Raw genomic sequence first — 72,089 nt, forward strand, 5'->3', positions numbered from 1 at the left:
GTGAATTAATGAGGCTGTTCTCTATTTTCAAACAATGGTGAACAATTAAGACCCAATCCTGAAAACAAATTGACATGGCTGTTATTTTGTGACAGTATTAAAATGACCATCGCTGGAGCAACAGGGCATTATTTAACAGGACAGAAAAATAACCACTGACATCCAGCAATTCAGTGGAGATATCTGAGGGGAAAAAAATGTCTGTGGCAGCCGCTGCTCCTAGAAAAAAAGCTGACATTTTAGGATGAAAACAATTTGACCAGCTGAAACCTCGACGTGCTTTGTGCCATGTTCAGAGGTCACCCAAAATACATGGCAAGGTCTTAAACATTCCCCATAAAGCCAGCAGGCTGGGCAATTGCTCAGCCCTGGTTGCAAAATACTCAGAGAGGAGATGGGTGCAGATCTTTGAAGAGCTCAGACTTGCAAATGAATGGAATTAATTAGCCACAGGAGTATAAGAGAAACCATACATCAAGTGTGGGAAAAGGAATTACATATACAGATTCACCGGGAAAAACTGACCTTCCGAGTGAACTCAAAATTCAATCCAAGACTGCCATCAACACCCACACGTCCTAAGTAATCAGGAACTATATTCCTCAGCAAGCTTGTACCACGACGCAAACAGAATAATAAACGATCTCATAGGTTCCCAGTGCCTTATGACGGAAAATGAGGATGAAATTCCAGTGGTCAATGAGAATGAACTATTTTTCATGCCCAAGATGCATAGAACACCAGGGAACTTTTCTTATACTTTTGTGAGTTGTAATTCTGTTTACCTCACTATCTTCCCCAAGGAACATTTTTCGAATTCTACTTCTCAGAGCTCCAGTCTTTGCTTCCCAGGTTGCAAAGTTATTTTGCTTGCTATTTTAGATAACTTCTGTAATTTAGTCCTTCCCCCCCATAAAAGAAAAGTCTATATGGCCAAATTGATGGCCTGAAATGATACGTTTGAAGAATAATTCATTATACTATCAAGATCTTGGCATGCCAGTGTCTGAAAAGATATTTTGAGCGGTCAGGTCTAAAGCACCTATTTTTTCATTGACTGACATGTCAAGTGCTTGATGGAATAATTAATTGTTCCCACTGACATGACCATAGCACACAACCCTTGGACTCGGTGTAGCATTTTTCAGGTTGATGAATAACACTGACAGTGTTTCCGTGGTGGATCAAACTGAGAAGGTGAGGTCAGGTTCAGGGACTTGCCGAAGGAGGGGATGGGGGTTTAGGGATGGAGGGAAGAGTGGGGAGAGGACCAAGGACGTGATAAATGTCAGCCGTGATGGTGGTCCATGTTCTACACTTTTCAATTAAAAATATACACAAGTCCGTATTTCTACAGGATTGCAGCAAAATAGCCCCTTCCAAGTAGTATTCTGCTTTCTTGCTTGGAAAGGTTTTTTTTTCCTCCTATTTTTTTCTGACTTGCAATCTATTTGCTGCTACTGCACTCAATTCAGAAACTCAGTTCCTCTGACTCAGAGTCGAGCAAGCCAAAAGAAGGCACCCAGACCAAAACCATTCGAGCATTATCCTCAGCACAGGTCCTGTACATATTCCCAAGATATATCCTGCTCCTGAGGTATCCTCATCCATCCCTGTATCTCTAGAGTAGGCCAAATCTAAACCTTTCTAGCCAAGGGAACACCTTCTGAAAGCCTGAAGACCCACGGAGCAGACATGTCAGGAGCCCTTGGTGATGTTAAGGGGCAGATGGACAAAATGCTGAATACTGACAAAGGTCTCCGTCCACATAGGCAGTAATGCATTAGGCACTTCCCATTCACGTAAAGAACTTTTTTTCCCTGTGTTGCAAAGGCAGGCTTGGATATTCACTGAGACAAATCTCTAGTTTCTCTATCATATTTGCAAATGATATGACTGATAATGGGTGAATATCCAAACTTATCACTAGCTCATACAACTCGACATCAAAAAAAAAAAAAAACCGATTAAAAGATGGGCAGGAGACCTTAAGAGTCATTTTTCCCAAGACGACATACAGATGGCCAACAAGTATATGAAAAGATGCTCCACATCACTAATCGTCAGGGAAATGCAAATCAAAACCACCATGAGCGCAGATACTCAGAGAAAACCATAATTCAAAAAGACACATGCACCCCCAAGGTACACTGCAGCACTATTTACAATAGCCAGGTTATGGAAGCAACCTAAATGCCCACTGACAGACGAATGGATAAAGATGTGGTACATATATACAATGGAATATTACTCGGCCATAAAAAGGAACGAAATTGGGTCATTTGTAAAGACGTGGATGGAGCAAGAGACTGTCATACAGAGTGAAGTAAGTCAGAAAGAGAAAAACAAATAACGTATATTAACGCATATATGTGGAATCTAGAAAAATGGTACAGATGAACCGGTTTGCAGGGCAGAAATAGAGACACAGATGTAGAGAACAAATGTATGGACATCAAGCAGGGAAAGCAGGGTGGGGTCATGGTGGGATTAACTGGGAGATTGGAATTGACATATATACACTAATATGTATAAAACAGATAACTAATAAGAACCTGCTGTATTAAAAAAAATTAAATTAAAAAAAAAACACAGGGCTTCCCTGGTGGCGCATAGGTTGAGAGTCTGCCTGCCGATGCAGGGGACACGGGTTCCTGCCCCGGTCTGGGAGGATCCCACGTGGCGCGGAGCGGCTGGGCCCGTGAGGCATGGCCGCTGGGCCTGCGCGTCCGGAGCCTGTGCTCCCAGCGGGAGAGGCCACAACAGTGAGAGGCCTGCATACCGCCAAAAAAAAAAAACCACAATGAGATATCACCTCACACGTGTCAGAATGGCCGTCATCAAAATGTCCACAAATAACAAATGTCGGCGAGAAGGTGGAGAAGAGGGAACCTTCATCCACTATTGGTGCGACTATAAACTGGTGCGGCCACAGTGGAAAACAGTATGGAGATTTTTCCTTAAAACTAAAACCCGAACTACCATACAACCAAGCAATTCCACCCTTGGGTATATTTCCAAAGAAAATGAAAATATTAATACGAAAAGATAAATGCACCCCAATGTTCATAGCAGTATTATTTACAAGAGCGAAGACATGGAAGTAACCTGAGTGTCCAATAACAGATGAATGCGTAAGGCAGATGTGGCTTACAGCAGAATACCACTCGGTCATAAAAAAGAAAGAAATTTTTCCATTTGCAGCAACATGGATGGACTCAGAGGGTACTGTGCTCAGTAAAATAAGTCAGACAGAAAGACAAATACTGTAGGATATCACTTACATGTGGAATCGAAAGAATAGAACTAATGAATATAACAAAAAAGAAACAGACTCACAGGTATTAGAGAACAAAGAGCAGTTATCAATGGGGAGAGGGAAGTGGGGGGGCAAGACGGGTAGGGGGTTAAGAGGTACAAACTACTATGTATAAAATAAACAAGCTGCAAGGATATATTGTACAACATGGGGAATATAGCCAACATTTTGTAATAACTGTAAATGAAACATAATCTTTAAAACTGTGAATCGCTCTGTTGTATACCTGAAACATTGTACAGCAACTGTACCTCAATTTTTTTAATAAAAGGGGTGGTGTCAGGCTTGGAGCTTCATTGAGACAAACTCTAATTTCCAGGCAGAGCCCTTCTCAATCACGTGCCCCCGAGCAATAAGCAATCATCATTAATAACACCTGCCTCAAGAGTTCCCCTCTCCCTCCACCAAATAGCAATTCACTTTATTTCTTTAAAAAAGTAAAATGAACACAGCTTTGGTTCCCCCCCCTCCCTTCCTGGTAGTCATTTTCCTACATATAATTGAAAACTCTGGGCTATACCAGGATTTCTTGAAGTTTCAGCCCATCCTTAAACACTTTAGCAAATAAATGAATCCCCCCTCCCCCCAGGATTAAGAACGCACATTTTGGAAAAAGACTTAAGCGTGAAGCCCAGAAGAACCTCCTTCCCGTCAGAGCCACCTTGCAACTACCTTACATTACTGACCCGTGAGTTTACATATGTGCATATATTTGCACAGATCACGTACCATTTGCCGTTTCATCACAGACGGAAGGAGCAGAAGCGAAGTTGAGGTGCGGGTACCCCTCATGTAGCAGCCGAGAACGCTGAGGCGAGGAGAAGGCAGGTGGGCGCTCAGGCCTTCATGGTTGGTGAAATTCTCAGGTGATGTTGACAAACGCACTCAGTGGGAAGCAAAGTTCGACTCCTACAGCCCTAGAGCCTCTGCAACTTTTGTCTGGGGCCCATCTGGTGTCTGTGAACTTTTCCACCACTTGGACCGTCAGCCCACCGCTGAGTCGAGCAGACCTCCATGGCCACTGTCCTCAGAGCATCTCAGGCTAAAGCTGTCACACGCGGAGGTTTCTCTGGTGCTCACAGGCCTAGGACTCTAGCGTCCTGTGGGTCTGCATCTTCTTCCTCCTTGTCAGCCACCTCGTCTTCTTCCTTCTTCCGCCTCCCAGCTCCTCTCCCTGCTTAGGAGGCCTCTCTGTGTGCCAGACACTAGGTGTGTTCTTATACTTGCTCGGGAAGGACCTTCCCCGGCCCCTCTACGCCCCAGCTCCAGCTCCAGCTCCAGCTCCAGCTCCAGCCCCAGCGCACGGCATCTCGCTCGGTTACAACAGGCTCCTTCCCTTCCCAGCAGCCCCTCAGTTTATCCTTAAATACCTTCACCTGCGTGATTATCTGATTAAGATCAGGCTCCTCTGTTCCTCACAATTGTTTGCTCGGCAAAGTGCCTCGAGGGTAGAAGAACCAAATAAAGCCTCACACAACCTTCGGGATGGTTCCCTTAATAGCCTGCATTTACAGATGAGAAAACTGTAGTTTCCTACAAAGGCTGGTTTTGGAGGGTGTCAGTGGCTTGCCTGAGGTCACTCGGGCGGTAAGGGGCAGGCCAGAACCTGTAACGTTCACCACCCAGCCCCTCGTCATCGCGGCTCTGCAAAGCCTCTCTCATTTCCCCTAAGACTTCACGTGTTTGCACTTGCCCAACATCATTACCCTACAGAAGACCCTCGGAGGGTCTCAGGAAGCCTGAGTGGGGGAAGTGGACGTTATCCACGTGTATTATGGGTCCTCCTCCCAAGGGACAGCCCAACAGAGGAAGTGCAAAATCTGCTACAAGGTCTTACCGCCGTGGGTGACCACCCAGACCACGATGTTTTTAGTCCAGACCTTTCTGCAGCGTTCCTGACCAGCGGTATTTACTTCCACCAAGAAAGCCGACTTTTAAATGCTAATATTGGGAGAAGGGTGGAGAAGAAGACGGGGAGGAAGAGGAAGAAGAACTAAGGAAGAAGAAGCAAAAAGACAAAAGCAGACAAGAGCCTTCGCAGCTGTTGGCGCTTCTCACTCGTTTAAAAGCAAAGTCGTAAAAGAACGGGTGCCTTTTTCTGCATATTACTTTTATTCCTTGTCCCCCAGATTTATTGCCTGCACCAAGTAGCAGTCACCATAAAACTCTTTTCAACAGACTGCTATTTGCATTGCAAAAGCAAGACTATCGGAGAACATATAATCCAGTACAAAGTCAATATGATAGCATCACCAAGCGATTTCTGAGAGGCGGTTTATTTGCATAGAGATACCTGCCGGGCAGAACCGAAATCCCATCTGGGCTCCGTGTCTCGTGTCTCGGTGTGGTGATGGCAGTACAGATGCTCCACCATCACATCTTTCTTTTAATTTCACAGGCAAGAGGATGCATTGACATCCCTGTGAACCGGAGGAGGAAAAACTCCCAGTCCCATTTCCACCAAGTGAACCATAAACGCTTCGAAAAACATCTTGTGTAAATTCTCTAGCTGAACGTTGCTGAATATCGCCTGCATTTTTGAAAAGGGCTATGTAGATAAAGATATTTCTCTGGAGGATTTACATTTTTCTATCAGTGTAGAATTGCTCTGTCAATCCGTGCTTTCTTGCTTTGCTCTCCATTTCCTGCCGGCCCCAGGGGCTGGAGTACTTGCCGCAGGAAGATGTTGCTGCAGGAAGCAGTTGCTTCCGGTGTCCTCAGCGTTTGCATTGTCTTCCTCTGCCCCCTTTTCCTCAAACTTTCCAACGTTCATGCTGGCCTTTCCCTGCCTCTCCTTTGGCCTGTTCGGTGTGTCTGGTACTTCCCTCATTTCACTCTTGTCCTCAGCTTTATTTACTGTCTATTCCACCTTAAGGGTGGGTTTTCTTCTGGGACTTGGAACCTTGACCTTTAACTCACCCCCTTGCTAATTCCTCATCCAATCACCTCACAGCAAACTGGCCTGATTTCTCCGGCACCTTTATTTAACCCTGTGCCCAGCTCCTATTTCCCCCTAAGACCATAGGTACTTCTACAGATTTGCGTCCTTGCGATTTGCTTTCCAGATTTTTTTTTTTTTTTTTTAGCTACCATTACATTTTCCCTCCACTTGTCCTGCTGAGGCCCTTGACTTGAGAGTCAGGAATGTGTTAGGGCAGCTGGATGGCATTAAACTTGGAATACGAAGGCCTGAGTCCACGTCCTTCCACTGCCATGGTGTAGTGTGGGGATAATCACACCTGGAGTCTGGGATGGCTACGTTAGTTGGGTTCTTTCAGGCTGGAAGGAAGAGGTCATCCCATGCATGACCTGAATGTACGGGTGGCCTCGTGGATACCTGGAGAGTAAAAGCTCATAGTTGTACTTGATACAAAAGAAGCGCCAGTAACTGAGATCTGTCGTGGTACCAGAAACCTCGGCATCTTCCTCACGTCTCACATCCAAACGTCCCTGCTGAAGGGATCTGCGTGGGTCATTTCTTTACCCTTTATCTTACAACTGCCCGAATGGATAGAATGCAGCTCACTTATCGATCCCTGGTCCAATCAACTGTGATCTGGTAGCACCGTTGATTTAACTCACAAACAAGACGCAACCGGCCAGAGTGACTTCACGCTAAAAGCACGGCCTGGTACCCATTCCCCAGGAGGCAGATACAGCCGTGGCCACTGCTTACAGCAGCCTGCCTGGAGGGGGATTTTTGCAACACTAATCTTCACGCTCCCTGAGAAAGAGATCCAGTGGTCAAATGAATTTAGAAACGGTGCATATTACCTCCTCCTATTTAGAAATTCACGGTGTATATCAGTGTATCAAAAGTAGGGAGAAACCCTGCAGGAAACACCTCTACTCGGCTTGAGGCAGCATTTCCCTAGTAAACCGCTTTTGATGTAACATCTTAAGGATACCCAGTGGAAGACACTTTGCCGAGGGCTGGCTTGGACCTCATGAGCTGTCTAGTGTCATCAGCTGACACTCTCTCCTAGAGCGGCAGTTCCCAGCCCCTGTGCATCAGAACATCTGGGGACATTTGACCAAACAGAGTCAGCCGATGGTACCCGTGAGATTCTGATTAACTTGGCTTGGGGAGAGGTCTGGAGATCAGAATTTAAATGCCCCCCAGGTACTACAGCTATAAATGATAATAGTCCTCTGTGTCATAGTATAATAATAGCATTTACTGAACAGATGTTATGTGCCAAGCCCTAAACAAGTGGGACATAATTTTTTATTTTATCCTTAAATCTTCCCTACCTAATAGATATTGCCACCAGTTTAGGAGAGAATTGAAGTTTCCTGAGGCAAAGCAACAAACCCATGGTCGCACAGCTTCTGTGCTACAAGGGTGGGGAAGCAGGGCCTTCCGATTTCTGTAACTGAATTCTTGGGTCTACACAACATGCCTCTCCCAGGAATCTTCTCTCTTGGCCTGAAAGTGCCTGTTAATGGTGGGCAGTCAACAAACCATTGTGGAATGAACAATGCCATGAAGGATCTCCAAGTACCTTTTCAGCAAAAACATCTCAAAATTCTGCAACTCATGGTTGTGAAAAATAAATGATAGCAAATACCTGAAGCACTGCATTAGATCAGATCCATGTGAAAACTCGATATTAACACCCCTTTGTGCTGAAAAGCCCTCCTTAATTAACATGCCACCATTTTTTGGCATCTAGACTTAAATGAACTCCTCCACTTATAGTCTGGTTCTTTTCAAACTAAATGGTAACAGCACTCGCATATGCAATAAACTATAAAGCCAATATAAGAAAGAATTTAGCTCCTAAGGATTGAGGAACTAATGGGCTATCTCGAGATCCTACAGTAGAGCTCTCCTCCCAAGAAAACTCCTTTGCATCAAAGAGAATGCATTCCACGAAACAGCTTCTCTCACTAGAAATCATCTTCCCAGGACCAAATGCTCTTTGCACAAGATGATCAGGAGATAATACAGAGGATTCAGGAATTGGCTGCAGCTAAGAAATTACACACTTGAACCTGAAAACTGTCCAGGATAATTTTCCCACTTTCCCTCAAAACAGGGATGAAAAAAAATCCATCACACACAGAAGCAAGGCCCTACTCCTGGCGCTCAGGTGTCTGGAATTTACGAGATTATTACACCCAGGCTTCTGGGCGCAGAGGCCATTTGGAAGGGCTTGACTGCCACCTTGTGGTCAAAATGTGCATTACCGTTCAAAGTGAGGGCCCACATAACCTGTGCCTGGCTCTAAGCCACTTCTTCCATGATACGAGGGCTTATGACATCTTTTGCCATGCCCCAATAAGCTAACAGAGGAGGACAGTATTAAAGTGTCTGGCAATAGCCCTTGGTTGGGAATATGGTATTTTGAATGACTGGTTTCTCCAAGGCAACCACACCTGAGTTAATTTGCTTACATGCTCCTAGTTTCAAAAAAGCGAGTATTTTTCTAATTCTCTCTCCATTGACTGTTTCAAAGAAAACTACAGTATAACTGCAAGAAAAAACCTAACTCCAGGACTTCGTTCTCTATTTTCTTTTCCACCCAATTTCTCTCTTCTTTTTCCTTCTCTCCCTCCCTCCTTTCCTCCCTTTGCTCCTTCCCTCCCTTCCTTCCTTCCTCCCTTCCTTCCTTACTTCCTACATTACCTCCCTGTTTAAATTCCTTCACAATCCATCTATTACTTATTAGCTGTGTGGCTTTGAGCAAGTTCCTTAACCTCTCTGTTAAACATCCCAAAGAATGGTTTTTACATTTTTTAAAAGATTGGGGGTGGGGACCAACGAATAGTAATATGGGACAGAGAACTCATATGGCCCACAAAGCCCAGTCTCGCCTTCTACCATATGAAGTACACGGGATCATCCATAAGGAGTCTTTAAAACAAATAAAATCTGAGGGCTTCCGTGGTGGCGCAGTGGTTGAGAGTCTGCCTGCCGATGCAGGGGACGCGGGTTCGTGCCCCGGTCCGGGAAGATCCCACATGCCGCGGAGCGGCTGGGCCCGTGAGCCATGGCCGCTGAGCCTGCGCGTCCGGAGCCTGTGCTCCACAACGGGAGAGGCCACAGCAGTGAGAGGCCCGCGTACCACAAAAAAAATCTGAATCGAATAAAGCCTTAGAAGCCTGCTGGCAAGCAGTAAAAGGGCGAGTGGAACAAGCTGAAGGGCATCACCCTGGCCCCGTTGTGGATGCTTCAGTGGGTCTCGGAAGTCCCCCCATCACAGTCTCCCGATTGCTGGGAATGTTGGCTACTAATGGATTACGGCCGAACTGCCCTCAGCTGAAGAAACCTGCCCTGCCTAAGGAGCCTGCGCAGCGCCCCCCTGAGGCCTCTCCTGCTACTGCATTGCAGCGCCATTCCTCCCTCCACCCAAGACTGGGCCCCTTCCTCACAGGTGTTAATCATGAGCCTCTTCCCCAATGACCCACCTGTGTATGAATCTCCATCCCAGAGTCTATTTCCCAGGGAACACGACCTAAGGCATCCCTCCACAGTCTATTCCCAGCATAACAGCTAGAGTTAGCCTCTTCAAAGCCTCTTCAAAGTAAGTCGGGTCATTCCTCCTGTTTGAGATCCTTTCAATGACTCCCAACTCATAAGCATCAAAGGACAAGAGCCTTGCCATCTGCACCCCAAGCCCATTGCCTCTTTGACCTCATCTCCTACTCCTCTGCCCCTCGATCACTCCAGCTACACTGGCTTCCTTGCTGTTCCTCAAACACACCAGGCATCCTCCTGCCTCAAGACCTTGGCACGCACCATCCGGTCTTCCTGGGATGCTCTTTGCTCTGCTGTCTACTTTCCTCCTCCTTTAGCTGCTTTAAATCTTGACTCAAAGGTGACCTCAGCGAGGATTTCCTTATCCTCTACCTAAGGGTGCCCAACTCCACCCCACCCCAGAGCGCCACATCCCTTGTCCCCGTTTTAGTTTTGTCCATACCATGTATCAACATCCAGCACACAATATATTTCCCTTATGTAGGTTAATATCTGTCTCCTCCACCGGAACGCAAGGTCCATGAAGGCAAGGACTTTTTTCTGTTCTGCTCACTGCTGTATCCCCAGAACCTAGAGTAGAGATGGTACCCAGTAGTTGCTCCATCAATAGTAAATAATTGAGTGAATAAATGGAGAACTATGGACATGGAATCAGAAGACCTGTGATCTTTAGAGAAGTCCTTTAAACAGCATCTGACTCTTTTCACGTTAAACATGGGAACAATTCTGGGACTTCCCTGGTGGTCCAGTGGTTAAGACTCCACGCTCCCAATGCAGGGGGCGCAGGTTCAATCCCTGTTCAGGGAACTAGATCCAGCCATGAAGATCCCGCGTGCTGCAACTAAGACCTGGAGCAGCCAGATAACTAAATAAATAAACAAATAAATAAATAAATAGAAATGGGAACAATTCTTACGTCATTTTAAAAAGATTATGCAATATAACATTTGTGAAAGCATCATATGATAAACTGCTAAATAATTGTAAGGTACAATTTTTCCTTAAGCTGAATTCTTCATCAGTGAGCTACTCAATTTGTATAATCTAGAGCTGCCAGACTGCCGGAAAAAAAAGTAAGCATCTGACATTCAGACACAGAAAACCCTGAAAATAGTCCAGTATTCAAATAAATTGTAAAACGATTTATTCCAAGGCCATACCCCACATGTACAAACAATGACATGCACCTCTTCAAAGACTTCATAAAAAGAGCAGTCTTTACATTTTATAACAATTTGAAGACCTTCCTTTGCTCCCATCAAAAAAGTCTGATAAAACTGAGTTCCATAAAGTATCTAATGTATTTTCTTGTTTCTGTAAAACATATTGTCTCTTTAAATGTGAAATATGCAAATGTAACATTTTATTATGAAATTGTTCTCAACGTCTGAAATTCTTGATCATCTACAGAATCGCATTGCCACATAGTTTTTTAAATGACGTAAGAAGATAAACTGTTGAAACCTTTCTCGAGGCCATTTTTTCAGATGTTTACACCTCTCTGACTAGAAGTGCAATGTGGTCTTGACAGCTCCTTTTATGTGAGCAATCTCAGTGGTTACTCAGTATACTGGACAAAGGACGGCAGCAACACCACTCATTTCAAAATTCATATGTTGTCAGTCTTTTAAAACAATGTTAAGATCTCAAATCAAAGCTATTGCTACAGTGATTCACTAATTCCTTGACAGATATTTTAATAAATATTCCTCAACTCTAGAAAACTGTTCATAATCCTTTAAAGCAGGAGTCAGCAAACATGTTCTGTAAAGGTCCAGATAATAAATATTTTAGATTTCTCAGGTCACTTCTCTGCTGCATATTCTTTTTTTTTTTTTTACAACTCTAAAATATTTTTTTTTAAATCCTTAGCTCTGCTGTACTCTGTTAATCCCCTACTTAAAAAAATAGAAGTTGCTAGTCTCTAAATTAGACTGCTCAAGTGTTAATAAAATGTAAACTCCACATTTTACAGTAAAATAAATCCATGGTTTCTGACCACTAAATTGAAAGTTCATAGACAATAGGAAATGAAGCCCATTCAAAGAGTGGGACTGCATTTCAGATACGCTGTTTCATCAGCAGCACTTTCTTATGGCTTCTTATTCATTTTGAATTGGATAATTCATGCATGTCTTTACCTTTTGTGTGTGCGTGTCTTTACTTTTTTCATAGGGAAAAAAATCTCCCCTTGTGACTAATTTAAAGTTTGCAAAATCGAAGACTGGAATACTTCCATGCTAAAAGAGGTAGACGCATACACGCAGGTCTACGCACTTACAAGCACGTGTGCAACAAAACCACAATGTGATTTGTAAATGCTCTCCACGGCTAAGAAGGAACCAGTGGAAAGCAGCTAGAAGGTACACAAAACAGTCCTACAGGACGTCCTCATTTGTTTTTATCATATGTGGTTGTTACATGTGAGGAAAACATGATTTGAACATGATTAGTTCAAAATATCAACTAATGCAACAGCATGGTTAATTCAGGTTCTTGACGAAGATAACCTGGCATTGACTAAAAAGATACAACAGAGAATTCAGCAGGAGTTAGTTTAGACTCTGATACAGTTAAACAGATCTGTTTCTAATACTGTTTAATCTATAACACGGGCCTATAGCTTGGTACTGAGAACCACAACTCTGTGTGTGTGTGTGTGTGTGTGTGTGTGTGTGTGTGTGTGTGTTTGCATGTTTTCCTTTCCTACTACAAACTGTGCTGTGGACAAGTCATGGCAAATCAATGAGTTGTGAATTTGCTCAAATATATCATTAACAAGTTGGAAGCCTCTTGAATGACGAGCTCATGGTATGCTATAAAAACATTTACAAATTCTAAAGCTAAGAAAGTTGCAAACTTTGGTATCCCTAAGAAAAAAGCTCAGTTATGGCCGTGAGCCCAGGCCCAGTTTCTGAACTATAAAAAGTAAAGTTTTCAGTGCAAAAAGAGTATCTTGATAAATAGCAATGACACAACAATCACATGAAACAGTTAAAGACTATAAAACACATAAGTAATACCCTGAAGGCATGTTTTGGTATTAAAAAAAGGTACTTTGGGGCTAGGAGAAAACAGGCTGTTTTACCTATTTAACTGTGAGGTGAGTCTGGGCGGAGGACCGTCTAAACACTCCCTTTTGGCAAAAAGACCCAACACATTTACAGCTCATCATGTTTTTTCTTAAATGGCCACTTCGGGTGTTGCAATACGTGGTCTGCAGCCTGAAGGACAAGGTACATAAATTCTTCTACATCAAAAGAGTAGTTGGTAAACTTCGGATGTTCCCCCAGAGTTGGGTGGTGGCCCTGCACAGACGAAGCAAAAGACAAATTGGTAAGGTGTTGAGGATGTGGTTTTCTGAACAAGAAGAAAGTTATTTTACTTTGGCCAAAGAACTATTTTAGTTTATGCTCTACATCAGAGGTTGGCAAATTTTTTCAGTAACAGGCCACATAACATATATTTTCAGCTCCATGGACCACAAAGTCTCCACCACAATTATTCAGCCCTGCCAATGAAGTGCTCAAGCAGCCATAGACAGACAACACAGAAACAGAGGAGCAGGACCATGTCCCGATAAAACTTTATTTATAAAAACAACTGGAGGGCCAGATTTAGCCCACTGGTCTGTAGTTTCCTGATCCCGTCTCTAAATAATTTAATAGATCTCTCTAGGCCCAAATTTCATGAAGTTCTCTTTTCCACATAAAGAGAGAGAGTAATTAATTTCTCCTTTCCCCCAATTTGCAAATATAAAGCACAGCAACTCACGATTCCATTCCAGAGAAGAACCATTTTATCTTTGGATTGAAGTTCAAAGATAGTTTGTCACATTAACTAGACACTTTAAACCAATTAAAAAGAAAACAGGATGAGTTTTGTCCTGAACTTTACCTTATCTTGAGGAAAGACTTTGCTCTGCCTTCTCCAAGTGATGTAGTGGACGCCTCTCAGCCTGGCCAGGTCCAAGTAACAGCGTTCATCTCCACAGTTGTATCTAAGGACACAAGGGCATCCACACATGGGGCTTTTGCCTGGGATTGCTGGCCAATTCGCAATTCTCCGGGGAAAAAATTCACCTCCCAAATATGTTCTTACAAAAGGTTTTATAAACGGTAAACAAGAGTGAGAGAGATTCGTGTTCATAGCAGCAGCGTTCACAATAGCCGAAAGGTGCAAACGACCTGAATGTCTACCAACTGATGAATGGATAAATAAAATGTGGTATATCCATACAAGGAATAATTATTGACAATAAAAAGGAATGAGTACTGATCCATGCTACAACATGGATGAACCTTGAAAACATGATGCTAAGTGAAAGAAGCCAGTCAGAAAAGCCCACATATGGTATGATTCCACTTATATGAAATGTCCATAATAGACAAATCTATAGAGACAGAAAGTAGATTCGTGGTTTCCAGGGGCTGGAAGGAGGATGGAATGAGAGTAACTGCTGACAAGTACTGAGTTTATTTGGGGGGATAATGAAAATTTTATAAAATTATGGTGGTGGCAGCAATCAGAGAAGAAAAAGAAATAAAAGGAATCCAAATCGGAAAAGAAGAAGTAAAGCTGTCACTGTTTGCAGATGACATGATACTATACATAGAGAATCCTAAAGATGCTACCAGAAAACTACTAGAGCTAATCAATGAATTTGGTAAAATAGCAGGATCCAAAATTAATGCACAGAAATCTCTTGCATTCCCATACACTAATGATGAAAAATCTGAAAGTGAAATTAAGAAAACACTCCCATTTACTATTGCAACAAAAAGAATAAAATATCTAGGAATAAACCTACCTAAGGAGACAAAAGACCTGTATGCAGAAAATTATAAGACAATGATGAAAGAAATTAAAGATGATACAAATAGATGGAGAGATATACCATGTTCTTGGATTGGAAGACTCAACAATGTGAAAATGACTCTACTACCCAAAGCAATCTACAGATGCAGTGCAATCCCTATCAAACTACCAATGGCATTTTTCACAGAACCGGAACAAAAAATTTCACAATTTGTATGGAAACACAAAAGACCATGAAGAGCCAAAGCAATCTTGAGAATGAAAAATGGAGCTGGAGGAATCAGGCTCCCTGACTTCAGACTATACTACACAGCTACGGTAATCAAGACAGTATGGTACTGGCACAAAAACAGAAATATAGATCAATGGAACAGGATAGAAAGCCCAGAGATAAACCCACACACATATGGTCACCTTATCTTTGATAAAGGAGGCAAGAATATACAATGGAGAAAAGACAGCCTCTTCAATCAGTGGTGCTGGGAAAACTGGACAGGTACATGTAAAAGTATGAGATTAGAACACTTCCTAACACCATATACAAAAATAAGCTCAAAATAGATTAAAGACCCAAATATAAGGCCAGAAAGTATCAAACTCTTAGAGGAAAACATAGGCAGAACACTCTATGACATAAATCACAGCAAGATCCTTTTTGACCCACCTCCTAGAATAATGGAAATAAAAACAAAAATAAACACATGGGACCTAATGAAACTTCAAAGCTTTTGCACAGCAAAGGAAACCATAAACAAGACCAAAAGACAACCCTCAGAATGGGAGAAAATATTTGCAAATGAAGCAACTGACAAAGGATTAATCTCCAAAATGTACAAGCAGCTCATGCAGCTCAATAACAAAAAAACAAACAACCCAATCCAAAAATGGGCAGAAGACCTAAATAGACATTTCTCCAAAGAAGATATACAGATTGCCAACAAACACATGAAAAAATGCTCAATATCATTAATCATTAGAGAAATGCAAATCAAAACTACAATGAGAAAAAAAATTTTTTAATAAAAAAATAACTACAATGAGATATCATCTCACACCAATCAGAATGGCCATCATCAAAAAATCTACAAACAATAAATGCTGGAGAGGGTGTGAAGAAAAGGGAACACTCTTGCACTGCTGGTGGGAATGTAAATTGATACAGCCACTATGGAGAACAGTATGGAGGTTCCTTAGAAAACTAAAAATAGAACTGCCATATGATCCACAATCCCACTACTGGGCATATACCCTGAGAAAACCATAATTCAAAAAGAGTCATGTACCGAAATGTTCATTGCAGCTCTATTTACAATAGCCAGGAGATGGAAGCAACCTAAGTGTCCATCATCGGATGAATGGATAAAGAAGATATGACACATATATACAATGGAATATTACTCAGCCATAAAAAGAAACGAAATTGAGTTATTTGTAGTGAGGTGGATGGACCTAGAGTCTGTCATACAGAGTGAAGTAAGTCAGAAAGAGAAAAACAAATACCGTATGCTAACACATATATATGGAATCTAAGAAAAAAAAAAAGGTCATGAAGAACCTAGGGGTAAGACAGGAATAAAGAAACAGACCTACTGGAGAATGGACTTGAGGATATGGGGAGGGGGAAGGGTAAGCTGGGACGAAGTGAGAGAGTGGCATGGACATATATATACACTACCAAACGTAAGGTAGATAGCTAGTGGGAAGCAGCCGCATAGCACAGGGAGATCAGCTTGGTGCTTTGTGACCACCTAGAGGGGTGGGATAGGGAGGGTGGGAGGGAGGGAGACGCAAGAGGGAAGAGATATGGGAACATATCTATATGTATAACTGATTCACTTTGTTATAAAGCAGAAACTAACACACCATTGTAAAGCAATTATACTCCAATAAAGATGTTAAAAAAAAAAAAGTTATGGTGGTGGTTGCACAACTCTGTCAATATATTAAAACCATTGAATTATACGATTTAAATGAGTGAATTGTATGGTGTGTAAATTATGTCCCAATAAAACTGTTTATAGAAACACACACACACAAATGAGTGGGAGAGATTATTTTAAAAATATTCCCATAACTAAATTATCTTAACTTTCCAAAAGCAGAATAGGATTAAAGAATGGAGGGGACCTTTATCAATAGGACTGTGAACTAGATATTAACTCCTAATACCCCCATCTTTGTACATATGAACGTGGCTTTGGGGTAGGTAACATATCCTCCAAAGCAGAAATTCATCCCAGGTCTGTTGACCTCCAAGGCCTGAGATTTCTCAATGACATTTCTTTCCTTCCCTCCCTTCCTCTCTGGAAGAAATGAAGAACTGAAATAGAATCTACAATTATCTGGCTATTTCTCTAACATATATATATATTTAAATGTTTTTCAGGGTGTTGGAAGTTCATGACAACTTTTTTCTAATTAGTCTCTCATTTAAATGCCAAGTCAAGGGCTTCCCTGGTGGCGCAGTGGTTGAGAGTCCGCCTGACGATGCAGGGGACGTGGGTTCGTGCCCCAGTCCGGGAGGATCCCACGTGCCACGGAGCGGCTGGGCCCGTGAGCCGTGGCCGCTGAGCCTGCGCGTCTGGAGCCTGTGCTCCGCAACGGGAGAGGCCACAGCAGTGAGAGGTCCGCGTACCGCAAATAAAAAAAAAAGAAAAGAAGAAATGCCAAGTCATTTTTAAAATGCAACCATAAAATAAAAATATTTAGATGCAAGGAGGGGAAATCAGGTAACAGTAATCACTATTGGTATCCAGAGTAGAATTATTAAAGGAGAGAAGTCCACGTCTCCATAACCAACCACCGAGTTAAAGGAACACTCTGGGAAGATTACTTTCCCCTTGAGGCCTCAGTCTCCCTGTGTATGGAATCAGTGAGCACTAGGCAAAGTGGTGGGCTTGTGTTTGGAGCTGTGCTCGTCACCCAGGCATACAGGTACTCAAACTCTCTCTTTTTCTTAATTGTGGTAGAAAACTCATGACATAAAATTTACCATCTTAACCATTTATAAGTGTACAGTTCAGGGGTAAGTATACCTCATTGTTATGTGATCAATCTCCAGAATGCTTTCATTTTGCAAAAGTGAAACTCTGTCCCCATTAAACACTAAGTCCCCGTTCACCTCTCCCCCCAGTTCCTGGCAACCTCTTCTACTTTCTGTCTCTATGAATCTGACTACTCTATGTACCTCATATAAGTGAAATCATACGGTATTTGTGCTTTTGAGAGTAACTTATTTCACTTACCATAATGTCCTCAAGGTTCGTCCCTGTCATATAGCATGAGATAGGATTTCTTTTTTTTTTTTTAAGCTGAATAATATTCTATTGGATGTGTGTGTATCACATTTTGTTTATCCATTCAACAGTCAATGGACAACTGAGTTGCCTCCACCTCTTGGCTAATGGAAAAACGCGGCTATGAACATGGGTGGGCAACACACAGGTTCTCTTTTTTTGTGTGTGGTACGCGGGCCTCTCACTGTTGTGGCCTCCCTGTTGCGGAGCACAGGCTCCGGACGCGCAGGCCCAGCGGCCATGGCTCACGGGCCCAGCCACTCTGTGGCATGTGGGATCTTCCCGGACCGGGGCACGAACCCGTGTCCCCTGCATCGGCAGGCGGACTTTCAACCACTGCGCCACCAGGGAAGCCCCAGGTTCTCTTTTAACACAATAATTACACTGATTGCAGGGAGATGCTTTCAGTTTGACAGGAACACAGAAATGCACTCAGAGGAAGGAAACCATAGATTCACATCTCCCGAATCCTGCTGAGATGGGGAAGGAAAGAGATATTTGCTTGCTAAGGGCAATGGCAGGCTGCAGACTTCACATTTTTAGTTTTAGGTCTTTTTTTCTTTTTAGATGCCTACATGATGTGACTTCTTTGTAATGATTAAATATTAAGCCTTTTGATGCTCTGAATGAAAGCCTCAGCTGGCAGAAAAAGCATTATCAGCTGCCTCAATGTAAAACTGTCCCCAAACACTTACAGTTCAAACACAGCAGCCCAGTCTGGAAGGAAAAGTAAATGGGTAAGACCAGCTCCATGCATTCCAATAAATATGTCCGTGTTATGCGTGATCCTTAGCTGATCTAAAAACCCAAGTTCCCTGTGAACATAAAGAACAACAAAAGAAAAAAGGGGAGGAGAGGGAAAGTATTAAGTTGCGTAAGCTCATGATTCATGGTAACAGCGTTTATACAATATCTTTCCCAATTTAAAGCACGTTCTGCCATATCTTTTTGCCAATTTCAAATCTACTCCAGAAATTAACAACTTAATTACTTCATAACATTTTCTCTAAGTTAAGCTCCCTTTTTTTTAAACTTACATTTTCTTATTTTAGAAGAAAACTTTTATACCTGTCTTAAATGGAAAACCAGTAACTCATGACATGAACAAAACTGTAAAAATAGATATAATGAAACTAAAAAGCATTATTCCAATCTAGGTAGATAACATTGCAAGGCAGAGCTCTGAGCCTGAGGCTTGCTCCCTCTTTATGAAAAATGAAATTAGCAAGCATTAAAGTGATGTTATGATATATTTGTACCAAACTGAAAACTATTTCCTTAAAATCATATAGGAATTTTTACAAAATGATCTGAGTCATTCGATTACCATCTGGGTACTCCTAAGATTGTCTTGGATGCCATGACGGCATTTTCCTGTCTTTGTGGATTTATGAGGGATAAATCCACAATTGTATGCACCTTCGGACTGTAAAAGTAGTCTTGGAATTCAAGACACTAAAAGATGTGCAAATGCTGAACCGAAAGTCAGTGAGGCTGGGAAGAAATGCTGGACAGAGGCTAACACTCTGAATAAACATAATGGAATCCGATCTCCCAGTCCCACCCACTCCAAGTGAAGAAAAATAAATAGGTCCGCTGGCATCTAAGAAGGGAAAGCAAATTTCCTCTTAATCAGCTTCACCTCTTTAAAGAGCTTCCTCTCCCAGCAGAACAGAAACCCCACACTCCGCACAAGGGAAGGGAGACAAAGCCACCAAGTGTGTCTCACACGAGGTCCATGTGCCTCAGTTTCCCCAGGGATGCCAACCGATACCGAGGCAAGGAGGGGCTTTTGTCCGGGGGAATACATCCGTGGAGTTATTACTTCTGGAAAAGGCCCAAAGGTCAGGACTCACAAACCTCGATGCCGTTAGGTTACTACTGTGTCCCTCAGATTGGCAAGGTCTGAATTTACTGTCACTCTTCCTTCATCGGGGAAACCCCTACGTATTCTTCAAAGCCAGTCAGCGACAGAGCCTCAGAGGTGCCCCCCCGCCCAGTTCTTTCATCCTGACCCCGGGCCCTCTTCTACCTCCACATTTTTCCTCAGGTGGCAATGAGGGGAGTCACCGTGGCGAAGTGTCACCCGTCCAATAGGAATAGCTTCGCCAACCTCACAAGACTCTCAGAAGAGGGAGATGAGACAGAGCTAGGGAAGCATAAGAGTAAGTCTCAATAAATGACAGCTGTTCTTGCAACTGCTATTTATTCATATTCAGTGTCTGAGGTCCTCAAGACAAGAGCCATGCTTCCTTCATAACTGCATTCCTACTGCGAGGCCCACGGTAGGTACCTGATGAAGATGAGTGGTATAAATGAACAAATGTATAATGAATGAGGTGCAAAACTCCCACACTTACCAGTAAGTTTAAACCTAGCTGTGTCAGGCACCCTATGCTGGTATATGTATACTTTTTTTTTTTACATAGAAAAAAACTGTTTGGACAACAAGACGATGATTGTGGGTGGGCCAAGGAGGGAGAGAAAAGTTTTCACTTTCCTTTGGAACCTTTCTGTACTGCTTGACCTCTTCTACCAGGAACATGTATTATCTTTACAGTATTATTGTTTTCATGTCAACACGGGTTACCTAGACAGTAAATGATAGACAGATTCTGTCTTTCCAAGCTGTTTACTTGTATCAGAATTTTAAAAGAAATGTAATATTTGAAAAGATTTTTAGAAGCCTCATATTATTTGATGAACCTCAAATTATTCCCTTAATTATTCCCATAGTGTAGGTCAGAAGTTGAAACCCAGCAGCTAGCAGGCAAGTGAAGTCTACAACATTTTTTTTAAATTCGGAATTAGTTGCCGACTTTTAGAAATTCAGAAATTTCAAATGAAAATCAGGATTCATCACTTCTCTTTAAAAAAGGGATGGTGCGGCAGCATCAGGCCCCTCACAGCTGAAGAGCTTCCGCCCCCTACGCCCGGGGTCCTCACCTGCCCATTTCATTCACCGATGGCGTCCGCTTGTCCCTTCCAGGTCTACATGCGCCAACAACTCCCATTTACAAAGTCCTTCCTCTCACCCATTAACTCATCAAAGTCAAAGACGACAGTGTCTGCCCAAGAGTGGGTTATTACTTACTTATACTTATAATCGACAATCTGGACCTCAAATGTAGATACCGTTTTCAGTGCATTTACAAGCTGGGAAAATAAGAGAAACCTTTAGAATTTCTTTTCCTTCCTTCTCTTCTGTTTTACTTACCTTGGAGTCCCCAAATTTTTATTTTTCATATAAAATATTTTTCAAGCATTAAATATCCTTCAGGTCTATTGTGTTTAACCCTTAACTGAGTTCAAGTGCAGGCTCCACGCCTGCATTTTAGGGAGGATACGCTACCTCCCTAAAATTGCACTGCTCTGAGTTGCTATGAGGCTGCGGGGTGACAATTTGTAAGAGCAAAGGGCTTGACATAGACGCACATGAAGTGTTAGCTATTGTTATTGCAATAGTCCCTCAACTTTCAACATATATTCGTTGGGTACCTACTTTGTTCCAGAATTTTCTTCCTACCCATTATCTCATTTCAGACAAACCCCTAGTGCTTTGGAACCTCACCCACCGAAAATACTAAATTCCGGGCAGAAAAACATTTTCAACATCTCTACGCAGGAAAACAACTATACTTTTAGCGAAGAGAAACTAAGCATGATTAATCGATCATCGAATGCATCGCCATGGTTCTCTATGTCCCTCACAATTCTAATCTTGAAGTAGGGCGGGATTGCAGGAACCATCATTTAATGAGAGCATCTGGGTTTTGCTATCTTTTCACGAGTCAAGGAAAAGAGAAAGGTGCTTTCTTCTCTGCCTGGGAGCTGCCTCTCCAAGAGATGCCAAGCCTGGGAGAAAAGCAGCCAGTTGGGCGCTCTTTGGCTTGGTATTGGAGCTGAATTACCAAATCCCACCTTTGGGCAAGAGCATCTGGGCGATCTGCGGAGCTGGATCTGAAAACGTCGATGGCTGCAGTGCAGCACCCACTGATGCTACCCTTCCACCGGATTTCTTTCCAGCAGCTGATTGCCCCTTCCCGATGGACTGGGAGGCAAGGTGGGTCAGTCTCCTCCAAGGTCAAATTGTGTTAGGGCAGTGGAACGCTCTGCTGAAGAAGCAGGCTCAGACCCTGACGAACCTGGCTCACCCCTCATTACTCTGCTCATTAGCTGGGTGACCTCGGGCATGTTTTTTAACCTATAAGCCTCAGTGTCCTTGCCCAGAAGAGAGAATAATAATAAAATACCTATATTTTCGGTTTGCTGGGAAAGTTACCGTACAGGTATGGGGAGCACATAGCAATATACTTGGTACATAATTGCAGCCCATACCCGTTACCTCTATCAATACATACTATTGATCTGCCTGCTAATGAGGCTTCTCACCTGTCTACCCCAACACTGCATTACGTGACACTTTTATTTCCAGGTGTTTAAAACACACATACGTACACTGTTCATTTCTTCCATGCACACAGCTCACAATCAATGCCTCGTTACACCGTATGTTCATGTCCTCCATAGTCCATGTGCATCTCAAGAAGAGACGCTAACTACATGATTTGGATGAGGCACCCAAATTAATCTGTGTGACACGTTTCCCCATCAAAACCTGCCCCCAATTTCCCTCCCATCTCAAGTCCACTGAACTGCTTAAGCCAAAAGCCCAGGAGTTCACACTTGATTCTCACTACCTCTCCTGGCCGTACCTGTGGCTATAACTGGACATTCCCACAACAAGTATCACAGGCTTTATCTCCAAGATACATCCTGAAACCACTTACTTTGTCATCCCTACTGTCACCCGCTTCATCTAAACTCTTATCGGGGCAACGGCTCTTAATCAATCTCCCCACTCCTACTCTTGCAGCCAGAGTCATTTACAGATAAGTAAGTCAGTTTCATCTCTCTCTCTCTGTGTCTTCATTTTCTATTTGCTGCTGTGACAAATTACTACAAACTTATCATCTTAAAACAACACAATTTATCCTCTTATGGTTCTGTAGGATAGAAGTCCTACACAACGAGATAGAAACCTCACTGGGATGAAATCAAGGTGTAGGCAGAGCTGCACCCCTTCTGGAGTCTCTAGGGGAGAATCCTTGCCTTTTCCAGCTTCTAGAGGCCATCCACATTCGAGCAAACCTTACTATTGCAAGGACATCGTCCAGTCATGCTGTTGCAGGGAGGCTTCCATGGTGATCTCCTTAAGATTAAGTATAATTTATGAATTGATGTTGTTGAAATGAGTCAGGGAGGCTAAGAGGTGAACAATTTCTAAGACACCCATGAAAAGGATGGAGACTTTTCCAACTTAATCTGCTGCTGGATGCCACAGTCCTGCCACACAGTCCATCAGCCATCTCCCCAAAGATACTCTCCCATTGTTTTGCTGCTAGTTTGCCCAGAGACCAAAAATTTGGCAATCCATGGCCGCAAAGGCAGGACTCAGGCAGTTTTGTCTCTGTTTCCACACTGAGGTGGTGTGATGAATGTCTACAGTAAGGCAAAGCTCATTCAGCAGTGGATGGTTTGATGACTTGCAGTAGAAATCCAATAAATAAACTGGGCACAGCCATCAGACTTTTCTAAAAGCTAATAATTTCAAATCAAAGCATTTAGTATGATGTGAAAAAAATAAAGCACATCAGTCATAGGAAGTGAAATTCAATATGACGCTATTAAAAATGCATCCCAAAAACTAACCTCATTTTGGTTGAGTATTTTCCGGTATTCTGTGCTCCGTGCGAGAATGGTGACTCGAATTTTTCCATCCTGTGGAAAAGGCAAAATAATGCTGTGTATGCCTGGACAAATAAATGAACAAATGAACTTAAAATGTGATTTTCACCGAGAGATGAAACTCCATAAGGACACCTTTATGAAACTTTTTTTTTTTTTAGCCTGATTTCTTCACAGTTCTCTCAGGGGATAAAAATGCCTCCACTTTAGCCACAGAAGGCGAAACCCGTCCATCATACTACTTCTTTTTGGTTGGGTGGGTGGATTTGGGGGCAGAGTTTATGTGGGCTGGGTAGGGGTTTGAGGAAGGATGGAGAGATACAGGGAAAAGAAAAGGAAAAGAAAAAGAGAAAAAAACACATTCTTCCACTATCTTTAGTTTATGGAAATTTTCTCGGTTGTTGACATCTGATTTCAAATCACTCCAGGTCAGAAAACAACCCAGAAAACACTGTCTGCTGATGATCTCCTTTTTCTGCAAAGCTGGTATTGATTTTTATTCGGGGTGAAAAGTCAAGACCACCTCAGAACCCATAATGTAGTCATTACCTTGGGACCCTCTTGTGGGATGTTCAGTCTGTGTAGTACATGCTGAGAAAATGCCCGGAATAATCCGGTATTTTGACAGCCAGAGATCTAAAATAAAAAAATATTTCCTATTACAATGAATAATATCTGCATTACTATTTAAGATGTTCTCAAGTTATATGTGTTATTTTAAAATCCATCAAGAATAAATTCTCTGAACAGGAATGTTAACCACAGATGACATGCTTACCAGAGGGGTATTATAGAACAGCCCGTACCTCATCCGGGGGAGTAAGGAAAAAACAGCTTCTTTAAAACATACCTAAGAATGAAGATATTTTAAAAGGTAAGAGAACACAGTTTGCACCCTTCACACCAAAACAGCACAAATAATTACAGAAAATAATTTAATTAATCTCTGTTTTGCATCAAAATATTTTGCATAGCCAATTGTTTCACTCAAGTGAAATTCATATTCCTGAAAAAGCTATGAACAAAAGGTTTTAAAAGCTACATGGTTAATAACCATGATGATTCTAGTTATTACAAAAGAAACTGAGTTAGAAATCAATGGTAATAGCTCATACAAACTCAGATTAAATATTTATTTGATGAGTGGGTCATCTGTAATGACAGTTATTTACAGACATTTCAGTAAAGTTTCCAGTACCCTTTTGGAATCATAAGTTTTCAAATGTATAACATCATAATCAGTAAATGCTTTCCATGTATCGGAGAACAGGTCACCATATCCGTAGGAGCTCTGAAAATGGAAACAAAATAAGTTAGGGAATTTGGCTAAACTTGGCTTTTCAAAAATGTGAGAAAATAGCTGAATTAGCTTCTTAGTATTAAGAACCAGCAATCCGAAATAAGCTCATAAAACCCATAGAAAAAAAATGGATTTTCATCTTGGGCCTGAGCAAGTCCCTAATCTGATGTAATATCATCAGAAATAATCACCACAATTATAATCTTAGCTTTCCATCCTAGCCCTTTTTATTCTCATGTCCTTAAAATTGCAGTCATTGTGGGGGGTTTTCCCCCGTGAATTTTCTATCCAAATCACAGACACACACAACACATATGTACACCACCTTTTGTACACACTGTGATATGCTCAGGGAGCAAAACCCATCAGAGCAGACAGAATGCACTTTTGGAAAGAAATCTGAGAGCAAGAAAATGCCTTGAAAGTTTTAACATTAAAAACATAATGGGGGCTTCCCTGGTGGCGCAGGTTGAGAATCTGCCTGCCAATGCAGGGGACACGGGTTCGAGCCCTGGTCTGGGAAGATCCCACATGCTGCGGAGCAACTAGGCCCGTGAGCCACAACTACTGAGCCTGCGCGTCCGGAGCCTGTGCTCCGCAACAAGAGAGGCCACGATACTGAGAGGCGCGCGCACCGTGATGAAGAGTGGCCCCCGCTTGCCGCAACTAGAGAAAGCCCTCGCACAGAAACGAAGACCCAACACAGGCAGAAATAAATAAATGAATTAATTAATAGAAAAAAAACAAAAAAAAACTGATTAGACCCTTTGTAAGTTTATTAAAAAAGAAACATAATGAATGTAACTCTAGGAAATGATGTCCCTATTGATTAATGAATAACATAATTCCCCATTGACATTAATGAGTAGTAATAATAATAATATACTTCTAAAATTTATTTATTTATTGGCTGCGTTGGGTTTTCGTTGCTGCACATGGGCTTTCTCTAGTTGCGGCGAGCAGGGGCTACTCTTCGTTGTGGTGCACGGGCTTCTCATTGCGGTGGCTTCTCTTGTTGCCGATCACGGGCTCTAGGCACACGGGCTTCAGTAGTTGTGGCACATGGGCTCAGTAGTTGTGGCTCACGGGCTTTGTAGTTCCATGGCATGTGGGATCTTCCCAGACCAGGGCTCGAACCCATGTCCCCTGAATTGGCAGGCGGATTCTTAACCACTGTGCCACCAGGGAAGTCCCAATAATAATAACATTAATAGTATCCTGCATACTTCCTACATCTCAGGCACTATTCTAAGAACTTGACATTATTAACACATTAAACCACCCCACTAACTTAATGAGCGAGGGAATACCATTGTCCACATTTCACAGATGAGGAAACTGAGACAAAGTTTAAGTAATTTGCCTCAACTGTAGAACTGCTGCGTTTACAGGGCTGGGATTAAATCCAGTCTCTTTGGTTCCAGACTCCATTCTTGTAACCCCTATATGGCAATTGCCTTTCGATGAGAACCAGTTTTTCTGGCACATTTACCAAATGCATTTCATTTTTGAAAAGTAGAAATTAATTACGTGCTCCATCAGCTGAAGGAAGGAGGTCCATTTATTTCGAAATGGTAGAACTTAGATGGAAAAATTCCGCCGAAAGAAGAAAGAAATACGTATTGTAGGGTTACATTCAAGGTCTACAGTTGGTTATACATGGCGTTCATTATGTCCATGTCTTTTTATCTTTACAGCATTCTTTTTTTTCAGATTTTGAAAATTTTATGTTGCACATATTAGAGTTATTTCAAAGTTACTGAGAACTGTTAGATGTGGTGATAAAAAATAAAAATTCTTTCCTTCGATGTTTCTCCAGTGCTGTTCTGATAAAGGCCCTTCTCAACACCATCAAAAATTGAATGTCCCAGTTTTGGTTCAATAATAAATAAAGGACAATTAAAAGAAGTGATTCTAGACAGTTTCCTGAGAAAAAAATACTTGGGATAAAATAAGATACCTTTGAAAGGAAAATTTAATAATAAAATAAAGTAATCCTGACTGGTCCCTTTTCAGAGAAATCATGTAGTATTCAGTAATAACCACCTCTAGAAGCTTCTTCTCTAGAAGTCCCTGAAATTCAAATTATCTGCCACAGGCGAAGGAGGGGTTTTCCAGTCTTATGATGAAGAATATCTGGATATTCTTAAAGATGACATAACATTTCCTGTTGTGTATATCTCAAACTTGAACAACCTATGACTTAGAAATTCCAGTTATAGGAATCTGCCCTGCAGAAATGCTAGGATGACTATGTAAAGAACATATGTATATGAAAAGGATGTTCAGGACAGCATTTCCGTAAAGAGCAAAGAACTGGAAACAAATTAAATGTGATCAGGGTGGGGACAGAGGTAAATACACACATTAAGGCTTCCACCAGACATCCATGACATCCAGCAAGTGGAATAGCATGCAACCACTAAAGAAATGATAATCCTGCATGTGCTGACTTGGAAAGATGCCCGCCGTATAATATTAAGTTAGCAACATAAGAGAACACACTTTATTTTCTATAAGGATATAAACATACCCTTATACAAATTTTACATAATATATATATCCTTATATAAATCCTTACCTAAATGTTGTAAAAGGATATATTTACACTTATTAAAATAAAGTCTCCCAAGGGACTCTCACACACGTTAACCGCAGTTACCTTCAAGGGAAATGGAATTGGAGAAGACAACGGAGAATTTATTTTTAACTTAACATACTTCTGTGTTGTTTGAACTCATTATAACCTGGTCTTACTTGCATAATTTAAAAATGGCAATAATAAAGCTATACTACTGTTTCTTGTGTGCAACCCTGCTGTGCCCAGAAATGCGTCTGCAGGAGTGTCCCTCATTGCATATGGCTCGAGGGTGGAGGCCCTGCCCAATCCTGCCGAGGAAGCCACGTGCCTGAAGGGCAGCCAGACTGCTGAGCTTCCTGTGGACGAGAGGAGGAGGCCTCAGAGGCTTCCTTGTGGGACAGTTCGTAAAATGTCACTAGGGTCTGACCTGCGGCCACTGCCACCTCCCTGTTCTTCCCCTGGGCGCACAGCTCGTCCGAGGCCTTCAGGACTGGCTCTATGGCAACACCGTCCACCGTGGGAGGTTTGAAGCTCCGTCAGCCTCGGGGAGGCAGGGTTGCTTCCTTCAGTGCCTCACCAGCCAAAGAGAACCGGTTGGCGGCGACACAACACCTCACCACCATCCCCATCCAACCTACAGGATTCTGTGGGCCTCAGCTCTGGAACAAACTGGCCCTCGCCTGTCCTGAGACTATGACTGAGCAACTAGCAAAGGCCTCTCTGACCAAGAAAACAGGTTTAAAATGGACGCACAGAGAGGGGCAGAGGAGGGAGGTCACACCAGGCAGGCCAACCTGCTCGGCTAAAAGCATCCTGCATGTCCAGGGCAGTCGAGGTCAGGCTGCACTAACATCACACACTCAGTAAACTGAGCAACCAGGGAGCCCCGTGGTGGCCATGCGGTCTCTTCCCTCCACCCCAGCAGGCACCAAGAAGGGGGAGTCTGTAGAAGCTGGCTCGGTTTAACTCAATCCACTAGAGGAAGCCACGGAAAAGCATGCAACAAGATACAAGGAAGCTTCTGGAAAACTTTCCATCAACTTAACAAGTTCTGCAGGGAAGGACAGGGAGGCGATAAAGCACTGTGGTTGCAGGGCACAGGTCTGGGGGCAGACTGCCTGGACGGGCACCCTTGTCTCAACCCCTGGCTGACTGTGTCATCCTAGAGACACGGCCTGCCACTCAGCGCCTCAGCTTCCTCATCTGTAAAATAAAGGAACAAAAACCCTAGTCCACGGAGGGTTGTGCGCACTAAATGAGAGCTGCCCATAGCTGGTAACGTGGCCTGGAAGCCACAATCTTACGCAAAAAGAGGAAAGGAAAGGAACTCCTGATCCCTTTGCTCCCTGAAACATTGCCAAGAAATGGAACTGAGGTGGCAGCAAAACTGGAACACAAGAGGGAAACGCAAATCCGTACAAAGAAGGAGACTACAAGGGAGCGTTAGCATGCCAGGAATATCAGAACCCGTTCCCATCAATCAGACATGAAGTCAAACTACTACCCGCCTAGGGAGCCATGGTCATGAAAACCTCTCCACACAGCTCCGCTACCATCCTCCTATCAGCAGAACAAGCATTAGCAAAATCAGTTGCCCTTCTGCACAAGAACCTGACGTTCAGTTAATGCTCTAGCTCTGCTCTCTGGAAACAAGACAGTACGTCTCCCCTATGCTCTAAGTAGCACTGTTTATAATTCTAAAAGACACCCGATGGTTCCATTGCATGTGGACTGGGAAAGAGTACAAGGACTCCTGTAACTGGTTGTGTCTCTCAGGATCCTGGGGGCTTGGCCAACGCAGTTGTTCCAGAAGATATTGGCCCCCATGGGATCTATACCTGCCCCAGGTGGATCCCGTCTCCTTGCATCTGAACTGTGCTATGTGGGCTGCTAGGACTCCCCGGAAGCAATGCCTGATGCTGCCCTGCCAGCAAGCCATGGTTCCCATGCACTAGCCTTCCAAACAGACTCAGGACAAGAAGGGGGCCTATAAGCGCCCTGGGTGTTGGAATGTCTGGCTAACCCTGAGATGAGTTCTCCGTGGGTGTTCTCACTGCCCAGGTTAGGCAGCCTTTTTCGTGTACACTATACACCACGTGTTCTCCTGCCCACTGTCGCTGTCATGGTTCACATTCAGAGCCCATGTGCTGTGGACCAGGCATTGTGACTGTTCGCACACGGTATGCTTCATCCTCAAAATGACACTGTAATAATCCCATTTCACAGGTGAGAGCACTGGGGCAACTCCCCGAGGTTACCTGGGACGGTGGAGGGGCCAGCTATGGGGAAAAGCAGGGGAAAGGCAGGCAAAGAAAGAGAGGAAGGAAGAAAAGACTGCCATAAAGACTAAAAACAAATAAGCCCACAGCAGGTGGGATTCAACATGTGTATTTATGTGCAGATACACATGGCACAACCTGGCATAAAGCAGGAACTAACAAGGAAGCTGCAATGAAGCAAAACGGATGGTAATTACAAGAGGCCAAACTGTAAACAGAGGCAAGCTCTCCTCTCACGGGTCATGTGGGGAGTCACGGAGGTTAAGTGAATGACAGTCTTTTATGCCCATCTCAGAGGAAACTTGAGCTCCACCTGCCCAAAGGGGGAAAGAAATCTTCTACAACATTCTAAAATTCCAGGAATAAAGGTATATGCATACACCTGAATCTGCCCATATATTATACTTACATGTAAATTCAGCCACACAGAGGCGTTCACACACAACTGCACACGCATGGATGGATGTCTGTACATGAGTATATGTAAATGTGTGTGTCTTAGAAAATTCCACTACACAGGATCAGAGTCACGCAGGTATTAAGCAAGGCAAAGACAGCGCTGAAGCAGGGAGCCTGTTTTTACTTACCGTGTCCCACATCACAACGTGCACATCTGTGCTGAAGGAATTATTAATGTGCTGAGTAATATAAAGATTGATGAAATCACAGAAGTGGTGATACATGTTAACACCTGGGATTGGAAAAAAGAAATCCATGTTAATTAACCCCAAAGAACAAACGATTACACAATTTTTATTCTACCCCATCTACTTATAGCATGATAGACTTGTAGCTGAAACCGGTGGGGGGAAAATTAAGACTTTTTCCAAACCTCAAATGATCAGTACACAGGTAGTTCTCAGTTGAAAGATTCACTGTGTTCAAAAATTCACTTTCAAATTGGAAATTAGGAATAAAGTTTCCCATATACACTAAGAAACAAATGATCATTACGTTCCCAGAAAAAATAACAGACGCCTATTTAACTCAATATGGGTAGAACTACAGAACCGTGAAGACTAATCACTATGTTTATGATCATTTATTGTTTTTAAATCAATTGACACCTGGTCATCATGGAAGTATTGACAATGATGGCACTATTAGCATTTTGGTATTTTTCATTCCTGTCTCTTTTTCTCCTATTTAATCACTACTTATATTGCTTCTTGGGAAAACATTAACCAACTATCATTGAAAAGAGCTGAATGTCTCATGTCCTAATTAAAAGAGCATAAACTCTGGAGTCAGAAGAACTGAGTCGAATTATGAGCAAGTACTCAGGCAAGTTTGTAAATTCCAAAGCTTGAGCTTTCCCACCAGAAATAGGAAATCAATATACTTAGGTGCCAGCTTTTAGGTAATGTACCTAAAGTACCCAGCCCAGCGCCTGGCACAAAGTGAAAACTTAGTGAACACCAGCTGGATCCTGCTGGGTCAGAGGAAAGGGGAGGGCAGTGATGCTATTTTTAAGTTCCTAAGTCCAGCATTCATAAGAAACTGAACATTTTCTCAATCTCTCTCTCTCTCTCTTTCTCTTTCTCAGTCTCTCTCTCTCTCTCTCTGTCTTCTGCCCTCTCTCTCTCCCCTTTCTCTTTCTCTCTCCACTTAGGTATGGAGGACCCAGTATTCAACCTGGAAATGTACAAATCTAAATGGGATAAAATTCCAAGAACTAACATTTAAAATATGCACTTTAAGGAAGGGAAAATGTTGATTAAAAGAAAAACAGTGACTCTCAAAAGCAAAAATCATAAAATATTCTGACTTCATTCCTAGAGCGAATAATAACGTCGTGTGCCAGAAAATAAGAGTAAAAAGGACTCCATTTATGAAAGTCAGGCCATTATGCTACACACCTTTAACGTATAAAGTGCTGGACATCAATTATATCTCAACAAAGACAAGAAAAAGGAAAATAATACTCCATTCTTTGTAGACTGGTATCTTAGATGAATGTTTAGAGGAACTTTTCTCTTTCACCCAGAAAAATCTTGCCAAAGAGCGTATTTTCAAATAAATAAGAAAAAGAAAGTTCTACGGCAACCCATCCCCTTTTCCCAGGTTAGCACACAGTACACGTTAGCTGTCTCATGAATCGTTCAGCAAGTTTATAACATTTATTGAGGGATGCTGAATGCACAAGATGGCACTTGGTACCAGGAGGATTTATAAAAGAGGGAGAAAACACAGGCTCTGTCCTCAAGAAATGGGCCCCAAATGAGTCTTGTTCTGCGGAATACTCATTCTCTCAAGGTAAGAGTTAACATGAAAAGGAACGCTGCATGACAGCGTAAGGTAGAAGAAAAAGGCAGAGTTATGAATATAGGAAAGAAATGACACATGTCTACCCTGGCCTATTGTTCCTACTTTACATCCTTTATTGCATAAGTAGCTACATAAATTTAACTGTTCGCACGTGTCCAACCCGTTTTCAGGCAGATCAGTGTTTTCTTTGCCCCATTTGAATCTGCATATTTTAAACATGAGTCAGGACCTTGAACACAGCAGTTTTACCTGCTCTCATTTCCGAAACCTAAACTTGTCTGATTTCTGAACCTCATAGCTTGTAATATATCACTTAGGACTTCAGAAGGCAGAGCACATTCAAAATATGATCAATAAATTAGAGGAATTCTGAAATATTTGTGACAGGCGGCTCTCTATATTTCACCTTGAGCCCAGCCTCTCATGAATTTGAATGTGCTGTGGCATAGAAACCTCCATCTCTTGTAATGAGAGAGATAAAGGAGTACGATTTGTGTTGCTCCCCTCGAGGGCAATGAGTTCACAAAGCATAAGCTGTGCTTGCATGTGGAGAATTAGAAGCTATAACCTTAAATAGGAAAATAATTTTAACTTTTTGTTCAAGAATATATGGCAGGGCTTCCCTGGTGGCACAGTGGTTAAGAGCCCGCCTGCCAATGCAGGGGACACGGGTTCATGCCCCGGTCCGGGAGGATCCCACATGCCGCAGAGCGGCTGGGCCCGTGAGCCATGGCCGCTGAGCCTGCGCGTCTGGAGCCCGTGCTCAGCAACGGGAGAGGCCACAACAGTGAGAGGCCTGCGTACCACAAAAAAAAAAAAAAAAAGAATATATGGCAGAGCTAACTTCCAAAAGAATTTTAAGTTAACTTTAGTCATGGAGATGATACCAAAAAGTTTGCCAGAAGATGTCATGGGCCTTCCTTTCCCACCTGCACTATATACATGGCTTTTAAATTTAAAGAGTTCTACCGAAGCACCAGCTAAGTCAAGCGATTAAAGAAACCACATGAGGTAAATGTAGTTACAAAAGGGGTACCCAGTCTTTCTCCTCTCATCTTTTGATTTTGATTGAGTCATTTGATATCAATGTGAAAGTTTCTTCTAGCGTGCCAAAAATATAAAACAGTGGGAAGTTCAAATTAGTTCACTTCTTCACAAGAAAGCAAAAAGCTAATCTATTGTTTAATGTCACATTGCTTGCCCCCAAATTATAGGAATATATATATATCAAAAAAAGGAACAAAACCACATTAACCAATAAATAAATAACAGACAAATTAACTTCTCACCTGCATCTAATTTCATGAAGTAGGTTGGTTTCTCAATAACAATGTCACACTTAGCATCTTCTACTGGTCTGAAGTTGAGCTGAGTATAGCTTTGTAGCTCAGCAAACCTGGAATTAAGAATCAAGAGATACTTTCAAAGGGATCCTCCTGGACGTCCTACTGAAACCTTGTAACTTAGGATCTTTTCATTAAGCAGATTTTATTTCTAGAAAACACTCTTATAAAGACATGTGGAACTTCTCAAACTTACTAACATTTACGCAACTTGATATCAATCTTAATGTTGAGACTAAAAGCAAAAATGATTTTAAATTTCAGCCTAATGTGCAAGACCAACTGGGAACTTTGCTGACAAAGAAAAAATTTACACATAGAGTTGACCAAAAAATCTACCAGTAAAGTGGGAAGATTTAAAAAGGTTTCTTGCAGTCTGACGAGGCTCAGAAGTAACACTGACCCAGAGAACTTGCTTGGATTCTGAGAAACATGGCATTCCTAGAATTACCAAGTGCCTAGAAAAAACCAGCAGACAGCTATGCTTCCCAGAGGAAAGGAAAGTCTGTTTCTCGGAAAACAACTTTGGAAGCCACTTGGTACAATTTTCTTTCATACAAAAGAAGACAATCACAAGTTAACCTAAAGATTGCTGTAACTCTTCATCTTTGAGACCATGTCTGAGGTAAGATAAATATCAAATAGAGCCTTTTAAAACACACATAATGCTGAAATATTTATTGTAGTGGCTTCAAAATCAGGTCCACAAATTCTGTGATACTTCTTCCTTCAGGAGGTAGAGATGAATATCCTCCCCTGGAGGGTGAGTTGGACTTAGTGATTCACTTCTTTTTTTTTTTTTTTAATTTATTTATTTTTGGCTGCACTGGGTCTTTGTTGCTGCTGCTCACGGGCTTTCTCTAGTTGTGGCGAGTGGGGGCTACTCTCTGTTGCGGTGCACAGGCTTCTCATTGTGGTGGCTTCTCTTGTTGCAGAGCACAGGCTCTAGGCACGCAGGCTTCAGTAGTCGTGGCTCGTGGGCTCAGTAGTTGTGGCTCGCGAACTCTAGAGTGCAGGCTCAGTAGTTGCGGCGCACGGGCTTAGTTGCTCCGCGGCATGTGGCATCTTCCCAGACCAGGGCTTGAACCCATGTCCCCTGTATTGGCAGGCGGATTCTTAACCACTGTGCCACCAGGGCAGCCCTAGTGATTCACTTCTAATGAGCAGAATATGGCAGAAGTGATGGTGGTCACTTCCTAGATTAGGATATACAAAGATCGAGGCCTCCATCTTGGGACATGCTTGTGCTCTCTCTCTCTCTCTCTTTTTCCCTCTCGCTCTCTCTCTTTCTCAGACAACATGCTCTTGGGGAAGCTGGCTGCCATGCTGTCAGTAGCCCTACGGAGAGGCGCATATGGTAAAGAAATGACACCTCTGGCCAACAGCCAGACAAGAAAACCCACAGATGACATGCGAGCTTAGGAAGCAGATTCTGCAGGCCCAACTGAGCCTAGAGAGGGCCACAGCCCTGGTCAACAGCTTGACTGCAGCCTCCTCGGAGACCCTGGCTAGAGCCACCCAGCTAAGCTGCCTCCAAATCCTGGCTATCAGAAACTTCATGAGATAATAAATGTTTATCGTTTTAAGCTGCTAAATGTCTGAGTAATTTATTATACAGCAATAACTAATACAAATACACCCTAGGGAACTATCATGATATCAAAAGGTAGCGGGAAGCAAATATCAAACATTTATTTTGGATCTCAGATATCAAAGTGTGCTAGGAATCAAAATGCCCACGAGAAAACAGGAACTCCTACTGCAAAAGTCTGTTAAGTCAAGTAAGATCCTGCTTTGCAGAGAGTAAAATGATAGACTGTTATCTTGAATGGTTTACTTAGCATGAATGTTTTTGTTTTGTTTTGTTTTTTGCAGTACGCAGGCCTCTCACTGCTGTGGCCTCTCCCGTTGCGGAGCACAGGCTCCGGACGCGCAGGCTCAGCGGCCATGGCTCACGGGCCCAGCCGCTCCGCGGCATGTGGGATCTTCCCGGACCGGGGCACGAACCCGTGTCCCCTGCATCGGCAGGCAGACTCCCAACCACTGCGCCACCAGGGAAGTCCTAGCATGAATGTTTGACCTCAAAAATGAACTCTCTTTGACATAAATCATAGCAATATTTTTTTTGATCTGTTTCCTAAAGCAAAGGAAATAAAAGCAAAAATAAACAAATAGGACCTAAGTAAACTTTTTTTTTTTTTTTGGCCACTCCAAGTGGTGCGGCATGTGGGAACTTAGTTCCCTGACCAGGAATCAAACCCGTGTTCCCTGCAGTGGAAGCATGGAGTCTTAACTACTGGACTACAAGGGAAGTCCCAGGACCTAAGTAAACTTAAAAGTAGTTGTAAGAAAAGGAAACAGTTGACGAAATGAAAAGACAACCTACAGAATGGGAGACTATATTTGCAAATGATATGACAGATAAGAGGTTAATATCCAAAATATGTAAAGAGCTCATACAATTCAACATCAAAAAAACAAACAACTCCATTAAAAGATGGGCAAAAGAACTGAGTAGACATTTTTCCAAAGAAGACATGCAGAGAGCCAACAGGCACATGAAAAGATGCTCAACATCGCTAATCATTAGGGAAATGCAAATCAAAACCACACCTGTCAGAATAGCTATCACCAAAAAAACACAAATAACAAATGTTGGCAAGGATGTGGTGCAAAGGGAACCCTCATACACCGTTGCCGGGAACGTAAACTGGTGCAGCAGTTACCAATGGGGAGAGGGAATTGCGGAGGGGCAAGACAAGGGTAGGGGATTAAGAGGTTCAAACAATTAGGTATAAAATAAATAAGCTACAAGGACATATTGTACAACAGAGGGAATACAGCCTAAGAGGTTCAAACAATTAGGTATAAAATAAATAAGCTACAAGGATATATTGTACAACAGAGGGAATACAGCCAATATTTTATAGTACCTATGAATGGAGTATAACCTTTAAAAACTGTGAATCCCTATGTTACATACCTGAAACTTATATAATATTGTATATCAACAATACCTCAATAAAAAGGAAAAAATAAACATTATATGAGTGTCCTGTGTGACTGTAAAGGGGAGCATGACAATTTCTAGGATGACAGAACAGTTCTGTAGCATGATTGTAATAGTGGTTACATGTACCTAAGCATATGATATAAATTTTATAGAGCTATACATCCCCCTAAAAAATAAAGAATGCATGTAACCATTGATGAAATCCAAATGTGTTTAGTTAATAATATTGTACCAATGTCAATTTCCTGGTTTGCATCATTGTGCTATGGTTATGTAAGATGTTATCATTAGAGGAAGCTGGGGTAAGGATACAATGGAAACTCCTTGTACTATTTTTAAACTTCTTGTACCATCTTTAAACTATTTTTAAATGTCTACAAATCTCAAGTTATCTTAAAATAAAAAGCTTTTAAAGTACCCTAACTCTTTAATATCTAAAGATGGTAAATTTCTTGACAGAACTAGTTTAGTATTCAAAATGTTTTAAATCAAAATGTGTTCTCCAATCTTTACATAAAGTTCAAAAAGCTTCTCAAAGGTGCTTAAAGTCAGGGTAGTGTTTACCTTTGGAAAGGAGGATGCAGGTTGTGTCTGGAAGGGAGCCTGGGTGGATGATGGTCTATTTTTGACCCAGGTAAGAGTTACTCAAGTGGGTTCACTTTTTCATAATCCAAACTGTATATTTCTCTATATGCTTGGTATGTACTTCAATAAATGTATATTTTTTAAAAATGTTCCCCAAAACACATGCAGAAATTATGAGTTAAAAAAATTCAGTTTTGAACTTTTTTCTTTCATTAGCAAATAGTAAGTACTATATCATACTTCCGAATATTTTATAAATATATATTTAATTCGGATACAACTGATGATTCACTCTGTAGCCACCACTCCCCAGAAGCTCAGGCCAAATTATCTACAAATAGAGTAACATTTTCCATGTGAGAATCCCTACCAAAATCTGCAAGTACCAATAATAAAGACAAATATTTCAGAAACATATTTTCCAAAAAAAAAATCTTACCAAGACTGCAAAGGGCTTTTGCGCTGGCCTTGAGACATCAACATACGAATGTCAAGTTTACAGTGTCCTCCAATTTCCCCGCTCTGGAAAAAATCTTCCTTAAATCTGGTGTACAACAAAAAACTAAGTTGAGCTTGGAAAATTTTTTCATGACTCTGACACGTGGGTTGTAACTAAAGTGGTTTGCCAATTTCCAAAATCAGTTTTTCATTAGAAGTTAACTCTTTATAATAGAATATTTCAAACATACAAAAAAGTAGCAAAATGGTATAAGGAATCTAATGTACCCATCACCCAGTTTCATAATGATCAACTCATTATGACCAATGTGGGTCATTCATCCCCTCCCCCATTCCCCAACCTCATCACCATATTATTAGGAAGCAAATCCAAGGCTTGCAAATCCTGAAACTGCAAATATTTCAGGATTTCCCTTAGATCTTAACATCTCCCACTGAAGTACCTGTCGTGGTTTCTCTTGATGTTTCTTAAATCAAGGTAGAGATTGGTCGCTCTGCAGTACTGAAGGTAACGGGAACACACTAGACTTGAGTCATTCTGAAATAAGGTTGAGAAATAAGAAAAAAATAACTGCGATTATTAACAATTCCAGGACAGACCGGACTTGTCTGACATCATGCTGACAGCATGTTGCCTTCAGGTTCCAACCACACAATGTGATGAAAAGTGCTTCCCGATGACCACTTCTGTTTTCCCCGGCAGACACTGGCCAAGCATACTTTTACCAATTTGCACACTTTTAGGTTACTACGACGCACCCTTAAATGTTCTATCACCTTCAAACTTTAGAGAGTCAGCAGCTGTATTTGTGGTTCATTTCACCCTCCTGGAAAAAAAATAATGCACTCAGAACCCTCACTAACCCCACAGCTATGTCAAAAAGCATCTTCCAAAGACCAGCCAAAGGAAACAAGGAAGAATGCACCCGTCAGAGTCATTAAAATGCAAGGCAGGAAGGGCAGTTTGCCAATTTGAATCAGAGGTACTTTCTGCAAACCTTAAAACCTGTGAGAGTCTCTGTCTCCACGGCAGCGTGAGAGCCATGTTTTCTAACTCACTGAGGTAAAGGAGTTTTTGTTTGTTTTTACAATTTTATTTATTTTTATTTTGGGCTGCATTGGGTCTTCGTTCCTGCGCAGGCTTTCTCTCGTTGTGGTGAGCAGGGGCTACTCTTCGTTGCAGTGCGCAGGCTTCTCATTGCGGTGGCCTCTTCCATTAAGGAGCGCGGGCTCTAGGTGCACAGACTTCAGTAGTTGTGGCTCGCGGGCTCTACAGCGCAGGTTCAGTAGTTGTGGTGCACGGGCTTAGTTGCTCCGTGGCAATGTGGGATCTTCCCGAACCAGGGTTTGAACCCGTGTCCCCTGCATTGGCAGGCGGATTCTTAACCACTGTGCCACCAGGGAAGTCCCTGAATGGTGTTTTGGAATCTGGAGTTGCTAAGGAGTCATACCCATAGCACAAAACCTAACAAGGCAGATCTTGGTGAGGAAAGCATTCTGCAAACCGCCTTGGAAGAGGTGTGTGAGGTGGAGGTGGGGCCCTTCCCTGCCCTTTCCACATGAACAGCTAAACTCCAAACAAAGTGTAAAATGTCATCTGTTAAAGACACCCCTCAGCAGTGCAGGTTAATGCCTTGCCTCCATCTTCCGGTTCAGCCACCTTGCTAGAATCGCTTGAAGTTCTTTCACGTGACACCCTCCAAAAGCACTATACAGCATCTATTCAGTTTTGAAAGCAGTTGGAAGCCATGTCCTCCTTTCAAACATATCAGATAGTCATAGTTTGAGGCAATTAAAATATTTCTGGGTTTAGAATTATTCCCCCCAACATATACTAAAGAAGATAGGTTGATAAATTACATCTTTATAAATGCCCTTGCAAGTAGTTTGGGACACGTGATACACCCTCACCATGCTGTGTTTGTTAGCACTTTGCAGCTTGCAAAACGCTTTTCTGTATGTTTGCTGGCTTGATTCTCACAAACACTATAGCAGATAGGCAGGGCAGGTATTACCGATGCCACTGGACCAGAGAGGGAGGGATTCCTTTCATAGTGCCATCTATCTTGTCTTTATATTATGATCGAACCACTATGAGTGTAGGGGATTAAGAGATACAAATTATTACGTATAAAATAAGCTATAAGGATATCTTGTACAACACAGGGAATATAGCCAATATTTTATAATAACTAAAAATGGAATATAACTTTTAAAAGTGTGACTGTGTGGGCTTCCCTGGTGGCACAGTGGTTGAGAGTCCACCTGCTGATGCAGGGGACATGGGTTCGTGCCCAGGTCCGGGAAGATCCCACGTGCCGCGGAGCGGCTGGGCCCGTGAGCCATGGCCGCTGAGCCTGCGCGTCCGGAGCCTGTGCTCTGCAACGGGAGAGGCCACAACAGTGAGAGGCCCACATACAGCAAAAAAAAAAAAAAAAAAAAGTGTGAATGTGAATCACTATATTGTATATCTGTAACTTATATAATATTGTACATCAACTATGCTTCAATAAATAAATGAATAAATAAATACTACGGGTGTTTCTGAATAAACACACTCGTTTATGAAGGGGTTAAACACCCACCATTCCCTTCGGCTGGCAGAGCACGTGGAGTTCCTCCAGCCGCTCTCCGGAATACCCAAAGTCAGCTTGCTTCCAGAATATTTCCTGGGCTGATTCAAGAGTGTCCGTCCTGTTAGAAAACAAAAAATTCTGTGATATTCATCTTTTTACTTTTTCTGGACCTTAAATTTTCTTTCTAAGTGTTAAATTGCTAGAAGTCAGTCATTATTTTTTTTAAGTAAACTATCATAATTTAAAAATCTATCCCTCACCACATGATGTAAGCAAAATAAGTTATTTATAGACTTACTCCCTTATAATAAAAATACAAAACGGAAAGGTATGAAGTTAGGATCATCTGGAACTGAAGACAATGAACTGTTAATTACTGTATTTTCTTTACCCCGTGAACCTTGCGTGTGTTGGAAATACTGATTATACTTAACTCTCTTCTCCAGAACCAAGAGAAACCATCCATTTATCTTCTTAGCATATGCTGGGGGAAATTATTTTCTGTGATCCATACTGTTTTCTCTCTCTGGCAGAGGAAATGAGAGCTATTCCTGTCCCAGTGGGAGACAGTCAAGTTGAACTCATGACTGTGTAAGCAAATTAATATCTAAAGGAATTACTATCTAATACCAAAAGAGTCTAGCTGGGGATTGGAGCCTCAGCATACACTGCAGAGAAAGTAGACAAAGTACAGGGGAAGAGGTATTCCATCCAGAAACTTACCATCCCATATCCACGTAGGTGCAAACAGGGTAACTAAACCTGAACTCTGGTCTGCAGGATTTCTCATAACCCCAGCAGTACTTTAAATTTTCTAAGTGTTTCTGGAACATAAGAGGTATATGTTTAGACTTGTCTACCTTCTTCTGACATTTAGAGAGGACTCAGATTTTTTTCCATGAGGAAAACAAATTTTTATAGAACTTTCACCTTCATGTTTTATAATACTTATTCATGTAATAGAAATAAGTAAATTCTAAAAAAAGCAGTCTCAAGTTTCTTAACAACAATTATCCTTAATCACCAACCCCTCCCCCACCAGGCCTGTCCTCCCACCAAAAATCCGGGTTTTAGCTAGACTACCACAGATCATTTGAATTGCCGTTTTTTTAACTTAATTAATTTTTAAATGAAATATAGTTGATTTACAATGTTGTGTTAATTACTGCCATACAGCAAAGTGATTCAATTATACATATATATATATATATATATATATACACCCACATCCTTTTTTTTATTTATTCTTTTCCATCATGATTTACCATAGGATACTGAATATAGTTCTCTGCTCTACAGTAAGACCTTATGTATCCATTCTATATATAAAAGCTTACATCTGCTGACCCCAACCTCCCACTCCATCCCTCCCCTAACCTCCTCCCCTGAATTGGAGTTTCTTGAAGTAGCTTAATGAAATCAGTGAGGAAACTGATCCTAAAATCAGTCCCTAGAGAGTCACAAAAATTGGAATTTCTATCACCAGAAGAATCACAACTAAACCGAAGGGACCAGCAGCTTTACTCATCAATCGAGATCAGCAGAGATCCCGGAAGATGTCACAGCTCTGCAGCCCTTGCGGGATACAGCAGCTGCTGCCGGCCAGGAAGCTTAGGATGCTGTTCTGCGAGGCCCCAGGAGCAGTCCTGATCTGATTCCCAGCCCTGCCTCTCCGCATGCTTCCTGTGCCAGCACCATGGGAAAGGAAATGGCTCACAATGCCCTGCTTTGATCTCTGAGGCCCCTGAGATGTCTGAATGGGCTCCAATCTGAAACCTTTCCAACAACTAAAACAGAAGGAAGGCTGCAGTAATAGTCTTCATTACTTGGAGACAGAGGTGGAGGTGTTATTACCAAAATGAAGTGCTGAGAGATCCTCTGAAGTGCAGATTAAGGAGAGGTGTGAAAAATTCTCCAGTTACTTTTAACTAGATATTCTTTTCTGCATCAAATCTAATTCACTTCATTTACAGAGTATACAAATAGTACAGGCTGCCTATTTATTTCACTAGTGATTTAGATTTAAAAATCTCACCTTTGTGAGTGGGACATAATTCTTAGCAAAGTTGAGTCACTAAGAAGCATTAGATGAAATACAGACACTGACTGACCCACAGTTACAACCAAGAGACTGAAGTCTACTTTCAGGTTCAAGTTACAATGAGGAACTAGTGAACCAGCCTAAATTGCTTCCTTTTAAAAATATACAAGAAGAGAATAGTATTTACCTTATAAGGACAATGCGAGTCTTTCTTACAGACCATGGCAATATGCCTATTATTGTGCAAAAAGAAGGGAATATGCTCTTCTGGCAGGCGGAGGCTGGCATAGTTGAACAGAGGAGCACCCAGAATGCCATCAGCCTGGGGAGGAACCTCGTCTTGGCCACTCAGGGGAACTTCATGAAGCAATGCTCCAAAGACAAGCAGCATGAACATAGCAACCTCCAAACCTAAAGGTCAAATTGACAACATCCTCATTAAGACATATCCTTTCAAAGCCAAAGGCTCAAGGGCTAAGCACAATTACAGTGAACTTCGCTATTTCACTGAATAATGTTCCTTTACTCTACAAATATTGATTGTGCACTTGTTATTTGCCAGGCACTGTGTTGGGAGCTGGGTATACAGAGGTGAACAAAGCAGGAAGGACCCCTGCTCTCACGGAGCTTACAAGCTAGTGGAGTAGACATAAACAATCAAATAAATAACTTCAGATGATGACAAAGGCTGTGAATCAAATAAACCGAGGGCTGGCAAACTTTTTCTGGAAAGGGCCAGGTAGTAAATATTTTTGGCTTTGCAGGCCAGGCAGTGTTTGAGACAACTCCTCAACAGGGCCTTTAGCAGGAAAGCAGCCATAGCTATGCTAGAGGAAAGGGGGGCTGTGCTCTAATAAAACTTTATTTGCAAAGATGGGAGGAGGACCTTGACAGGACCCTGTCTGAGTAAGTAAGGTAACGTGATACACAACACAGTACGCTGGTTAAGCATATAGACTTTGAAGCTAGTCCACTGAGGTTTGAGTGTGGCTGCAGCCTAAGCTGTTTGACCTTGAGCAAGTTATTTAATCTTTCTGTGCCTCAGCATTTCCATCTGTAAAATGGAAATCAGAATAACCCTTCCCCATAGGGCTGTTGTGAGTTAAATATTGGTAACGTGTCTAGATGTACCTGGCACGTTAAATGCTATGTTAAGTGTTTATTAAATAAATGTTTAAAGCTACACGGGATGGGGTGGGGGTTGCTAAGTAACGTTTGAGCTGAGACCTGCCAGATGAAAAGCAGTGAAAACATGCCAGGAAGAGAGAAGAAAGGAAGTACAATGGTTCCAAGCAAGTGTGTACCTGCTGAATAAAAACTAACAATCACTGCAGTATGTGAGAATATGCTACTTTTCTAAGTACCAGGATGCAGCAAGGAACGTACAGTTGAAAACTAAACTCCTCAGCCCTCGTGGAGCTTACATTCTAGGGGGTATAATAGCATCTATGGGGACTTCCCTGGTGGTCCAGTGGCTAAGACTCTGTGCTGCCAATGCAGGGGGCCCAGGTTCGATCCCTGGTCACGGAACTAGATCTCACATGCCGCGACTAAGACCCAGCACAGCCAAATAAATAAATAAATATTAAAAAAAAAATAACATCTACGTTATTAACAACTAAGACTAAAACTAAGAAAACTCCAGGAGTGAGTTTTCTTAGTCTGCCTCAGGGCTGTGCCCTTAAACTCTCCCTGCCACGCCTTAGTATTGTGAAAAGAGATGATGGTCACGGACCTTACTGCATTTCTAACTCACCCTAGAAGGATTAAATCTCTTAGACTAGATTTCACTTATATTTCACAGATAATAATCGTGCCATTTTGGGTTCACTTTAGTGGTTTCTTTGCTCTATTTTTTTTTAAGTGGTCTTCCCACCAGATGATAGAGCCCTGGTACACATGAGCAGCTCCCCAGCAGGGTCTGCTGTCACTGGAGCACACTGGAAAACCCAGCGTTCAAAATCAGTCTTCACTGACTATGGGCGATAAAGATGGAGCCTTTAGTAATAGACTGCTATGTTCAATCAGGCCTCAAGTCCCAAGGCCAAGTAATCATAACTAAACAGTTGGGACACGAAGAAGAAATCCCTTTCCCCTCTGGAGTGGGAAATACAGTGGCTCTTTTAGGCAACCCTAAAAGGAGTATATTGTTATTTGTTATAAAGCTCACCTGAATTAATATTTTTAGTTGGGACTTCTATCCAATCGTGAGTTGATAGCAATTTCACAAAATTTAAAAATACATATTAATAGCAACAGTGACTCTAATTATAATGAAAATATTTACCTCTTCAATCCTGAGAACCACCAAGAAGCTGTTGTGATGTTTCAGATATCTAAAATCTGTCAAAAATGAAACATATTACCTTAAAAGGATGTTAAAATAGACTTTCACATCCAGATGATATTTTGAATTAAAGGAAATATTAAGAGAGAAGATAATTTAACAAGATATACCTGTAAGCAGAGGGACTGGCATGTAGTGAGACACGCCTTAAGCAGAAGGCCTGGCTCAGGTGCCCTTTCCTGGCCTTAACAAATACATACTGCTAAAAGGAAGGTTGCAGGTCATAACCCTCAAGACAGCAACTTAACAGAACAGATTCTAACAGCGAGCAGGAAGGAGATGACCCACTTTCTACAGGCACCAACTGGTACAGGCCAACAGGACACTCAGCAGATAAAACATTCCTCGGAGAAAACAATCTGCCTGGTTCTCACCAAAGTAATCCGACTCACCGAATCAAACTGCTCCCTAGGCTCTACTACAAATCTGAGCTTTCAGATTCAACAGGCAGAATGGCCAATCCTTTGCTCGTCCCTCCAGGAAACAGGTCACTGCTATGACCAAGTCTTGACCTTTGGTTATCCAAATCCATTGTCCTGGACTGAGCTCTAGCCATAACTAAATCCACTGATCCATGAAGGAGTAACGCTTAGGTCAAGGGAAAAATCTAAAGACTCAGATCAGAAACCTGGCTTTTGCGGAGAGCATGCACCTGCTTGCATGAACTAGGAGTGGCTGCTAGTGCTTGAAAGCACAACCTCGGGGCCTGGCAGAGCCCTTCTGGTGTTGAGTCCTCTTGCAAGAGCCCCTGAGGGATGGGAGGGCGCACTTCCCCAGCAGATAGAAGCTTTAGCAGCTGAGCTACTTTTTCCTTCAGCACAAAACAGCTGTTTCCACAGGCCTAAGAAGGGGAAAGGAAAAAGGGAGAAGCCTGAAAGATGATGAGACATGAAAGCCCGAGGCTGATAAGGAACACAACGGGTGAGAGGGGGTGATGTTCTGTGACAGAGCTTGCAAAAGTTTAAAGAAGGCAGTGGACGGGTGAAAAGTTAAACGCATCTGAGACCCACAAGGACTCCTAAAACTGCTCGCCCCGACAAATGCTAGAAGTTTTCCACGGCAGGAAGTTAGAAAGGGCCTGTCTGAGATGCCCAGGTGAGGTCCACCAGCTGTCTGCTAGAACGTCAGTGAAACCAGGGCGGGGGTGGTCAGCGGCAAGCGCCCTTCGGCGGCCTCGATGCTGCGCTGGGGTTTGGGGCGCAGAGATCCCCGGGGACCGCCCAACACCCAACACCGCACTCCCCACCCCCGGTCCCTGGCGCGCCTGGGAGGGGCCTGGAGAGCGGCTCCGCCCCGGCCTGGGAAACCCGGTCAAGGGGGCGCCGGCCGGGGAGCCGGCATTCTTCCCCGCGTCCGGAGGGCCCCCGGGGTCCCGTGCGCCGCTGCAGGCGCCATGAAGAGACCGAGCGCTCGGAGTCGGGAGGGCCAGGATCGCCTTCCCCACGTCCGCCTCTTCGGCCCGCGGGCAATGGGAAGGCGCAGGCGGACCCGTGGAGAGGCGCCAGCCCTCCGGGAAGCCGCGCAGGGAGCGGGCAGAAGCGCCCACCGCGCGCCCGGCCCCAAGAGCCGCTCAGCCTGCCGCGGCACACAGGGGGACGGGTGAAGGCTCCGCGAACCCCGGGGCGAGTCCCACCTGGAGTCGGGCGAACCGGGGCTGCGGAGAAGGCAGCGGCGGCGGCGGCTGCTCCGGAGGAGGGAGTCGTCATAACCGGCGACTGCAGCTCACCGGAAACCTCGGGCGCCGGAGCCGGGCCAGGGGGCGCCCGGGAGCCGCCGGGACACCTAGGCCGGCCTGCGCGGGGAGGCGGACCCCCGCCGCGCCGGGGGCCGCCGGGGCAGAAGCCGGGCCACGCGGGCCGGGCGGGGGCTGGGAGCGCGGGTCCCGATGGCAGGTCCGCGGGGACCGGGCTCGAGGGGTACCGTCTGCGGTTCCCTGCGTTCTCCCGCCAGGGCCAGAGAGCCAGGCTGGACTGTCCTCCTTGGGAGGAAGGGATAAGGCCCTTAAAGGACCCTGGGACGGGTTGGGTAGAAAGCCTGACTCTCCTTCCCTTCTTCCTTCTCATTGCGTTGCACTGAGGCGGAGTTATACTGTTTTCTTAATTAGAGCCGAAGTTGCCGCTCTCACTTTCATACGTGGGGCCTGCCCGTAGTTGGCAGCACTTTCTGGTGGCCAACCGGAGGATGGGAGGATTCTTTGGAGTCCTTGAATATTATGTAGTAATACTCTTGCCTCTCTTCGTAACTATCCGAAAACTCACCAAGGTCAAATGCCGCTTTGTGGAGTTGTATTTTTATCGTTTTATTATTTTATAATTATTTAAATTGCAATTGCTTAATTATTTTATCATAATTATTTGAACGCCCATCTCCCATACTTCTACTCTTGGCGCCCTCGGTTCTCATAGTATGCTGCGTAGTACAGAGCACAGTTAAGGTGAGCATTACTGATTCAACTTTAACTGATCAAAGTTGGTATCATCAAAATAAACTTACGCTCAGACACATAAAATCACCCGCATTAAGTACTATGATCATAAGAAAATACAACAGTTTGTTACCAAAGGCTTACATAATCTTCAAATAATTTTTTCAGATACCGTTATGAGAACAAGTTCCATTAGTAACTTGCTAAATGAGTAACATTATCTGGATGTTTTCTTTCAAATAACAGCAATGCAAAAACACACGGTACTTGATATGTGCCAAGGATTATTCTAAAGCACTGTACAGTATTAACTCGTTTACTCTTCATGTAAAAGACTCTGCCTCTAAAGGAAGTACTGTTCTATTATTTCGTACTTTGCCACCCCTTACCAATAAGCAGAGCAACTTTAAAAAGTGCTTTCTCAGCTTACTTGCCACCAATCTATTTTGTCACATACAGGAAATATAGCTTTCCTCTTAGTTGGTTCAAAATGAATAAACAAGCTGGTCTGCCCCTGAGTGATATGTGATAAAGATATAGAGAAAAATACATAGATTTTTTTAAAGAACGCATGAGAACAATATATGAGAAAGGCTTCTAAAAATATGTTAGTCTCATTGCAAGAGCAGACAAACCAATCCAACTGTTGGGAGGTGCACATGGTGCTATTTTAAATGGCTAAATATTAAGTTGTGGTCATTCTGGCTCAGGGGAGACAAAATGTGATGGGGCTTTAAGAACATGAGGTTGTGTTCTATCGCACTGTAACAGCCATTCTTAACATAGAATTTCCCTCCCAAAATATTAATGTTAAAATTTAGTTTTAAACAATAAATTCAAACGTCTATTAACAGGAGACTGATGAATAAACTATGGTATATTCACACAATGTAGAGCTACGCAGGCGTAAAAGAGGATTGAGAAATATCACTATACACTGCAGGATATATTATTGAGTGGAAAAAGCACAGTAGAAGAAGAATGTGCAATATGCTATCATTTATTGAGGAAAGGGAATATATATGTATATATTTATGTATACAAATTGTTATTTACAAATAGAATAACAACATTAAAATGATTACCTATGGGGGAAGGAGGGAATATAGGTAAAGGGGACAAAGAAGATAAGTTCTCTGAATATACATTATATACTTGTGACTTTAGAATCATGTAAATATTTTACATTATAAACTAAAACTAGGGACTTCCCTGATGGCGCAGCGGTTAAGAATCCGCCTGCCATCGCAGAGGACACAAGTTTGAGCCCTGCTCCGGGAAGATCCCACATGCCGCAGAGCAACTAAGCCCGTGCTCCACAAATACTGAGCCCTGCGCTCTAGAGCCCGGGAGCCTAGAGCCCGTGCTCCGCAACAAGAGAAGCCACCGAAATGAGAAGCCCGCGCACCGCAACGAAATGTAGCCCCCGCCAGCCGCAACTAGAGAAAGCCCACGCGCAGCAACGAAGACCCAACGCAGCAAAAAATAAATTAATTAAAAAAAAAAAAACCCAAATCTGCCCTTCATCATCCGTTGAAAAGATTTAGAAACAACCAACCATGTAGCAAGAAGCACCCCTTGTGCCCAGACTGTGATCTCGTTACACACTTTCCCATTTAAGGAACATGGGCTCCATAGAAAAATGGATTAATTTGGGGTATACATAGAAAAATGATCTTAGATATGGGGCAGGAAATGTACTAGAAGAACCTGAAAGGTTTTACAGGAGGAAGCAATCAAAGGCTATGAGGGTCATACCAAAAGGACTCAGAAACCAGTTTGAGAAGGTTCCCTCTGGCCAAAGATAGAATAATTTAAAGCATCAATAGGGTAACTGTAATGGATTGAAGCACAAACATATTTAAATATTAAATTCAAAAAGATCCAACTAATCGATCAAATACACAAGCCAAAAACCTTGCTGTTCATCTTGGATGACAGAAAGGAAACAACTTTAATTGTAAGAACTGGTAAATAAAGGAAAAGAATGAAGCAGATTTATCCTGTCTTTCCTATATGAATTATGATGCAAGTAACCAAATAGTTGATGAGGTAAAGTTACTTTTTACAGAAACATTTCAGACTTAAATATAATAATCAAGTCCTATGTCTGAAATTTGCTTCAAAATAGTCAGTATGGGTTGAGAGGAACACACGTGAAGTATAAATGAGACAAAATGGGCCATAAATTGAATGCTGTTAAAAAGTAAACGTAAGTATATGGCTTTCATTATCTGCTGTCTCTTTTATATAACGTTGAAATTTTGAATAATCATAATTTTTACATTGCATACAAGTTTGCTAAATGGGTTGTAAGTTTGCCACTCACACATTGGCATTTTGGATAGCTCACAGTGTCAGCAAAATGCTGAAGTATCGGCAGAATATAGCTTATTGGTTCTCTGATATATCCAACTTCTTAAACCATAAATCAAAGGTATTAAAATTTTAAGCAAGCAAATTTTGACTAAATTTTATCTTATGCTACAGTTGATCTATATGCTTATGGTTTTACAGAAGAGCAGTAACAGAAACAGCATTGTATAGTTAATGGTTCAGAGCATGGACTCTGGAGCCAAACTGCACAAATTAGTCTCAACTTTGCCACTTATTTGCCATATGACCTTGAGCAATTACTTAACCTTTCTTCATTCTGAAAATGGAGATGGTAATGGTATCCACTTTAAAAAGCTTATTTGAAGATAAAGTGCAGGTATACAATCCCTTTTCCAAAATCCTTGGTACCGTATATGTTCCTGATTTTTTTTTAACAGAACAGGGTATGCACACCATCTTACTACCTAACACCCTCATTGTGTCCTGGATCAGCACCCCATACTCTCACACAAAATGCAGCAAAATGAATGAATACTCACACTAAGTGAGATAAAGCCCGTAATAGCCTCATGTCAGTGAAGGTCAGGCTTTACTACCAAAGCAGATTTGACAACAAGCTTATTAAAGAAACATTTGGTTTTCAGAGATTTCTAGATTTCAGAACAGTGGATGAGTGATTATGATCCCATATAAGTGAACTGCTTAACAATAGCAAAGTAAGCACTGTTTCCTATTATCACCTATGACCACAGATTTTTTTTTAATATGTTTTGTAAAAATTGTCATTTCAAAAGAGACAAATGGGCATGGCATTGTCTAAAACTGAAAGGAACACCTCTATCCACCATGCTCTGCCCATCACTACCTGTCAAAGAAGAGAGTTTAATGTTAAGCAAACAGAAAAACCTCCCATGAGCCCTTGCTTAGTATTATTTGAGGACTGAAAATGAAATTTACCTTACTTGGCAGTAGGTCAATATGGGGAATATATTCTGGACAGCACTAAGAGTAAATTCTCTGTATCACAATTGTGGATTACTGAAGCATTGTGAGGTTTTGTTTGTTGTTGTTTTTTTTTAAAGTATTTAAGTATTAAGAAGAAAGATACATTTAATTTTTACTCTATCTTGTTAAAGGGTCTTGATTTGCTAAAAGTTAAATGGGTATGTGTAAAGGCAATAGCTTGAAAGGACTTTAAAGGATCAAAGTTGCAGAGGTCAACAGTACAAGCAATATGAACTCAAGGTAACTTATGAATAGAGGATAACTTATTTTATCTGTTATTATTTGAATATAGAAATGTTTCATGACTTTTAGAAGAATATCTTGATACTGTTTAAGACTCTAAAAAGACACAAATCATCGTTACAGTAATTACACCAGTTAGTACAAGAAGTAAATTCTTAGAATTATATTTTCCAAAAACACGTCTTCATTAGAAAAACTATATTTAATTCTAATAAAACACTTAGTAATATAACTCATAAAACTTTGGGCTTATCCTTATTTTCTTAAAATAAGAATTCCAAAGTTATATCTATCTTCATAAAAGAAAACTATCTTCACTCATTGGTACTGACCACTCTAAATTATGTTAAAAATGAAATACATTATTACTATTTTAAAATCTTTATTCAAATCAGATCCATGCTTATTATTTACATTATCTTTCATTTAGGATTAAAATATTATATCCATCTGTCGTTTAAATCATACCTTTAGCCCTTTACAAAATATGAAGTTAAAGTTGTAATAGTTTAAAACTGAACAGAATTGGGGACATTAGATTTTTAAATGAAAAAGAAAAATTATACATTAGAACATACATGTATACATACTAGACAAAGAGTGGTAGAACAAGATAAGATATTTATAGTAATTTTCTATTTTTTCTTGTGGCTATTTTCTATATATTATAAATCACATCCTTTAATAAGCATTTAAATAAAACTTTCAATTAATAAATCAAATGCCAAATGAAGGATTACAAGAAAAAAATTTTCCTGAACTTTTCTTTTCACTTACTTAAACCACATGTTTTCCTAGGTTAGAAATTATCCATATTTAGAATATCTTAAATCAAAGTATAGATACATTTGATACATCCCCATATGTTAAACACTGTACAAGTGGAAGTTCTCAAAAAAGAGGTAAAGAAAAAGAAAGAAATGGTACTCTCAATTCAGCTTCCCAAGAGTTAGAAGGATGCCCACAGTCTGTGCTTAGTTGTCTATATATGAAACAACAATGTTCACACCCCTCTATTCTTTGTTTATATTCTTGACATTGTTATCATTTATATTACCTATTTTCTTTCAAGAATGGAAACATCTGACTGCAATCTATTTTCTTTATTAAAATATAAATATTTTCTAGAATATGGAAAGATAAGTTTTAATGACAAACAGCAAAATACAGCAACCAATATTCAATAGGTATTCTGCCACTTAGTGGAGTTTTTCAAGAAAGCAATTCAGTACACCTTCTCAACTTACAAATGTATTGAGAAATCTAAGTGTATAATAAAATAAGGTCTGTATGAACATCAGCTATTAATTTGTGGATAAAGAACAATATATGGTAATATACAGCCCAAGACTTAAATATTAAATAGCTGTTTATCTTAAATAAACTGAGAACACTTTAAAATTTTAACTTGATTTTATTAATGTTAATATGGATTAAGAAAAGAGAATGTATAATATTATAAAATTGAAAGGTAAAGGAATTTTATTTCAATCTTTTCTCCACAACTGAAGGGTTTTGGGGGTTTTTTCCTCACTAATGGATATATTAAAAGAACAATTTCATAATTCCTAAACTTCTAGTTTCAAACACTTGACAGAATTTGCAACTTAAGTTTCCTGTATTTTCTAATTCTGTACATTTCTTATTGCTATCAGTCTTGTCATTTTCTGTCAGCCCCTGGAGAAAAAATAAAAGCTGACAGAAAGCTACTATACTGCTTTTTACCACTAAAATATAGAAAATTAATTTTATGAATTTGGCTCACATGGAAAGAATATTTATTAATGCTACAAATCAGAGATTCACTGACAGAAATACTGTCTTGAATGCAAAAAGAACAAAAATGAGGTCACTTGAATTGCCCTGAAAGGCATTCCAAAAGCTTCAACATGGCTTACCTGTAGCTAAAGTTCTAGTGTTTAAAATGTAACTAGAAGTTAAGTGAGTGTTCCTACTTTCAAGTAAAGGCAGCTAAATGACTTTCAGTAATAAAATGTATCAAAATATTTCACAAGTCTAAAACACAGCTGAGAGGAAGGCATAGTTATTTTTTCAGCTATTTCACACTATTTTTCAGTTTAAAGGTTCAAGAAAAAAATTAAATGATAAACCACAGAAAATTGCAAAATGCCAAATTTAACTCCTATAATTTCTCTATTTTGTTATGAATATCAAACATATACTTTTAATGTGCCAAAAATATGGCTTTACAAAATGTGAACAATTAATTTTTAAAAAGAAAATTATATTAGTAATTTAATTACTTTTGATTCATTTTATAGGGTAGTAAAACAATACGTCTTCAAAACTACTAAAATGTTAGTGATACCATCACAAAATGACTGTAAGTAGATTTTTCCACTATTCAATTATGCCTAGATAACTTTGAATAGCTATAGCTTTCTCCAAATGGGTACCAAAATTTGTACAGACTTAATCGTGAAATCTGAGTGAAATAAAATTTGAGACCACAAAACTTTTAAAGTTTAAATTATTTACCCTTTAAACTTCAGAAGGTGTTTTTTTCCCAAAAGAAAAATATTAGTTCAAGATTTAATGACTGCAGGTTTAATAATTTTTTTACTTGAACACAATGTCCATTTTCATAAATAGTAATTAGACATACTGAAGATTTAAGTGTGAAAGATTTCAAAGTGTCAATATGTCACTATCACTCTTTAAATGTTCTCAATATATACAAAAACATATAAATTATAGATACAATTAGTTATATATCTACAATATATAACACCATTCTCCTTCCCTAACCATAATGACATGAGGATAAAGTAATAAATCTCTGTGCTATTCAAGGCAAAAAAAAAAAAAGACTGTAAAAAATAAATCTTTAAAGAATAGTTTTAAAAATAAAGTTCAAATACTGCACAAAATAATTTAACTGGAAATATTACTATATACTATAAAACAATTTTTTTCAATTTTTGAATGCTATAGTAAATTCCACTTTCTAATTCTATAAAAGAATTTATTGGATATCTGTACTTAGATATTAAATGTTTACATTCAGTTCGATGGGAATGTAATTTTCAGAAGTTAACTGAGCCTTTGTCTTAAAAGCTCATCTATTTGAGTCTTATACATATTTTTTACATCTTCAAGATCTAATCGAAGTTCTTCTGCCTCTTCTGCTTTTTCTCCATACATCTGCAGAATAGTGTTGTATCTTTGATCCAAATCCTATAAAATATATTTGTTTACAATTTTTAAATAACTACAGAAAATCTTTAATATTATATTTATATTATCATAAATGAGCCACCAGTAAAGACATTACAATCTAAATAAAAGTATATAGTCATCTCTCATAAAAATTAAACTCATACCTCGGTCTGTTGGAATAAAAGAATAAAAAAAACAAAATAAGCCAGATGGCTATTAATCTTAACATATCTTTTCACTAAATCTACAATTCTCCCCATATATAGCTTAATCTGTCTTTTCTCCCAGTAATTTCAGCACGTTTGATGAAATTTCAGTCTCTATGGTTCACTGTGGTTTAAGTATTACCTGGCATTTACCCCACAAGAAAAGTCAAAAGAAAATCTATTCTCATATATGGCTTAAGAGCAACTTCCAATACCAAATATGCTAATTGTGAGGATACATATAACATCATTCAATAAAATACTACTCAGATCATGCAAAAGTTCAGGATTATTAATGAGCCTTGGCCAAATGAAATCTAGTTATTTTCCTGTGCTGAGACTAAACATGATTGTGAACATTACTCGGAATGTGTGATGTGACAAGCAAGATAAGATTCATTTTTAAAGTTCTTCACTCAAATATTAATACTCTTCAATTATCAAAGAAAACACTAACATATACATATGCATTTTATGTAAACTAACAATAAGAGTGAAGAATACTTACTCTTAGCTGAGTTCGAAGTTTGGGCATCTCCTTCACTTTCTCTTCAAGTTCATCATTTTGATTTGTTAATTTAACTAGCTCTTCAGCCATTATGGAGCGAGTTTTTTCTAGATTGCCAATTTCTAGCTGAGAAACATTACCAGGAAGTGATTTAAATCAAAATATATCTTGTTTAATAATCCCACTAATATAAACATATTTAATGTGCTATTTTTTAAGAAATAGATATGTGAACATATAACCATAAGCTAGCTCCTGGTAAAAGGAAATAGAGGCACAAAAACGGTTTCAACTTTCCTCAAAGGTATACCATTTATAGGGTTTACTATGAGAGATAAAGAACTGAAGAAAATTTAATCATCTGTTTGAAACATGCAACTCTACATTTTTCTCTAAGGAAATAGCATATATTTCAGTTATGCTAAATTACTACAAAAACCCAGAGAAATAAAAACAAACCGCCAACCATGTAGGTCATATTGGTAGAATCTATCATCAACTACCAAAGAAGTTCATTTGTGCCCTTAAGCATAACAGTGGGCTACACAAACATAACAGGTAATAAGATTATTCTGATCTATTTTCTTCCAATTCAAGGACATCTTCTTTAATATAGTAATATTTTCAACTAAAATCATGTAATAAAAATAGAAGAGGAAAGTTCCACTTTCGAGTGTATCAAGTTTAACAGTGAAAACAGGTAAAACGTTTTAACATTTGTCACAGCATTAAGTTTCTGAAAAGCAAGATAAGATGGGAGGATGCTCCACTCACCATGTTTCCTTTCATGTCTAGGATGTTATAGTTCTAATCTCTCTCATCACCTTTACTCTTTCCTCATAGGGGGAGCTGGAGCAACTTACCTAAGCGGAAAATCTGGGAAGAATAAAATGGCTATGCTCAGCTCAGCAACTTCCCTTTTTTCGTGTTTGGAAAAAGCTGCCTGCAAGGAGCTCTCATGCTCCTAGATGCCTCTCTGTCTTATCATGGCAGGCTGTCACACATGGGGTGGCCCACTCCAGCCAAGCATTTCCTGTGACAGTCTCCCAAATTCTGGCACTCAGAAGGCCCACTGAACTTTCATCCTTGGCTAATTTCTCCAACCAGCCTTTATCGTTAATATATATGATTTACTTGGGGCTTCACGTGTCACTATTTCATTTTATTTCTCAATTTGTTCAGAATGCAGGTGGAAATGAAGGGTGCTACTCATTGGGCCTCAAAATTTCATTTACTTCTACAGCACATTTAATTTTTCTAATACCTGTAAATGAGTAATTTCTCCTTCCCTTAGCTTTAGCTGAGACTGTAGATTTTCAATAATGCTTGATCCTGCTCCCATCCTTACAGCATCATAAAGATTGCTTCCATTTGCTGACACAGACATTGGTCCAAATGAGTGATCATGAAGCTCATCCTGTGTTAATTAAAGAAAGCATATATAGTTATTCAGTTACTACAGACTGTGCATAGGTGTCAAACAAAATGGTTTGGTCAATTCTTACTTTAAAATGTCTATGACTTTCTCAAAGGCAGAAAACCATCTCTATTTCCTCAGTGCAATTAGCACTCCCTTACAAATATGCAGATATATTGCCTATAGAATAGCAAGATCACGGTGAGAGTCGAACTGCTATCTGTACATTCTCTTTATCATTATTCAGTCTAAGAACTAAACACGTGTAAGAAATAAAACATCACCTGAGACATAAAAGATGTTTGTAGCCCTGCCATATCAACTCCACTTATCGAACTTGAGCGTGACATTGTGGGAGTGCTAGAAACAGAAAATGGCTTCCGTTCCTTAAGGTGTAAAGAAAAAAAAATTCAGTTCAGATTAAAGAGTAAAATGATAAATAAAAAAGCAAGAAAGTTTTCTAGGATCAATGACAACAAAGATTCATTCTAATTTCCTCATAAAATGTTACAGATATCTTAAGTCTTATCAAAGGCACAATATTTAGTAATTTAAAGCGTAGACAAACTTGGTTAAATCATCTCATTTATATTATAACAACATAATTTGTTTTATTTTTAATGGAATGAGAATGTTTTTAATGGAACAATTATATGAACTAACTGCTTCATATTATATAACATACCACCAATTAAACCTATTCTTTAGAATAAGATTACCAATGAGATTTACAAACCATAAAGTTTCTGGCTTATCCACTTTATTTTTACTGTATTTTTTTAAACCAAATAAATTCAAAAGGTAATTTCAATCAATGCACATATAGGTAGTTTTAATGTATTATGCTTACTACCGAGTATACTCCAATCCTTTAAATACAGGAAACTCACTTCAGAAAAATTACCTTCATTAACCAGAAAGCAAGTGAACAAACCAGTTTCACTCCCAAGGTGCCTATGGGCCAAATGAGCGGCATCAGTGTCAGTGAGAGACCACAAAAATTCATTTTAAAAGGGGCAAGAGGTTCTGTCATTCAAATCCTAGAAATCACAGATATCTTTGCATAAACTCAAATTACTCTGGACCCACTCTGAGCAGAACACTGATTATACTACTAGAATTTATCACTCTATTGATTTTAGACATAAGAAATGGTATTTATAAAGTGTAGCTAAAATTACAAAACAAATAATGATTAATCACAACAGCTACTAACTGGTTACATCAAAAAGAAAACAAAATTTAATACCTTTTCTTTTATTGCTTCTTGAGTGAAAATTGCTTTCTTCCTTTCCTGTTCAACTTTCATTTTCTCCATTTCTAACTGACTATTCAACAGTGTCTAATGGAGAGAGAGATACAGTTAGATAATTTCTGTGATACTAAGTCATCATCATAAGTCAATCTCAAAGTTTAGGAACATAAGGTATACACTCCTATTGGTTTTACTACTAAAGATCAAGTTCCAAAAGCAGAAACGTCACCCATTTTATCTTGTCATCTCATTAGTTCGCTACCATCCCCAACCATTCTCTAATGGAAGCCCTAAGAGGTGAGCGAACACTAATCGAAATACCTTTTCTTTCCTTGTCTCTTCAAGTGTTCTTACATATTCACCTTTTAGGTTTTCTAATTCAACCTGGTACCTATTAAGCCAAAGGGAATTAAAACAAAAAAGATGATAGTACAGACTATTAAAAACTCACTACTTTATTAACTCCAGTTATATACTTAGTAGTCATTTTTATTATCAGCTTTATTTTCCAACTGTATTTTCCAGATGACTTGGGTTTTACTCAAAAACTGAACTACTACTTCATGTTATCTTATTTATTGGTTCTCTGGATTAAGATTTCATTTAAAAAGAGACTTTTTTTCTAAAGAGAATTTTGAATACCACCATTCTACAATTTGTTCAGATTCTACAAAGGCTTATTAGGGAGGTCTATGAAAATGTCTGCAAAAGTTCATATATTTTACTTCATGAATCATTTTTACTTGACTACTTTTTTTTAAAGTAAAATTCCAAGGAAGAACTCAGGATAAAACCCCTAATCACAGCCTTAATATAACTTCACATAGATGGATTTTATAGCTTATGGTTTCCAAAGAGCCCAGACATTTATTTAGAAAGATTGGAACAATGCTTAAACCCCTGTAATATAAAAACAACTCCAGTGAGTGGTCTTCAAACTATTTTGTGGTAACAGACTCCTTTAAAAAATCTAATTAAAGCAATGAATCTTTTCTCTGGAAAATGCAAATACATTCAGAACATGCCACCCAATTTCGAGAGCCTATGCAAGGTTTAATGAATCCCGGTCCTATCTTGGTATAATATCCTATTACTAATGACTCTGACTTTAAACACTAAAAATATGTATTTTCAGTTCTCAGTGCAATGAAGCTAAAATCCAACACCACATTTTTTTAAAGTGCTTTAAAATGTCATGAAACTACCAAGAATAGCACTCAAGAAACATGCTCACCTATTATTTTCATCCTCTAGTTTTCTTAGCCTATTTTTCTCTGATTCTAGCTGGGCCTGAAATCTACTATTTTCTTGTCTTAAGAGAGAATTCTGTGACTCCACGGAAGACATCTGAATTTTGTTGGCAAGAAGTTCTTCTGTGGCCGCACGTTCTCTCTCAACTGCTGCTGCCAACAAGGTCTGGGATTCACCTGATTGTAGGGTAAAAAAGAAAAATCACATATACATACATTCAAGAGGCCAAGATAACAAGTAGATTCTGACTTCAAACTTTTAATGATGCAAATAGCCACACTTAAAACTGTAAGTACTCATTGACTAAGGCAGGCCTGCCTAGAGAGACAAAAAAAGTCTTAATTTATATGTGTTTTATCACTTTTTTCACCAAAATATTTTAATTTGCAAGTGGAGTCATATATCAACAGAGTAGTGAATCAACAAATAGTGCTGGGTCAATTGGATAGTCAAAGGAAAAAAAAAAAGAAGAACCTCAAACTAACCTTCACATAGTATATGAAAATTAACTCAAATGGATCATACACTTAATTATAAAACGAAATATAATGAGGGGAGGGGTAAAACAGGTGAAGGGGATTAACAGGTACAAACTACCAGGTATAAAATAGAAAAGTTACAAGGATGTAATGTACAGCACAGGGAATATGTCAATATTTTATCATAACTTTATATGAAGTATAATCTATAAAAATGTCAAATTACTGTTGTACACCTGGTAACTAATATAATATTTTAAGTCAACTATACTTCAACTGAAAAAAAAAACAAACTATAAAACTTTTCGAAAAAAACAGAAGAAATCTTCAGGATCTAGGGATAGGCAAAGAGTTCTTAGGTTTGACACAAAGAGCATGAGCCATAACGAGAAAAACTGATAAACCGGACTTCTTCAAAATTTTAAACTTTTGTTCTATGTGAAAAAGATGAAAATACAAGCTACAGACTTGGAGGAAATAAATGCAAACCATGTTATCTAAGACTAGCATCTAGAATACATAAAGAAGTCTCAAAACTCACCAGTGAAAATACAAACATTCCAATTAGAAAATGGGCAAAAGACGTAAACATTTCACCGAAGAGGACGTACAAATGGAAAATAAGCATATAAACTGACATTCACCATCTTTCGTGAGGAAAATGCAAATTAAAATCATAATAAGGCATCACTACACACCTGTCTGAATGACTAAAAGAAAAAATAGGGACAACACTGAAAGAAAATGCTGGCAAGGATGTAGAGAAACTGGATTATTCTCATAGATACAGCCACTTTGGAAAACAATTTGGCATTTTCTTAAAAAACTAAACATGCAACTACCCATAAAACCTGGCAAATGCACACTTGGGCATTTATCCAGAGAAATGAAAACTTAAGTTCACACTAAAACCTGTATATGAATGTTCACAGCAGCTTTATCCATACAAAGTCTAGATCCAGCCCAGACATCCTTTGTCAGGTACATGTTTAAACAAGATGTGCTACATACATGGAAAAACACTCAGCAGGGACTTCTCTGGTAGTCCAGTGGGTAAGACTCCATGCTCCCAATGCAGGGGGCACAGATTCGATTCCTAGTTGGGGAACTAGATCCCGCATGCATGCCGCAACTAAGCGTCTGCATGCCACAACTAAGTCCACATGCTGCAACTAAGAAGCCCTCATGCCGCGACTAAGACCCGGTGCAGCCAAAATAAATAAATAAATTATTTTTTTAAAAAAAGAAAAACACTCAGCAATAAAGACTAAATCATTGATACACATAAGAACTTGTATGAATCTCCAAGAAATTACACTGAGCAAAAAAAGCCAATCCCCAAAATGTCACATGTTATACAATTCTATTTACATAAATTTTTTTTTTTTTTGGCAGTGCCATGCGGCATGTGGGTTCTTAGTTCCCCAACCAGGGATCGAACCCATGCCCCCTGCAATGGAAACACGGAGTCTTAACCACTGGACTGCAAGGGAAGTTCCACATTTACATAACATTTTGAAATTCCAAAATTTTAGAAGTGGAGGATTAGTGGCTGCCAGGGATTGGAGACAGGGAGGGAGGGCCATGAGGGTGCTAAGTATGATTTTAAAGGGCAAAATGAGGGATCTTTGTGGTGTTAAAACTATTCAATATCTTGACTGTAGTGATGGATACATGAACCTACACAAGTGGTAAACTTGTATAAAACTTAATACACACATAGACACATATACATACATATACACAAATAAGTACCAGTAAAACTGGGGAAATCAGAATAAAATCAGAAGGTCGTTTCAAAGTTAATACCTTGATTGTGATATTCTACTATAGTTTTGCAAAGTGTTAACATATGGATATTGGGGAAAGCATGCAAGGGACCATTCTATATCATTTCTTATAACTGCATATGAATCTACAGTTAGCTCAATTGACAATTACAATTTAAAAAAAAGGACTAGTGGATAAAATTCTGAGATTTAACAAAGGCAAGAATTTTCATATTTTTTCCCCACCAAAGTAGACCTAATAATATCTCTACTTTACATTATAAATTCTGTTCTATACTCTATCTATGCTCTTATTTATAGCATTATACGGTACGTTTGTCCTGTGGCTCTGCCTACATTCCAGCACAATACCACATATCCCTGAGGCTGTGTAGGCTCCAGTTTAAAAGCCACAAAAATAATGGCTTCTTGCTTTCATTTTATTGCTAAATAAATATTTGTTTCAGAAGGTGTCATTTTCAGATATGTCATATTTCATAACAAATGGGTCTCAAAAAGTGGTCCAAGATAAATAATAGACCTAAAATTAATACCTAGAAATTAAACAATATATGAAGGTTCATCTGTTCAGTGATTTTTCTTTTTGAGCAGATAAATCTATTTCCAGACAATATCTTACATGGAGCTACAAGGGCCAAAAAAAAAAAAAAAAAAAAAGATAAAGGAGGCACTACTTTCATTAAAGCAGCCTGGAGGGAGCCCAGCAGCTTACTTATCAAGCTTCCCCCTCACCATGACAGCCAGCCCTAAGACATACACATACAAGGGATCTACTGAATAATGTTTGAGAGCGACTGATCTAGTTCACCCCTAATGATTTTCAGGGTGTAGTCCAGAGAAGGTAAGTGTCTTGCTCCAGACTGTCTGACTGGGTGATTCAAAACAAAACATAAAAACCCTGAGTCCAAGTCTCCTGACACCCATTCACGTCTGCTTTTATCACTACACCATGATGTCTCTCAAATTACAGTTAATTTTAGGCGTAGAATGGACACAGGAATTTTTCACCATTTGCTAGCTTCTGGGATATCTAATATGTACATATTCTGTGCTTCAATAAGTATCTTAGAAGAATAATTTTCTTTTTATTAACAGCACGGAAGGGCAACCTAGAGCATTTCTGTAAAGAAGCAAAATATGGAACCTTAAGACTCCACAGCATCTGTCTACTAGAATTTGACCTTAATCTAACTTAGACCTATCTCTGCTCTTGGAATTCTACTACTGACTAGAATCATATCTGATCTCTACTTCCTACACTACTGCAGACAAGCTAGAATGAGGTCAGACTTAGCAATGGACAAGAAAACAGTTGAGCACAACAGTATGTAAAAATGAATGTAAGAATGACATGGAAGTATTTTAGACAGTACCAGACACATCGTGTAAGGAATGTTTTGAAAGAGTCAATTAAGGTATTAGAAAATAAATGTAAAAGAGGAGAAGTAAAAATCTACAAGTTAGACACAAAATGTAATCATGAGATCAAGTGAATTTCAATTTCATACCATTACCCTAATTCTAAAACAAGATGGAAGGGCTTCTACATTGAGCTTAAGAACTAAAGCAGTTACCAAGTCTATCAGAAAGATTCTTCTCTAACTTCTCCCATGATGACGTCTGGGACCCTAGAGTTGCTTGCAAATTTTCTATCTGTCGAAGCAACGGTCTTGTTGTTGATGAAACACTTTGACTCAGTTCTTGGTTTCGATTCTCTGCTTCCTGGAGTCTCTGAATCATGACATTCTTAAGTCATTACTACTGACAGCAGTAAAAACACTAAAAATGCTAGCAAAGAAACTTTATGAGAGATTTCTGGGAAAAACTACTTCTTCAAGATAAAATGATTGTTTATTAAATTATTTTCTAACTATTCAATCCTTAAGTTACAGTTAAGTTGCGCAACAGAGTAACTAAATAAGTGCTTCTTTACAGAGCATTTCTAAGATAAAGACAGCCTTTGAATACCTTAAGATAATAAAGAGTATCATCCAAACCTCCCAGTAGTTGCCTCCTCATCCAAATATTTCTAAGTATTTATAAAAACAGAAAGATCAATCTGAGGGGCATTTTCTCCCCCTTTTCCTGTACATGTTCATTGACTGAAATTAACAGAGCAGTAGCATAAAAACTAGGCATTGCTCATCTGCCCCACAGTAATCAGAGACTGATAATAATTAATAAATCGGCCACTACAAATGAAAAAACAACACTGAATATACTACATGTCTATCATGATAAAATTATTTTCTAGAAAACAAAATTAGGGCTTTTCTTATACATTTTTAAGGTGCCCACTCTGGTTTTATTCACATAAGCCACAAAAATACAGCAAATGATAAGTATGGGAGAAATCTTCTCAACTCTAAGAACATTATCCCACTGAGTCATTTTGTATTTCTTGAAAAACGCATCTCAGATTTGTGTTTAGGGAAACTCTGACAGTACCTGCTGGAGTTCACTGATCTCATGACGTAAATAATCCTCTTTTCTGGCAGCTGCTTGTTCTGCACGTTGCAGTGCCAGCCTAAGGTCCCCCACCTGTATTAGGAGAACCAACAACACTATCACAACCAATATCACAATATTATCTATAACTTCCTGCTAACTACATATTTTGTCTTGTGTTGACTTACTGTCCATGTATAATACCCTTCACCATCCAATGAGCTTTTACGTATGATTACCACATCCCATTCTTCAGGCAATCCCCGAGCTATATGTATTCAATATGTACTTAGGAAAGCTTGATAAGGCGCGCACACACACACACACACACAAAGCATGTAAGTGTGTACAAGGCCCAGCCACTGCCATACAATATAGGAGGAAAGACAATGCATCCATAAACGTTCGCAGTGTAATGCAGAATGTGATAGGAGCTATATGAGCTATAAGAACTAGCTGCTATATTCATACACAGCTGCACAGGTTGTAAACTGCTACAGCCTTTTTGGAAAGCGTTATGGCAACATAATCATCAAACTTCTTACATTCTTTCATCTGATCGTCCTAGTCCTGAGAATTTATTCTATGGAAGCAGATCTGTAAACATACAAAGATGTTCTCTACACTGTGAGCTAGACTAACAAAAACAAACGAAACAAGAAATATTGTTAATATCTATTAGCAGTCATTTATTTTTGTAAATGTGGATACATTAATATATCCAATAAAAATTAAAATGAACATAAAAAACATGTAGAAATGTACAACTTAATCTTAAATGAAAAAACTATAAAATTATATATATATATATATATATATATATCAATTATGAAAAATATGTACATGAAGATAAGGACAAGAAGTTAATACACAAAACTGGCAGGACTTGTAAAAGGTGATGATTTTTTGAATGGTAACCCCATATACTCTCTATCTCCCATTCCCCCAATTTTTTGTTACTACGTTCGAGTACTTTTAATTTAAAATATTAATATTTTTATCTATCCCAGTGAGGGAGTGGCAGAAGCACAAGGACCATGGTGTAATTTACAACAGCAAAACATCGGAAACAACCCAAACATCCATTAATAGGAACTGACTGAATGGTATATTCACACAATGATATACTATAGAACTATAAAAAGGAATTTTTTAAAAAGCTCTATGCTCTACCATGGAATGATCACCAGGATGTTTTATTAGGTAAGTAAAGCAAGCTGTAAAACAGTATCAATAGTAAACTATATTTTATGTAGGAAGGATGAGAGAGATACAAACAAATGTGTGTATACGTGTAGGTGTGTATATATATGTGGGGGGTATATAAGTAAATGTAAGTATGTATGTTTTCTTGCATTTACAAATAGAAACACTAATAAAATGGTTATTTACAGGCAAAGAAAGGGAATAGGGAGGGGCTAAGTTGGAAGTAAATGTTATCTTAATATATTTTGTTATACAGCTTTCACACTTTGGAATCATGTAAATGTTTTACATATCCCTGTGAAATTAATCAAAAGTGCATTGAGGTCAATGAGGGAAGAATAGTCTTTTCAACAAGTAGTGCTGGAACAATTTGATATTCATATGTAAAAGGTCTAAATGTGAGAACTAAGACTATAAAAACTGTAGAAAGAAACACGTGAAAACCTGCATGATGTTGAATTAGGCAACAGTTTCTTAAATGTGATGCCCAAAGCACAAGCAACAAAAGAAAAAATAGGTAAGCTGGACTTCATCAAAATTTATTGAACTTTTGTGTATCAAAGGACACTATGAAGAAAGTGAAAGACAACCTACAGAATGGGAGAAAATATTTGCAAATCCTACTTTTGATAAGGGTCTAATATGCAGAATATATAAAGAACTCTTACAAATGAACAATAAAAAGGTAATATAAAAAATGGGCAAAGGATTTAAACATTTAAATAAATATCTCCAAAGGAGATACATAAATAGTCAATAAGCACATAAAAAGGTGCTCAACATCATTAATCATTAAGGGAATGTAAATCAATACCACACTCAGATACCATTTTACACCCCTAAAAGGGCTATAATGAAAAAAAAAAAAGACAATGACAAATACTGGCAAGAATGTAGAGAAACTGAAACCCTCATACATGGTTGGTGGGAACATAAAATGGTTCAGCAGCTGTGGAAAAGTTTGATAGTTCCCGAAAAAGTTAAACAAAGGATTACCATACGACCCAAGGGTATATATCTAAGAGAATTTAAAATATGTGTTCACACAAAAATTTGTAAATTAATGTTTATAGCAGCATTATCCATAATAACCAAAAAGTGTAAAGACTTCTGGGTATATATCCAAAGGAAATGAAAACACTAATTTGAAAAGATACAGGCACCCCAATGTGCATAGCAGCATTATTTACAATAGCCAAGATATGGAAGCAACCTAAGTGTCCATCAACAGATGAAGGAAGATACATATACATATATATATATACATATATATATATATATATATATGGTGTGTGTGTGTATACATACATAGTATATGGTGTATATATAGTGGAATATTACTCAGCCATAAAAAAGACTCAAATTTTTGCCATGTGCAACCACATGGATGATTAGTAACATAAGTCAGAACAACAAATACTGTATAATATCATTTATATGTGGAATCTAAAAAATAAAACAAACTAGTAAATATAACAAAAAAGAAACAGACTCAGATTTAAAGAACTAGTGGTTATCAGAGGGAAGAGAGAAGTGGGGAGGAGAAAATTAGAAATAGGGGACTAAGAGGTACAAACTACTATGTATAAAATAAATAAGCTACAAGGATATATTGTACAACACAGGGAATATAGCCAATATCTGATAATAACTAAAAATGGAGTATAACCTTTAAAAATTGTGAATTATTATGTTGTACACCTGAAATTTACATAATATTGTACATCAATCAACTACACCTCAATAAAAATAAATAAGTAAAATTTAAAAGTGTAAATAACCCAAATATCTATCAAATGATGATTTTATAAGACAAAGCCTGACAAATGTTGGTTTTCTTCCTTCATTTGAGGTCCATGGACTCCCAAAGATGCTATGAATGAGCTCAGGAGTTAAACAGATTCTCCTGAAATTATATGCAATGTTTAGTATTTATCTGCATTCGTGCATTTCCCTGGTAAGAACATCCCTAGATTTCATAGTGTTCTCAAATAAGTCTGAAATTCCCCCCAAAACGTAAGCAATACTGGTATAATGTAAGCATCACTTTAACAACAGTTTAAAAAAACACACAATTGATTAAGCTTGGCACAATCCAGTACTCTTAGAAAATGAGCCCAACAGGATTTATAAGCCCAACAGGATTATAAAGAAAATGTAACACATGTGCCACTACATAAGGTTTGATTCAAATTAACAGATTCTTTATTTTGCAGAAGCACAAACAAAGATTTTAAAGACTAATTTTTCATCTAATGCTTACTTGAATCACTAATGTTTCTTGCTGCAGACGGGCTTCTTCTTGGGCCTTCTCCAGTGCTGCAGAAAGTTCTTCTTTAGCTCTCATTTCACGACTTAGAGCAGCTTCCTGGGCCTCACTATCCTTTGCAGCATTGGCTTTGTGGAGATCAGTAAGTTCTCTTAAAAAATTAAATAGATGATTTTTAAGTTAAAATAATATAGTTAATTACATGGCCATATTAATGAAGTTTCCAGGTAGATTTCCATGAGATCTACAGAATGAGGAAGAGTTCACCACACAATAAGCAGTGACTACGGTGAGGACTCTCTGTCGAATTTGCTTTAACCAGCCACAAGTTCATATATAGGTAAGTTTATAAACGTTACTAGTGATCAGATAATGGAAAAAGTGTTTCTTCAACATCCTGCTCTGATAACTGATTTTAAACGAGTTGCACATTTGTTCATTTTCTTACTTGTATGCACTATCAAGAGCAGCTTGAATACTTCGGTTCTTTTCTTCAAGTTCATTCATGTCTACTTGAAGTCGGCCAAGATCCTTCTCTTGGCGTTCTACCACAGAATTTAGTTTCTTAATATTTTCTCTATGTTGTTTCTCAACCTCTTCTTTGCCATCAAGGACCTATATTATAAAAACAAAGGTATTTTTCAATAAAAAAACACCACAGGAAATAACTGTATTCCACGAATCTCAAGTATTATAATAACGAAGAAGAATCTTAACATTCACTTCTTTTTTTTTTTGGCCACGCCGCAGGGTATGTGATATCTTAGTTCCCTGACCGGGGACCAAACCGGCGCCCCCTGCAGTGGAAGCGTGGCAGCTTAACCACTGGATTGCCAGGGAAGTCCCAACATTCACTATTAAATTGCTTGGAAAATTCTTCCCAAACGATATACCTCAATAAATCATCCCAAATGTTTTATAAACCCTGGCCATATGTTCATATTGGAAGTAATAACAATATATATATGCAGAGAATGGTTAATATTCACCTGTTTTAAATGTTGTAACTCTTCTTCTAGGTCTTTAACTTTTTTGTTCAGCTTTGCAATAATATTTTCATTTTCTCTGTCTTTAGCTCTTAATTTCTTAATGATGTTAGAATTATGCAGCTGCTGTTTTGAAAGTTTTTCTCCTGGCAATGGCAAAAAAGGATAAATTCAAATAATGATGATTCTCTAAGAATATGAATAGAATGTTTTAACTAACCAGTGACATAAAATGACAGAATATTTGAAACATCACAATGCTGTAACAGTCAATGGTAAACTGATTTGGACAGCATAAGCCATGAATGCTAAAATTACTAGGTAGAAGGATGGTGTGGGAACAGGATATTTACAGTCTTAAAGAATCACTCCCACATATTATAAATTACAAAGGGAAAAAATGTGCTCTTACAATAGAGAAACCTGGTCACCATCTTAACCAAACATTCAGTTTTGATATCACTAATTGTGCTACAGCCTGACATTATGAGTCCACTGATGTGATGGAGTGGTAGGTGCACAATATCACCTATTATATTTCTTACTAGAAATCTGATCTGAATCTAATCATGAAGAAAGTGACAAATTCCTGAACATGGGGCATTCAATGGGACAACTGGACTCTACAAAATCTTTGATACCATGAAAAAGATATCCTAGATTGCTGGAAGACTAAAAGAACATAATGGCCAAATGCAATGAACAAACTTTGATTGGATTTTGGGGCAGAACAAATAACCAGGTATGAGAGTTATTTTTAGAGACAATTGAGATAAATGATGCAATACATGCTGGAATACACTTCTGAATTAATGCTGATTTTCTTAGGTGTGATTATGATGTTGTGCTCGTCAAGAAAAAAGTGTACTTATCCTTGAGAGATGCAGACTGAAGAATTGAGGAGTAGACTACAGATTCAATGCAATTCCTATCAAAATTCCAACAGCATTTTTCACAAAAATAGAAACAACAACCCTAAAAGTCAAATGGAACTGCAAAAGACCTCAAATAGCTGAAGTAAACCTGAGCAAGAACAAAGCTGGAGGTATCACATTTCCTTATTTCAAAACATATTACTAAGCTATAGTAATCAACAGTATGGTACTGGCATAAAAACAAACATATAGGCCAATGGAACAAAATGGAGAGCCCAGAAATAATCCACGTATTTACAGACAAGTGATCTTCAACAAGGATGCCAAGAACACACATGAGGAAAGGACAGTCTCATCAATAAACGGTATTGGGATATGCATATTCAGAAAAATGAAATGGTACCCCATCACACATCATATACAAAAATCAACTCAAAATAGATTAAAGACTTAAATGTAAGATCTGAAACGGTAAAACTATTAGAAGAAAACATAAGGGAAAAGCTTTCTGACATAAGGCTTGGGAGTTATTTTTTGGATATGATTCCAAAAGCATAGGCTACAAAAGCAAAAACAGACGTATGAGATTGCATCAAACTAAAAAACTACTGCACAGCAAAGGAAACAACAAAGTGAAGAGACAGTATGAAGAATGGAAGAAAATATGTGCAAACTACACACTAATAAGAGATTCATAACCAAAATATGTAAGAAATCACAGAACTTGATAGCAAAAAAACAATTAAGCCAATTTTGAAAATGGGCTAAAGACATGAATAGGCATTTCTCAAAAAAGGCATACAAATGGGCAACAGGTATACAAAAAGGTGCTCAACACCACTAACCATCAGGGAAATGCAAATCAACACTAAAATGAGATGTCACCTCACACCTATTGGGACAGCCATTATCAAAAAGACAAAAGATAAATACTGGAGAGGATGTGAAGAGAACCCTTGTGTACTAGTGGTGGCAATGTAAATTGGTACAGCCACTATGGATAACAGTATGAAGACTCCTCAAAAACTTAAAAATAGAACTATCATATGATCCACTGATCCCACTTCTGAATATATATATCCAAAAGTAATGAAATCAGTATCTCAAAGAGATATCTGCACCCCTGTTCACTGCAGCCTTATTTACAATAGCCCAGGTATGGAAACAATCTAAGTTTCCGTCGATGGATAAATGGATAAAGAAAATGCGATACAGACAGATCTATATATACAGATAGATAGATAGATAGACAGATATATAGGTAAGATATAAATATAGATATAGATATAAATATTATTTAGCTTAAAAAAAAATCTTGCCATTTGTGAAAACATGGATGAACCTAGAGGATGAAATAAACCAGACACAAACATGGCATGATCTCATTTATATGTGGAATATAAAAAAGTTGAATTTGTAGAAGCAGAGAACAGAATGGTGGTTACCAAGGGCCAGTGGGTGGCGGAAATGGGGAGATGTTGGTCAAGGAGTACAAAGTTTCAATTATGTAAGATGAATATGTTCTACAGATCTAATTTACAGCATAATGGCTAAAGTTAATAACACTGTATGGAACACCTATAACTTGCTAAGAAGAGTAGATCTTAAAAGTGTTCTCATCACAGACACAAAGTGTGTGAAGTGACTGATACATTAATTAGCTTGATTGTGGTAATCATTTCATAATATATACATATATAAAAAATCACATTGTACTCCTTAAATACATACAACTTTTATTTCTCAATTATACCTCAATAAAGCTGGATAAAAAAAGAATTTAGGAGTGGAATGATATCTGTCACCTACTTTCAAGTGGTTTGGCAAAAGGGTAGTATATGCGTGTGCAGAGAGATACGGAGGAGGTGTGGCTAGATGTTAACAGTTGATGACTCTAGGTAATGAAGTAATCAGTTACTCACTGTAACGCACTCTCAGCTTTGAGACTTTCAGCTCTTCAGCTCTGAGTTAAAAAATACTTTTAGGGTATACAGAAGCAGTATGTGAATATACCCATAGATGAAATCATTCTATTTTCTCTATAAAGAAGTTCATTAAGCAAAAGAAAACATCAGCTCACTCCCTGATTAAATTAGTAAATTCCAACGAAGTGAAATTTGATATTAATATTCTTAATAATTTTTTTTAATTATGAAACCATGTACTTAGCCGTCCCTTCAGTCTCTAATGTTGTAACACAAGACAGTATCTGACTGCAAGATGTCTTGAGATACAATTATGTGTTTCATGTATTTTAGTGCTAAGATTGCTTTATAATTATCAGTGTACCTATATTTCCCTCTCATTAAACTATAAGTTCCTAAAGGACAGGGAATGTGTCATATTTATTACTATATCAAACACAATATCTGACATATTAACTGTTAAATATTAGCTGAATAAATGAAAAAGAAAAATTGGGTAAAACTAACTTTTTCAAATGAAGTGATTATTTCCAATTGTCCTCAAACACTTACTCTGGAAATTCACTTAAGTGCAGTGATTTAAGTACAGAAATGTTCATCCCACTACTATTTGTAATATTAACATTTTAGAAATAAATGTATAACCTTAGGAAGAGTAAAACAAATTATAATATATCCATATAATGGACTTTAACACAGCCATTAATAATGGTATCAAAACATCTAACAGCATAGGGAAATGTAAAAGAAAGAACACTGCGAATTAGATGTATGATCTTAATTATGTTTAAAAATGTAATAAAATACATTAAAAAGGAACTAGAAGAAATTAATATTTCCTTATAAAATTGAATTATGATCTATTTTTTCTCTTTCTTCATATACTTCCTATAACTTCAAAATTTCCTGCAAGTAGCAAGCATTACTCTTATAACTAAAAAACTTTAAGAAAAAGAAAAATTTATTTAACCATCCTTTCCAAAACTACCTTCTTTCCTATGACATTACAGAAAGAAATTAATTCAATGTCCAACTGTAATGTTTTATCTCATGAAGAATCTTTAATTTTCATAACCCTGTTAATTATGAATCTTTTCATAGAGAAAGTACTTAATAACTAAAAAATTAAAACATGAATGTGAGAAAAAATTCACTATCAAATGCCAGAACAATAAAATGATAGCACATAGTACCCAAGCTAGAGATTCAGATACTATATAAACTCCAGAATTATAACTTTCAAATATCTTGGTTTAAATGAGGGCTCTAAAACCTGTTAGAAGCTTTCTTAGGGAAGCACAAAATTCTATTTCTCAAGGTGTTATTTTTTTACCTCCCTAGAAACAAAAAGCTACATACATTATACCTCTACCTCTCTACATCTTGCTCCCCATTCTTCCATGAATTGTTGCCTACCATTTCTGAGGTTTAAGTCCAAACCGTTCTTGCTTCCAATATTTTTTCATTAGGAAGCAGCAGCTAGTCACGTGGTATCTTCCTGTTCTCACAATATTTTTCATAACCAACTAAATATTTTACGTACCTTCTTCCATTAACCCTCGGATCTGCTCATCTTTCTCTTTCAAAAGGTCTGCCGTTTCACTACTATTTAATCTAGTAGCAAGTTCTTCTTTTATACTTTTGATTTCCTAATTAAAAAAGAAAGAATATGAGTAACATAAAGCATTACTCTCATTCTGGGCATATTTTTCAATTTTTTTCCATATCCAAATACTCACATTCTCAATAAGAATCCATAAGTTTTGTACTGTTAACCTGAGTTTATATTACCTTGGTTAATTAAGAGTAAGTGAACAACTTTGAAAA

General features: G+C 39.4%; 2 protein-coding genes and 1 long non-coding RNA gene across 11 annotated transcripts in view; 1 reads left to right on the top strand and 2 right to left on the bottom strand.

Moving 5' to 3' along the window:
* Nucleotides 1-10,619: 10,619 nt before the first annotated feature.
* Nucleotides 10,620-47,771, bottom strand: EOGT (EGF domain specific O-linked N-acetylglucosamine transferase). 8 transcript variants are annotated; one of them, XR_003435879.1, is made up of 17 exons: nt 46,091-46,742; nt 42,298-42,521; nt 40,793-40,893; nt 40,079-40,187; nt 37,937-38,031; nt 37,474-37,578; nt 33,383-33,489; nt 30,413-30,516; nt 24,864-24,956; nt 24,444-24,515; nt 24,215-24,301; nt 23,630-23,698; nt 21,012-21,073; nt 18,613-18,732; nt 13,701-13,803; nt 12,892-13,111; nt 10,620-10,668 (listed from the first exon to the last, which is right to left on the bottom strand). XR_003435879.1 is itself a non-coding variant. In XM_027121359.1 (17 exons), exons 3-17 carry the CDS (start codon nt 42,505-42,507, stop codon nt 12,965-12,967), a joined length of 1,584 nt encoding a protein of 527 aa, XP_026977160.1. In that variant the 5' UTR covers nt 42,508-42,521; nt 44,398-44,453; nt 46,091-46,203; the 3' UTR covers nt 10,925-12,964. The 8 variants fall into 8 exon arrangements, 6 of the variants coding, with proteins under 6 accessions (XP_026977158.1, XP_026977160.1, XP_026977162.1 ...); XM_027121359.1 differs by lacking the exon at nt 10,620-10,668 and adding an exon at nt 44,398-44,453 and having other exon boundaries at nt 10,925-13,111; nt 46,091-46,203; XM_027121361.1 differs by lacking the exons at nt 10,620-10,668; nt 46,091-46,742 and adding exons at nt 44,398-44,453; nt 44,850-45,333 and having other exon boundaries at nt 10,925-13,111.
* A 3,784-nt stretch (nt 47,772-51,555) lies between these two features.
* TMF1 (TATA element modulatory factor 1) overlaps nt 51,556-72,089 on the bottom strand; it is a 30,813-nt gene continuing 10,279 nt past the window's right edge. Inside the window, exons 5-17 of one of the 2 annotated variants that reach the window (XM_027121355.1) lie at nt 71,806-71,911; nt 67,466-67,608; nt 66,925-67,091; nt 66,471-66,627; nt 63,002-63,094; nt 62,128-62,284; nt 58,268-58,460; nt 57,355-57,424; nt 57,028-57,120; nt 56,063-56,164; nt 55,626-55,778; nt 54,362-54,487; nt 51,556-53,665 (exon numbers count right to left, since the gene is read on the bottom strand). In XM_027121355.1, the coding sequence (XP_026977156.1) occupies nt 53,522-53,665; nt 54,362-54,487; nt 55,626-55,778; nt 56,063-56,164; nt 57,028-57,120; nt 57,355-57,424; nt 58,268-58,460; nt 62,128-62,284; nt 63,002-63,094; nt 66,471-66,627; nt 66,925-67,091; nt 67,466-67,608; nt 71,806-71,911 (1,704 nt within the window). In that variant the 3' untranslated portion in view covers nt 51,556-53,521. Of the gene's footprint in view, nt 53,666-54,361; nt 54,488-55,135; nt 55,238-55,625; nt 55,779-56,062; nt 56,165-57,027; nt 57,121-57,354; nt 57,425-58,267; nt 58,461-62,127; nt 62,285-63,001; nt 63,095-66,470; nt 66,628-66,924; nt 67,092-67,465; nt 67,609-71,805; nt 71,912-72,089 lie in introns of those variants that run through there. The other variant, XR_003435878.1, reaches the window with a different exon arrangement.
* Nucleotides 66,638-68,954, top strand: LOC113628094 (uncharacterized). The gene is made up of 3 exons (XR_003435881.1): nt 66,638-66,816; nt 68,011-68,204; nt 68,291-68,954. It is a non-coding gene; the product is annotated as an uncharacterized LOC113628094 (long non-coding RNA).

This window comes from Aethalodelphis obliquidens, unplaced genomic scaffold (genome assembly GCF_003676395.1).
Source record: "Aethalodelphis obliquidens isolate GAN/ISIS:26980383/991018 unplaced genomic scaffold, ASM367639v1 scaffold22, whole genome shotgun sequence".
Classification (NCBI taxonomy): Eukaryota; Metazoa; Chordata; class Mammalia; order Artiodactyla; family Delphinidae; genus Aethalodelphis; species Aethalodelphis obliquidens.

Excerpts from the sequence above, each read along its gene's own strand:
- EOGT (XM_027121356.1), bottom strand. The coding sequence starts at position 46,520 with ATGAGAAGGAAGAAGGGAAGGAGAGTCAGGCTTTCTACCCAACCCGTC. Across the intron at positions 30,517-33,382 it reads CTTCATGAAATTAGATGCAG|GTGTTAACATGTATCACCAC; the intron begins GTGAGAAGTTAA and ends TTCCAATCCCAG. Across the intron at positions 24,302-24,443 it reads TGTTCTATAATACCCCTCTG|ATCTCTGGCTGTCAAAATAC; the intron begins GTAAGCATGTCA and ends TTTTTATTTTAG.